This window comes from Felis catus, chromosome F1, assembly GCF_018350175.1.
Source record: "Felis catus isolate Fca126 chromosome F1, F.catus_Fca126_mat1.0, whole genome shotgun sequence".
In the NCBI taxonomy this organism is placed as follows: domain Eukaryota; kingdom Metazoa; phylum Chordata; class Mammalia; order Carnivora; family Felidae; genus Felis; species Felis catus.
The window spans coordinates 51,019,119-51,091,207 of NC_058384.1; the positions used below are offsets into that span (position 1 = coordinate 51,019,119).

A 72,089-nucleotide genomic window follows, 5' to 3' on the forward strand; every position below is an offset into this window, starting at 1 on the left:
GGGGGGTTTGAAAGAAGGATCACTGTATTTTGTATGGGGGAAAATGTAATTGCTGTAACCAGATGATGAACTGTGCCTGAATTTTCCAAACATGGCCACAGCAATATGAATGGTCTCACATGAACTTCCAGAATTTTCCCAGTATCTAGTAAGAGATGAAGTCTATATTTTATCACCGTCAAAACTGAGAGTAGTTTTGTGACGGCCTTGATGATGAGAATGTGGCACAAGTTATATTGTGTGATACCCAAGGCTACGTAATAAAAAGACATAAAGCATCTATCTGGCTTTCTCTTTTTCAGAACAGTTGACCTTGTAACTGAGATCCCATGTTGTGAGGAAACAATCCACATGCAAAAGCGAAGATCAGATGCTAAGCCAGCATTAAGATCATTCTAGCCCCATCCTTTAAGTGCCTCTCTAAGCCCTGCCAACATTATAGATTTGCAGATGACAAATATATATATATATATATATATATATATATATATATATATATACATATATATATATATATAGTCATTGTCTCAAGCCTCTAAATTCTGGACTTGGATGTTATTCAGTCATAGTAACTAGAAAGAGTTGCTTTTGGGGAGAGGAACAATACAGAATAAAGGTTAAAAATTAGCTTTAGAAATAGCCATAATGTTTTTTTTAATTTTTACCAGAAAAATAAGTTTATATATTATGTATGCAACTAATGTGAAGTTAAAGAGGAAAATGTAGGGGCACCTGGGTGGCGCAGTCGGTTAAGCGTCCGACTTGAGCCAGGTCACGATCTCGCGGTCCATGAGTTCGAGCCCGGCGTCAGGCTCTGGGCTGATGGCTCAGAGCCTGGAGCCTGTTTCCAATTCTGTGTCTCCCTCTCTCTCTGCCCCTCCCCCGTTCATACTCTGTCTCTCTCTGTCCCAAAAATAAATAAACATTGAAAAAAAAATTTTTTTTAAAAAAAGAGGAAAATGTAAAAAGAACTATTTTTAGATGTTATAAAAATGTTTATAGCGCTACTTAAAATAGGCACATATAAAATAAACTTAACTAAGGAAAACAAAAAAAATTATAGCACCACTTTTTAAATTACTAAAGAATTACATAAAAATAGAGAATTTAAAAATACTTACATTATTGAAATTGCCATTCAAAATGTGAGAATGAAATTGAGTTTAAAAATGGGCATTATGCCGTAAGTTCCATGTTTTGCTCTGAGAATAGGTAGTAGTTTGATATTAGGGAAGTCAATTAACTTCCTTAGTACTTATTTTCCTTATCTATAAATACCATACCCTTTAATTCTATTATTCATTATATGTGGTAAATTAATGACCCACACATAGCCAATTAACCAGATGCAGCCCTTCAGTCTGGCACATCACAAATGATTAATAAAATATGTGTTGAGATATATTAGACCCTACTTTACAAACTAAAATTTAAATATATGCAGATATATTTTCTTTTTCTACAAAGTGTCTATTATACGGAAAGAAACAAAATTGAAGTTATATTCTACCTTTTATAATGGTATTCCTTGTAAGTTTTGATCATGAGACATTTGTATGATTCACTTACCTATTTCACTACTTAGAGCTGGCTTGAAACAAAAAGGAAAAAGAAACTAAAAACATATTAAAATATATTACTTTACCTAAAAATTACTTTGATTCTGCTGATGATCTTCATCAGGATCTATGCTAATTAAATATTTTAATGTATTTATAAATGAAGATTAAGTATTTCTTACATATAGTTTATAAAATAAAATTTTAACAAAAGCACCGCACCCTCCTCTTGCTGTTCCTTTCATACTCTAAATTTATAGCTAATTTTCACGAGTTATAAAGTTCTGGATTACACATCCCCCCACCCATGTCACCTCCCAGCTTTTAAAAGAGATTAACAATTTATTATAGCAATTTAGCAAAAGTACTGCTCCTTCCTGTCAGAATTTACCGGCATCTTTGCTCACAAACCGGACATAAAATATGTCAATGTGACCCTTTTCAGTATCCTTGATGGATGACATTCAGTGCACCCTTCTTTTCCTCTGATTTTATGGGCATGTTTGGTATATCAGATAAACCTGGAACATCCTTAAGTTCTTGTAGTGAAATTCTTGTATTTGCGGGAAACAAATTCCCACTAGAAGAATAAAAATAGAAACAAATCAGAAAAAAAAAAAAAAACAAACAACCTTGATGGAGATAAATTTTATAACCTGACAAAAGACAACAACTGTTAAGTGATATTTGCTAATCACATCTGACTATAAACCAAGTAATTTATGGGGCTCCTGGGTGTCTCAGTCTGTTAAGAGACCAACTCTTGATTTTAGTTCAGGTCATGATTTCATCCTTCATGAGTTTGAACCCTGCATTGGGCTCCACAGTGACAGCGCAGAGCCTGCTTGAGATTCTCTCTCTCCCCTCATTCTCTCTCTGCCCCTACTCTGCTCATGCTCTCTCTCTAAAAATTAATAAACTTAAAAAAAATTATAATTAGAATAAAAGTACACAACAGAACTTATGAGACTGCGTCCTCAAAGAAAAGTGACTTGTGTACTGTCATTTACTGTCATTTTCTAGGGCACGTCATATATCTAGCTACATCGTCCAAAGGCAAGATCAGTAGTGTTTTCTCTCCATCTTCCTCCTTTGTCCCATAAGTGAATATATGAACCCCAGTGGGAAATAATACGTAAGACCACCAACGTCTTCACAGTTTGTTCATAGTGCTACAAATGAAAACTGTTTTCCAAATAATATCAACATGCATGCCCATCACCTTTGTATCATGATTTGCATGATCCTAATAACATTTAGAAGCCCGGAAGACTGCTATTGTTTTATTCTTCTGTTTCACAGCCTCACATGACATTAACATCAGTGGTCTTCACTATGTACATGCCAGTAAAACTCATATATCAGCAAGTTTATGCTCTGAATAAAATATTGTATCAAATAAAATGTATTTGATACAATGGGGGAAATTTTAAAGGAATGAGGATGTTATCTGAACATTTTGAAGGCAAGCAGTTTTACAGTAATGCTATTTACGTGGAAAGCTGTAAATACACGTTGTTAAAAGAGTGGTATAATATTTTTATTTTATTATTTGTGTAGTTTAATGTCAGAGTTCAAAAACTCTAACAGAGCAAATTTCATTACAAATGTGAGAAGAATGGTAGCTTGTTCGAGGGAAGCATTTATACAACAGAAATGCATGCATCAGTGTATTTTTGCACACATGTATATATTTATATGCACTCACAAATATTCAGTAAAGCCTTGGTTTACAAGCATAATTCATTCCAGAAGCATGCTTATAATCCAAAGCACTTGTATATCAAGGCGAATTTCCCCATAAGAAATAATGGAAAATCAGATAGTTTGTTCCATAACCCCCAAATATTCATATAAAAATGATTGCAATACTATAATGTAATACAAAATCATAAAGAAAATACAAAATATAAAGAAAAATAAACAATTTTATTTGCACTTAACTTTGAAAATCTCCGTGGCTAGTGTGAGGGAAACAAGAGAGAGGAGGGTAATTGTATAGGACGACTTTCACTATCACTAATGGAATCACTGCTATCTATTGGCTCCATGGAATCTTTTTCTTTTCGTGCAGTTTTAACAAGAAACCTATTCAATGACCTAGAATGAAGCAAAGCATTCCTAAGCTTACTCTTTTCTGGAAAAGCAAAGGACTATCCATAGGTGCTTTGAAGGGACAAAAAATACACTAGTGCAAGTTTTGGACACCTTCCAACATTCTGAAAAATCACTGATTTCTGCCAAACACCATGGCCTAAGACTGAGTATCTGAGCATGGGAGATGATCACCCACAATCCCACAGAGAGAGAGACAGAGAGAGAGAGAGAGAGAGAGAGAGAGAGAGAGAGAGAAGAACCATTGGCTCAGTTGTGTTCATGTGACATTTCGTATCACTACTCATATTGTAAGACATCATTCATTCATCAAGTTAAAATTTATTAGAAGTGTTTGCTTATCTTGAAGACCACTTGTAGAACAAGTTACTCACAATCCAAGGTTTTACTGGGGTGTATCTTGAAACTTAATTCTCTGAGAGACTGATTTATTCTCCTTGTCCTCTCTTTCCTTCCCCTTTTTCTTCTATCACTTTCTTCTATGAACTGATAATGTTACAAAAAGAAAATACAGTTGTGCTTTCTTTTTGATGCAATGCCATTCATTAACATAGGATATTCACTAGTTTTTATCTACTGGCTCCTTGTAATTTATTTCTCCTGACATTTTCTCCATGTCGCATCTCTTTTCTTACATTAAAAAGCATTTGTTACTGTGTATTAAATGCATAATAATGGAAGAACAAATCAGTATTGTATATCACAGAATCCAGTGACTTATACTCTGAATAATATTCCTCAAACCTAAAGGAAAATTGCTTCTTTGGATACTAATATTGATAATGACCAATGTTGGTTAATTGACTGTCAAGTTCTTTCTCTGTATTTCTTTCTATCCTCCTAATAAGTTTATGAGACTGTCCACTGTATTCCTTATTTTGTATATATTTCTTTTCATTTGAACAATATATTTTAATTTGGTTTACCAACTAAAACATTGAAATATCAATACTCAGGAGTGTATTTTAGGGGCACCTGGGTGGTTCAGTCAGTTAAGCGTCAGACTTCGGCTCAGGTCATGATCTCACAGCTCGTGAGATTGAGCCCCGCGTCAGGCTCTGTGCTGACAGCTCAGAGCCTGGAGCCTACTTCGGATTCTGTGTTTCCCTCTCTCTTTCTCCCCCTACCCTGCTTGAGTTCTGTCTCTTTCTTTCTCTCAAAAATAAATAAACATTAAAAAAATTTTTGTTAAGGAGTGTATTTTACTGACCTACAATATAAATGTCCATTATAAAAAAAATTAAATAGTTCATATGAGCATTCTTTTCCCCAGTTTAATTAAAGTTGTTTGGTTCCAAATTGATGACATCTTAGGATCAAATAACAAATACCACAGCAGTCAGATTATTTCATGCCTCTTCGTAGTTAACATTACCAGATTAAAATGGAAGCACTTTTTGAGACAAGGATTGAGACAAGGATCTTTCCTATTAAATTAATGCTGGCACTGTATTATTACTAATGCTGTGAAAACTTGTATGATTAGCTTTCTTGAAACACTTGTACTTATGATTTCTATATAACCAAATAAATGTGCAGAAATAAGCCACTTCCTTTCCCTTCTATTCTCTTCTTACCAGACCATAATCAACTTTCTTTTCTCCCCAATTCCTTTCTTTCATGCTTTTGTTTACTTTTTTTTTCATTTCTACACATTTCCAACTTTAGTATTCTGAAGATCAAATATATAAACTACATAAATAGGAATAATTAAAATATATTTTAATATTTTTAATAATTTCTCTCAATTACTTTTGCAATTATCTTACTTAATCAAGTGCCTTCCAGATATACATAACAAACCAAGAGGATGCTAGACTTTTGTCTAATTGTATTAGAATCATATAAAATTCTTATAATAAATATAAATAAACTGGCACAAATTCAAATGTATGAAATCAAAATTTCCAAGACAAGAGGAAAACCAAGAATATGCATTAAAAATATCTCCCTCCGGTGATTCTGACTTGACATGTGAGACAAGTTTAGAATTCAGAGGAAAATTACCTCAGTTTCCTCAAAACAAGCATGAGAAATGCTACAATAAAAGTGATTATAAAGAGTTTGAATGTCTGGCTGACAAAAGTGCTAGAAAATGGTGAGGTTCTGCCTATCACAAGAGAAACGAGTCAATTTATTAAGGGAAGAAGGAGCTTCTTAGAACCAATCTCCCTGTAGCTGCTGAGCTTATTTTCATAGGAGAAATAATAACATGGTCACTGGAGTGGCCCTCTTTCATCTGTTGCCATTTCCTAAGTTAGGTGTTACAGTTCAGTTGTGTTAAATAGCCTTCATGGATTACATTCATGACGTATGTTGAAGATTTTTAACTTTTTTTTTTAAATGTTTATTTTTGGAGAGAGAGACAAAGTGTGAGTGAGGGAGGGGCAGAGGGCGAGAGAGAGAGAGAGAGAGAGAGAGAGAGAGAATCAGAGAGAGAATCTGAAGCAGGCTTCAGGCTCTGAGCTCAGCGCAGAGCCCCAGGCAGGGCTTGAACTCACAAGAACTCACAAACCAGATCATGACCTGAGCCGAAGTTGGAGGCTCAACCGACTGAGCCACCCAGGCGCCCCAATGTATGTTGAAGATTTTATGGGGTTGGCTTTGTTTTACTTTATTCTGGAATGTCATTTTCAACTTTCTTAGACTGCTAAGTTCTTCTTGTCACTAAAGACCCAGATTGGGTTACTTCTCCTACAGTTTCTGTGACTAGCTAAGCTTACCTACTACTCCTTAATGCTGTGTCTGCTTTGATCATTATACTTACATTACATTGAAACTACTGTTTGCATATCTCTGTCAATACAAAATAAGCCCTTCGAGGTATAAGTGGTATTCTTTTCCTCTTTGTAGCCCTCACTTAAGTTGAGCATATTGTCTCATGTGTGATAAGCTTCGATAAATGCTTGCCTAATCATTGAATGACACAAGATAATAGGCACAATTAATTTTCATAGAAGAAGCCTACTGATAGATTAAAGAGACCAAAGAGACCTAGGTGACAGTAATTTGAGAGCCGAGACAACATTATTACCATAGTGAACGTCATTGTCAAATACAAATAGATTATCCATCAATCTTGATTATTGCAATGGTTTATTTGGCTAGTGTTAAGTCATTCATTACTAAACATAAAATATTTTCCTAGTCAATGCTGCAAACAAACAAAAAAAAAAAACAAATAAATGTGTTCTCTGCTTCTATTTTTATTGTCTTTATGCTGATTTTTCTTTTTCTCTAGGATTTTGTGTTTCAAGTGACCAGGTAAACTTTTACTTTGCATCACTTCTATGTTAGTCTTCTCAATGTGATTTGAGATTAGCTTCATTGATGAGACTTGGAAATTGCTTTAGTGGAATCAGTAACGTGTTTACATACTATCTTTAGTGGCAGAAAACTTCTACACATGGTTAATCACATATGTTACACTGATTTTAGTGTCTTCAATCGCAGATCTTGTCCTTAGCCTGCAAGCATAAACCATGAAGTAAATTTTATAGTTAAGATACCTCATGATAACTTTGTGTAGTCCTAATTTGTGTTCAGTGAGGTTAAAGGTAAAAAAAAAAATCAAAATACAATTTATCTTACATTTCATGAATAGAATGAGACTCCAAACCTAACATTTATAATATCATCAACTTCTCCAAAAACTTTAATGGCTCTTCATTATCTGTATGTCTATATTTGATATTCATGGCTATGCATGAAAATTTTTATGCTGTTTTAATTTCAATCAATTCCAAAATGCTCTACATGTAAAATGACAAGATTTTTAAAAAGAAGATAGTTATCACGAAATATGATAAATATTTAAGTGTATATTAAATGTTCCAACACTCCATGTAAAATCTCAAATATTTTAAAAATTATGATAGATTCAGATTATCTTAAAATATATTTTATCGCTGAAAAGTTTGGGATTAAATGTTATAAGAGTAATCTGTGTTACTTACAATCAATTTGGAAATCCAGAAAATTAGGGGGGGAAACGCCATACATATTGGGTTGCTGTAAGATAATCAGTGCTATGGCATTATTGCCATGGATTTTTTATCCTAATATTGATTTTATGGTACACATCACATTGCATATGCAATGTAGTATTATATTAAACATTTCTAAGTTATGGAGAATTTGATTACATGTGTTATATAAACTTAAAAAATCCAGATAGGAAGGAGAGACAGGGAGATTGATTTATATAATGCAGGCTTTTTTCACTTTTCACTTAATCAATAAATTTATGCCCCTGAGTGAATATAGATGAGAGACATTGTTCTAGATTTCTTTTAGAGAGTCTCCTGTCCCACATGCTTATCATTGAATATGGCTTTGGTGTTAAACTGTATGCAGTTATCATGAAACATGTCCTTAAAGGGAAAATCATATACATTTGATTTTCACGCAAATAAACAGCAATCTGTTCCGATGCTAGAGCAACAGCTGACTGTGTTGGACTGTTATGAAATCATATGTACGAACACAGTATTTTATGGGTTATTTAATTCTTTTAAGGGGATATTTGACTACGTATCATTTGAATTTTATGTTAAGATTTTAGGATTTAACCCTTATAAAGCACATGTTTTAGCTGTATTGAGTGTTTAGAAATATTATTTTGTAGATGTGAAAAAATTACAAAGTGACTGTAGAAACTTGAAGGTTACATTATCTTTTAAAAGTGATGAATATTTTATAATAAAATGATATTGAAAATAAAATTATTGTTGTATTTCTTTTCAGTATCTCTTGCACAATGTGTTACACATTTGACTTTTTTAACAAATGATTTGTGTGTATCTACTAAATGCTAGGTTATTAGTTTAAGAATGGAATTCAAGGAGTGAATAAAACAGACATGATTTCAGACCTCAAGAAATCCACATAAAATCATCTATCTGTATATTTAACCATGAAAATTGTGAGAATTTTAGACGATCTTACATAGAGGATGGCATTAACAGAAACTTGATAACCATAATGTTTACCAGTGGTCACAAAGGAAATAGGAAGAAAAAAAAGGAAATAGGAAGATTGTTTAATTCATTCAATGTACACTTTAAAGTTGCAAAAAGAGTCCCATTTCTTTGCAATCAAATGTTTATACATTTTTCGCTACAACTTGGTTTTTGTGGAGTGAGTAAAACAATTTATTCCTCCAGTACAATACAGTCAGAGGAGTAACATAAATCTAATATTTAATACTAATCAAGAAAGTCAAGTTATTAAATCAGAATACTGAGGTCAAGCACATGGCCTTCCAAGAAAGGCATAGATAACAGTATTATTGAGAAAGAAAAGGCCCAAAAGAAAGAATATATTTTTATTGTGTTACCTCAATATAATATAGCTTATCCTGACTATAAAGTTCATAAGATTCCAAGTTGGATGACTTACAATATGGCAGGAACGTAAATTTATGTTGCTATTTATTTTTTGAGTTCGCTCAAAATAAAAAAAAAGTTCATAAGAAGTTTATAAAGAATGATATAAACAAGAGAACTATGGGAAATAGATCATTATTACCAACCTGCTTTGTGGGTTACCACAGAGGTTTCGTGTATATTTCAGATAGGTTTCCTTAGCGTTCAGGACGCTCATGGTTTTCCATCCGGGAGGATGGTGGCAGTAGACATCTACCGACTGCCAAGATATTTATGATTTTGAATTTAATTAACTCCTCACAGCAGTTCTTGAAGATGATTACAGTTCTCTTCATTTTTAAAAATGAACAGAATTAAAAAGAGCTTAAGTAACCTGCTAAATGCTGTACAGTTAGTTAATTGCAAAACAAGTAAAGTTTAAATCCATCTGAATCCAAACTCACATTTGCCTTACTACACTTCAATGATAGCACTTTTTGAGGAAAGACGTTTTTACTCTCTTATTCATGCCATCTTTAAAGAATTGTTTTTTCCTCTAGAAATAATGCATGAATAAAAACATAAATATGTGGGTAATTAGCTTAATTACTTACAGAAATTAATGAGGCCACAGGCTAATTGTGTACAGATCAGTAGTCTTTGAGTGCCAACAATATTCTTCATAGGTCACAGAGAAGATCTATTTCAAAAAAAGGATATGAATGAGAAAAATAATTGCCACTTGGTTTAATGAGTATCATCAGGAGCAATGAAAAAGATACACTCATAATTAAATTTGAGAAATATGATGGTTGAAACATATGATAACCAATAACACATTGTTTTGTTAGTTAAATAAAAGCTATTTCAAACTTTTAAATAGAAGCACAAATACCTAAGATAATAATGAACTTAAACAGCTTTGGGGCAAGTATAGAAAGGACGGTATGATAGAAAAGCCATCATCTAAACATTATTATTTAAATAATTTAGTACCATTTCATTTGCCTTTGCATATTTAAAAGTGTAAATGGATTTCTAATATCAAGAGACATACTTTTCTGAAACCCAGATAAGCATAATACATTACAACAGAAGGTCTGTTTTCCCTAGTAAAAAAGAAACTGGATGATAGCTCCAAAAGATACAAAAATCATTTCATCTTAACACCTACTAACATTTTGTTCATTAACATTAAAAAATGTCACAGAGATTAAAAATGATCTTTAAATGATTAATGATATTTGAGGTATGTCTTTTTCCTTTGGAAAGAATATTTAAATCTTAATTCCAAAAATACTAAATTTTACAAGCAATATTAACAGCATGTAAAGTGTAATTAAAGTATTTAAATATATTAAAATACAAAGATTGGGAAAAACAAAGAAACCTTTAACTGCACAAAACAGCACATGCAAAATTAAGAAAACTGCAGAGAATGTTTAAAGTACATATTCAGCTACAGTCTGATGCCTGCCATAAATAAAGTCCTTCTCATTAAAACACAAACTGTTCATGGGAAAAAAATGCATGTTATAATAAGGAATGATCAACATAATTTTTCTCCTTGAGTACTTACTTGTGCCCGGGAATTTTATCGCCTCTCCTTTATGTCCATATGCCCTTGATAATTTCTTTTATAGCTTTTTTTTCCTCTAAAATTACTTCCCTAAGGAAGTAGAGGAGGTGACACCACATGTACCATTCAATATCAAACTATACAGTGCAAGTTACATTTAAAATATATTTGGAGTCTTAACAGCATTACATAGTAGTAAACAAGGGCTCAAATATGTTTTCTATGAGGCAAAATCATTACTACGATTTTGTTAATGTGCTGATAAAATGTCTTGTCTTCTCACCGCAATAAAACCCACCGTGGTGCAGCTACAAACAGGTTTTAAAACTAAAGAAAAGAAAACTCAGAGCAGAATAGTCCTGAATTTCATTCATAGGCAAGAAAGTGCATAACATATTGTTCAAGTTCTACTTTGGCCTGTCCTGAGAGTTAGAGTGCAAGTGTCTCAAAGGTGTGACTGACCATGTTCTTTCTCCTTCTCCAGCTACAAAACCTGTGGTAGTTTGGGACTCATCCACAGAACTCTGGGAAACAGTGCGCAGATAGATGTCCTAAAATTTGTTCCCACAGTATCAAGCAAGAGATTTTATATTAACCCTCTGACTGATTTCAGAGTCCCTTACCAGATATGAGACGATCAAGACCCACTAAACATTGTCCGTGTTGGCCATCTTCATGATCAAATTACAAGTTTGTCACTTCATTTAAAGTTTGAAGACAGGCTAAGGCTGACTGCAGAGTCCTAAAATTTTCAGCGTTAACATCACAGAAAGTCATGTGTCTACCTCCTTTGTATGTTTACTGCAGAAAATTTCTTTCCAGGAAATTATGGCAAGGATTTGTAGAGCAAAGTGTCAGGAGAGCTTTAAAATGGCAATTACAGCTTAACTACACAGGCTAACAATGGCAGAGCCACATTTACATCAGCTGTTCTAATGTATTCATTGTGATACTGTGTTTGTCTCCCAACTTCACCATCTGTCTCCTGGTTTTAGTTAGGTTTTTTCTCATCCAGCTTAATGATATGATTTTGATGTTTAGTACATAACACCGAATATGATTCCTGCCAATCCTTTTCACAGTCTTTTTCAATGTTAAGTCTTTAAAAATTTAGCACCTACTAACGTGTGTCCTTCTGACAAGGTATTCACAACTGAAGGAAAGTTCTAGTTTTTGGATTTAAATCTGGCACAATCTCCTTAAATTCCACTGAAATCGAAAAGACATGAAAGTAGAAACAATCACAGTAAATTGGGAAAACTTATGCAAAACACAAAATATTATGGGTTGTCTTAGCGTCTTACAATTAATCACAGAATTATTTTTTCTTTCATCATTTAAAAAAAATTAACGTTTATTTATTTTTGAGAGACAGAGAGAGACAGAGAATAAGCAGGGGAGGAACAGAGAGAGAGGGAAACACAGAATCCGAAGCAGGCTCCAGGCTCTGAGCTGTCAGCACAGAGCCCGACGCGGGGCTCGAAACCATGAGCCGTGAGATCATAGCCTGAGCCGGTCGGTTGCTTAACTGACTGAGCCACTCAGGCGCCCCTCTTTCATCATTTTATTATTGACAAGTTAGAATCTTAAAACCCTGGAGATAAGTAGAAGACTGATACCTGGAATAATCAGTTGAGTTGAACTTAACTTCTGAAACTATTTGAAGTCCCATTAGATAGTTATGTTTATTATTGTGCCAAGAGGAACCAGAAGCTCACATCTGTCTTATACAGGTGGTTTGGGGAAAATACATAGATTAAAATTTTCATGTCTGTGTATGATAGTTCCTTGTGGAAAAAGAGGAAGTGATAATAGACCACAGAAATAGGTCATGAGGAAGTATTGAATATCATCATTTGTTCTATTTTGAAAGTAAGAAATAGTTTAAAATTCTACAGCAAGGAGCTGAAAGAATTGAATGAAATGCTAATATTAGGAGAGCAGCATGCTAAAATTTTGTTATCCTTGATGATGGATTTGATGCCAGAGCTTCTAATGCTGATTCTGGAATGAGTATCCCTTACCCTTGTTCCAAGGTATGTGAACTCACCAGAAGTCATCACAACTAAGGGGTACGTGTGTAATGCCACCATCTCTGCTGACATACAGACCAGACAGAAACATAAATCTGTGTCAAAGCCCATTATTTGTGAATAAGTTTCGAGACTGAGAATCTTACTTACCTTCTGCAAGTGAATTCTGACTCTTTGGGAGATTACTTCCTCCTTTTAATCTTGAACTGCCCCTTTACTCCAGGCATCAGTCTTATTTTATTCATTTAGTAAACGTTATTAAATGTGTATCATGTATGATGCATTGTTATAGGAGCTGGGGTATGAGTGAAAAGTGAAGACAAAGTTTCCACCCTCAGGGAGCTTTCAACAAAGTGATAGGCAATAGAAACAAACAAACAGAAGACATACATGCTATGTCAGATGGTGCTAAGTGCTGTGAAGTAGAAAAAAATCATAAAGGAGGTAGAGGTTGTGGTAGGAGCTGCATTGTTACACACCGTGATCGGGAAAGGCCTGCCTATCCGGTGTGAAAATATTTGAACAAAGACCTGAGGGAAATGAGAATGCTCTTAATTGTGACATTTATGGAAGCACATTCCAGGCAGAGGGAGAGAAAAGTGAAGGGACTGTGGGAGGGTGTTCAGTGTGTGTAAAGAACAAAGAGGAGGTTAGTGGGGTAGAATGTAAAAGACTGTGCGCAAACAGATTAAGTTATAAATGTCCTGAGGGAAGATTCGTAAGAGGCCATGTCATATGGGGTTATTCCCACTTTTGGTCTCCTCACATGCCTTTTCATATTTATAACCAAGGATTCTTGTCACACTTGTTTCTTCAGTTTTTAGGATTCCAAACTCTGCCAATAATTTAGTTTTCTGAAACTAAAGGCTCATTCTCTCATTTTTAATGCATGACTTAATTTTTGTTAGATTAAATGAAAACTTTTCTTTGTGAGGGAAGGGAATATGAGTTTATATTGAAATGAGAAAAGGTAAAATGTGATTATGTAGATTATATTATTTAATTATTCACAAATTATGAGGAAGGAGGAGGGAGTGTCTCTTAAAAAAAAACTATTGAAACTGAAACTGAAGACTGAGATAAGAGATAGTTTACAGGGCTTAGCATGGGGGAAGCCACTAATTAATTAAGAGAAACAATGAAAATCTTCAAAGTAATAGTACATCACTGAAATCTCAAAGTATAACATTTGAGGATGTCATGCATTTACACACATATTTTTGTTTAGTTGTAGCAACATTTTGCAATCTGGGAAGAAAACCAGAGTAGCCAGTTGATAGACATAATCAAGAAATTTAGGTCAATCAACAATGTGAATGAGCATTAAATCATGTCTCAGAATGAGATCTACTGTAGCCAAGAAGATGTTGAAATACTGAGTTGAAGTAAAACGTTAACGGGCAGATTGTAATCTTAATGTAGAGAAAGTGTTGTCTGTGGAAACCTGGAGATTAGGACATATGCAAATAGTTTCTACAAAGGTTTAGGCAGCAGAAATCAACTTGTCAAAACCACCCTATGACCATGAGTATCATTTGCTTGGATTGAACATTCTCAATATTAGGCACTTTAAATAGTAAACAGACCTATTTGATATGTACAAACAATTTGTGACAAAGGTAGACCATAAACAAATTAAAATATTAGAATTTGAATACAGCACTGTGAGTATAATGTTTATGAAATGGCAGTGATTATAATAGAGTTAAGATGACATACAGAAGAATGTTTACAGCACCAGTAATAACGAAAAATGTCAAGGGCCAATGCTTCATCAATAAAGATATCTAGAAGTCAGTTTCACTTTTCTTCATCTCCTAACCTATTCAGTTAGCAAGGTTGATATTTATATTCCTAAATGTTTTATGACTATTTTCTTCAGTTGTTTGAGTATTGTAACATGGTGTAGACTCAAGTGTAATACTACTTGTTGAAAAGGTACATTTCTTTAAAAAGGAGATCAGATCAATGCTAATAATTTAAATTTTGAATATGAACATAGTAAATCTTCCCCAATTTCCCTAAACTAAGCTAGGATCTCTTCTTTTTTCTTCTATTATTTGTATTCATGGCATATTTTACATGTTTTATACACAATTTAGTATGTGTGTGTGCCTTTCCCTAGAACATGCTCTCTTTAAAGGAAAAAATGCATTTGATAAACACACAGATATATATGCAAACAACACAGTTACCATCTTACTTCATATTTCATTTTCTAAGTGATGCTTTCTTAATTGTTTTAAGGCACACGGGTCTTTTTGTTGGCCTTTTTTTTTTCTTCTTTTGGTTTCTTAACAGCACCATAGCTTGATATTCAAGAATCTAATTATAGGTATTCATTAATAATTTCAAAGCAATGTAAGTATTGTATAATACTATCATCACCTCGGTGACAGGGTTACATGCCATTACTAATTTTATTACACGTACTTAGGCCAGTTGGTATTAACACCCATGAAGGAGATGGAGTTCTTAAAATATTCTTGTATATTAAGAAAGTAGAGAGCATTAGGCAGAGTTATGAGTCATCATAACATTTAAGAAACGAAGAAGAAGGTGAATATGAAATAAAGAGAAAAATCAGAGTATTTGGTGACACAGAAGAAAGAAGAGTTATAATTGAAGTAGGAGAGGATTGTCACATGTACAAAACATTGATGAGTCAAGCAAAATGAAGTTTGAATGCTCCTATTCAATTTAATGTCATGGAAGTCATTGGGACTTTAAGAGAGCTCTTTCAGCGGATTGGAAGGGTTATAATTCTGATTGCAATGTGTTGTGTAATGAAAGGAAGATAATGAAAAGGAGAGGATATGTTTAAACACAAAACCTGCCAAGAAATGGTTCTATAAAGAAGGAATAGAATAGGTAGTATCCCAAGCAGGAAATATTTTGTTGTCTATTAACAAAGATATCAATATCTAAGTAAAGAATGGATAGATTTAAAGATTTGGAGATTGAATTTTAATGATAAAAGTGCTTTATATTTCCTCTCTATGTACACCTTTATTTTGTATTCCTAATTGAATTTCTGGTAAAAATCCAGCCTCCTGCTATTTCACCTCTGTTAGTGGTTCATGGATTTAAATTTTATTATATGAAGTAGGAGAGTAGGTCCTATTCTCAGAGCTGGAAGATCAGAGATTTGAGATGTAGAGGAGTTTTGAAATAGTAATTTTGGAAATTTGAAGAAAATCATGAATAGGAAAAGAGAAGTATTGTGGAAGAATATTGAGAGCCCATTATGAATCTGCCCAGTTATGTGATAGTGTAAGGAACTGCTGAGCATTCTGGGTCAATTTTGAAAGGACTATCCATTATTGCTTGGAACATAGGGACTATAAGGGTCATTTCTATTGCTTATAACATAAGGCATAAAGATAGCACTTATGGTCACTTAATCCCTTATCATTGTCCCTAATGCAATTTTACACTTGAATGATCTTGAGAGAATAGCTGTTCTTTCCACTAGAGTATGATGCTTTCCTAATGAACACCTGTGCATGATATAATAAATGATTCATTGAATTGCCCACACCAGAAATCAAATTCTGATCTATGGGAACTATTTCACAATCAGCCAACCTCTACTAAAATATGTATTGTTGCCTGTCTTGTGGAACCAAAATAAAACAGAGAGAAAAAGAAAAACTGACTTTTTGTTAGTGAAGTAATGAGAACTAAACATGAATATATAGTATGAGAAATTACTGCCATTTTATTGTTTGCCCCTTCTTTGGTTGTCATGGTGATCTAGGTAAAGGCTGATATGTAATTACACACAAATACTTGTATGTGTATACATTAGGCATAGAAGAAGCAAAAGAAGTAAGAATGTCAAATGTCATCAAGGTAGCCTTGGAAAGTAATGTAAGCCTTCTCCCCTTTAAGGGAAGTTTCTTAATTTTTAATTTACAAAGAATCACCTTTAGAGTATGTTAAGAATACAGAAAATTTGACTCCAGTTACTTGGGAGAAGAGGAAGATCAATCTGCATTTTAGATTATCACACCAGTTTATACTGACACCGTGGTACCTAAATTAGAGAAATAGTGTATCGAAAAGCTATTTCAAGTATTTTATGGTAGCACATGCTTTATTATTTTATTTTCATGTTTTAAGTTATATAAATCATATTTGAATAATGCATTAAGTCAGAAAATGTCAGAGTAATTTTTTTTTATTCCACCCCAAACCACTTTCAAAGCCTTCCTCAGATAAACAGTGTTAATAATCTGATGTGTATCTTTTAGTTTTTCTATCTATACACACACGTATCAATTATATTTTACAAAAATGACTATACTTACACACATTCATGTATGGCGTCTATGATGAGTAAACCTATGGCAATATATGCAGGTAAGGACAGGCCGCCAACAGCTAAATGATTCCACTAATATTGGAAATATGTGGGAGCAGGCTAATGGAAGACAAATAAACAGTAAGATCTAGTAAACTCTATACTCACCACTGGCCATTCAAGAGGAACAGCAAAAAGTAAGAGAGTAATCTGCAGCCTCTAACTCACTGGAAGTGAAAAAGGATGGAAAATTGATTGACAGGTTATCCGAATTTTCAAGAGGATGTCACTCTTATTGGAGAAGGCACTGCACTGTTACATGCCAACTGAAAATAGTATTTAAAATGATCAAGACAGGTGCAAAAGAAAAAAGAAAGGGACTGTCCAGATGGACAGGGAGGTGGGTGACAATGAAGGACAATCTCAAACAACATTGTTTGAACCCACAATGAAAACAATGAAAGATATTTCTAGAGTTGCCAAGCTAGAAAAGCTATTTAAGAAAGGCTAATGACTTGATGCTAAAAGTATAACAAGGCTTATTGTATTTTAAATAGCTAATAGAAAAAAATCATAGTTGAACTTTAGTATTAGTGGCAAGTTACTTCTTTCTTCCTGTTTTGAAGAAGCTCTCTTTGTCATTGACTTTCGAAAATTTGATTATAATCTATCTGAATGTGGCACGTATTGAGCTTCTCTATCTTGGAGTTTTTTGAGTTTCTTGGATGTTTACATTAGTGTCTTTCACCAAGTTTTGGGAGTTTCCACCCATTATTTCTCCAAATATTCTGTCTTCTCTTTTTCTCACTCTTCTTCTGAGACTCCCACAATATGTTGGTCTGCTTGATAATACCCCACAGATCTCTTAATTGGTATCTAATATTTTTATACATCCTTTTTCACACTCTCCAACATCTTCCTTTAGTTCTCTGAGCATCTTAAAGACAGTTGTTTTAAAGTATTTGTAAAATAGATCTGCCTATCAAGTCCTTTTTATGGACAATTACTATTGATTTATTTTTTTCCTTTTGAATGGGCCATACTTTCCTCTATCTTTGTACACACTGTGATTTTTTTTGTTTAAAACTGGACATTTAAATCTAATAATGTATTACTGTGGTAACTCTAATAATCAGATTCTCTTTCCCAGGGTTTCCTTTTTTTTTTTTTTTTTTTTTTTTTTTTTTTTTAATTTCTGTGCCGAGCATCAGCCTGAGTGCAAACTTAAGGTATTTTCAGGCCTTTTGTGAACTTGCACCTTTCCCTGGACATGTGTAGTTACTTTCTAATTTTCCTTATACATGCAGTTTCTTTTGAATATCCTAGTATTTAATGTCTGGTTCCCGAAAGGAGAAAAAAAGGGGGGGGGGGTAGGTGGGGCAGGGGTAGAAGAAAGAGTACACTGGCCCTTTAAAACTCAGGGAAATTCAACAATGACTATAGCCTCTTTGCCTGCACTTCTGTGAACAGAAGCAGCAAAAAACAATCAGAGCGCAGATCCCCATATCTGGAGGACAGAGTTCATTTTCATCACCCTGGCTCCAGCAACCCCTGTTGTTAAAGCTCTCTGCAAAGGTTCTGCCCAAGGCAGGGATGGGTAGTTGGTAGTGTCCTAAGCACTGAAATTGACCACAATTTGCCATCAAGTTTTCCTCTGGAAGCTGCAAACCTTTATAGACTCCACAGACCCAAAATAGTTTCTCAGATTCCACAAGTGCCATTTTCATCTAGGTACTGAAACACATTCCTGGTCCTATTCTTCCATCTTCCCAGAATCCTATGGGATAACACTTTTGAATTTATGTTTTGTCTTGATGAGCCATATATGTAATCTATCTGTACTCTACATACAAACATGTAAAATACAAAATTCTTATTTTTAAACACATAAAGCCTCAGAATTATTTAGCAGCTATAATCACATCTATTAGAGTATTTAAGAACTTATATAAATATTTTTAATAAATACGTACTTTTCATTATAATAATTCACATTTGTATACAAATGTATACAAATACAAAAATATCTGTAATATAGTCACTAATTTATTCTTCACATTCTGAGAAGCATACACATAAAGCTTTAATGTTCTCATCTTAAAAAAAATTTGTTTAATGTTTATTTATTTTTGAGACAGAGACAGAGCATGAATGGGGGATGGCCAGAGAGAAAGGGAGACACAGAATCCGAAGCAGAATCCAGGCTCCAGGCTCCAAGCTATCAGCATAGAGCTGGATGCAGGGCTCAAACCCACGGACCATGACATCATGACGTGAGCTAAAGTTGGACACAACCAACTGAGCCACCCAGGCACCCCTAATGTTCTCATCTTTAAAGTGAAGAGATCAGGGGGTGCCTCAGTGACTCATTCGGTTGATCATCCAACTCTTGATTTTGGCTGAGGTCATGATCCTAGGGTTGTAGAATCAAGCCCCATGTCAGGCTCCAGTGAAGAGTGTGCTTAAGATTCTCTATCTCTCTCTCTCCACCCCTCTCCCCAACTCATGCTCTCTCTCTCTCTCTCTCCCTAAAAGAAATTTTAAAAAAATAAAAAGAAATTTAAAAAAAATAAAGTGAAGATATCAGAACCTAAAGCTTTACTGATAAGAAAATGGGAACTCAGAAAATCAAAATACTTCGACTGAGGTGACCAAAAGCTAATTAGCCATCATAATGTGGACATGACAAGAGAAAGTTTGTATTCTTACTCCATGTCTACACCTTTCTTTCATTTCAGAAGAATTTGACACATATGTAGTCTGTGTGTGATCACTGTGAAAGGCAAAAGATAAGAGCAAAACAAAAAATTGATGTCATAAATATTTATATTCTCATGTAAATAAAAATTTTTTTACAGAGTCATGTAACTTAAATATTTGCAAGTCATCTAGCTACCTTTTCATCTTCAAAATATATTTGTTTTCTATTTATCTTAAACTTTTTCAAAAATTCTTAAGTACCATGATTTTTTCAACTATCAAAAGTGATATCATTTTAAAATCCTATGTAGGTTTATTTTTAATTTATAAAAATCTGTATTTTTAATGTGTAAGGTTTCACTACATCTTACCTCTATTAAAAAATACTGAAGCAGGGGACACCTGGGTGGCTCAGCCAGGTTAGCGTCCAACTTTGGATTTGGGCCCAGGTCATGATCTTGAAATTGTGGGATCAAGCGGGTGTTGGGCTTCACAGTGAGCATGGAGCCTGCTTAAGATTCTTTCTCTTTCTCTACCCCCCCCCACTCTCTCTCGCTATCTCCAAAAAAATAAAATAAAAAACAAAAAATCCTGAAACATTAACCTTCGTCACTCAAATTGGTTGTTTTAATACACAAACAACATATTTGAAATTTAGTAAATGCTTTATTTCAAATTATATATATATCATAAAAAGGCACAGATGTGAGAATCTCTAGGTTTTGTATTTCTATTAGCAGTAATTACATTATAAAACATCTCATTAAATGTTTTTGCATATGTTTACATATTTTGAAATATTCCATCAAAAATTTAATATCATTAAAATCTTTGTAAATATAACTCTACCAAAAGCTTTTCAAGCATCCTCCCTAAGAAATACCTAGTAAATGTAACTTGTTTGTATCCATAGTACTTAACCAATAGTTGTTTTTTTTGGGGGGGGGGGGGGACTAGTAACAAAATCTGATGCAAATATCAATACAAAAAGTTTATGAATGGGTTATAATAATTAACGTGACTGTGATGGCCTTCCACTTGTTAAACTCTACATAGAAAAGAAGAAACAGTATCTCTGCTTATTAAGTGGACATATTTAAGAATGACGGTGCTTGTTATATTTTAGAAAATCTAAAATCTATGCTAACATGATTATCAATGATAATAATATGATTATCAATGCTACTTATTGGTTTAGCCCCATTGAGAGACTAAATAGCAAACCACTGTAATATTTTTAAGGAAATTTATATTAGTGAGGATATTGCTTACTTAATATTCTACAGGCAATAAAACATTTTTTAGCTTCTGTATTATTATGTGTTTTACAGATTTTAAAATTCTCCATGGGTAACTAAATTAAGAAATTAAAATATTTAAAAGATATTCAAAGGTGAGAAAATATAAAAGGGTAAGATATCTGATTAGAGAAGACATAATAAACACTATTATATTATTTTAGGGCATTCTAGTGCTTTCTAGTATGAGTCCAATTTTATGAAATTCACATTTTTAGACTTGAGGGTACAGGTGCAGTTTCCATGACTCTCTCCAGTTGCTATAGACAGTTTTACTTTTTCTGAATTACAGTATTTCTTCTTTTTCATTCAATTTACCATGTAGGATGCAAAAACTAAAATTATAGCCATTCTCAAATCTCTGTGTAGTCATAATTTCCTTCTTAAATGCCTCACTCAATATGATAAAGTGTGTCTCTTAGCTTATAAGGTTTCCAATAAACGTGCATTATATTTCCTTTCTCTGTATACCTTTATTTTGTATTCCTAATTGAATTTCTGGCATAAAAATCCTACTATTTCATCTCTGTTTCTGTCAAGTAGATTATTTTGAGAAGATTTCCATAACTCTTTAAATAGAGTTGTAAAGTTTGAATAACAGTTATGTCAGTGAAAGGAGGTTAATCTGCATAGAGAGTTGAATGTGTATAAGAACTTGGGTGCAGGTATTTTATAACAAGCTTCTTTTCCATCAGATTAGCACCTTATAGAGTGGCATACTGGGATGCTCAAATTTATCTGTTTAATAAATAAATAATTAGGGAAATAGTGCTTAAATTTCAAGTATATCAACTTTCAAATTTGTACCTGGAAAGATAAGCTAGAAATGAATCTTTGAAGACCTGAAAACTCTGCACCCTGATGTTTATAACAACATTATCTACAATAGCCAAATTATGGAAACAGTTCAAATGACCATTGATTGAAAAGTGGTTAAAATGTATGTATGTATATATGTATATATATATATATATATATATATATATATATATATATATATACACTCCACTCAGCGTGGAACCTGCTGCAAGGCTTGATCTCACAACCAGGAGATTATGACTTGAGCTGATATCATGGGTCAGACACTTACTTAACTGACTGAGCCATCAGGTGCCCCAAACTATGCTGGAATTTTAAAGACAGAGATGCATATTTTCTTCCCCAATCATAGTGATTAAAGACATGAGATCTGTAGCTCCAATAACCATGTACCATCATATGGGAAACTACTTGTAGGAAAGATGGAAGCATGGGCACATGAAATTTCCTATCAAGCCAAGCCTAAAATAGAGCCTACATCTTTTTTTAAGGTGCCTGAGATAGATTTTTCAGTTTTTGCTTAAAACTATTTGGTTTAGGATTTTTGTTACTTTTAACAAAGATTCTTAATTTTGAAAGGGCTGTGATAGGAAGGAAAACCATTTTGGGAAGGTAGAGGGAGTATGTGTTCTAGGGTCTTTTTGTTTGTGGAATTAGTTTCATTTGTTTCCTTAGGGTAGGACAGACCTGAGATTCTTTAGGCAGCGAAAATGAGAAAATAGAAAAAGAAAGTTTGAACGTTTGGAAAATTGGTGGGATTCTTAATGTAGTTGAATAGATAAAGGAGTAAATAGAAAGAATGGAAAGGAAGGGGCTGATAATAAAGATATCACTTTGGTCTGAATCATTCATAGCCTTTTTGGTCCTATTTTTATTATGAATATTTCAAGCTCATTGAACAGAATCCATGCCTACCTATCGAGTTGTGTGCAGTGCTGAGCACATTTTCTATGCTCCATAAATGTCAAACCATAATATCACTGAAGAAAGACATGTAATAAGGAAAAATACTCTATCTAGGAGGAAAACTAAGCATTTGTAGTACCATAAATTAACTCCTTGAATAATTTCCCTATTATTTTCTACTTTTCTTGTTAGGTGAATAGCATTTTCATTCACCAAGTATGTATTCAATGTGAGGAAGCTACTCTTCTAAGAAGCATGCTAATACAAATACATCTCTAAAATCAGTCTAAGAAATTAAACATGAAATGCCATTCTATGGGCTAGTGAACAATACATTCATAAGTGTAGGCAGATGTTGAATTACATAGTCCTTTTAGGGTAGAAACAATAACACTTTTGCCTGGAGTGCTTAAAAATGGATTTTTGGAATATGCGAGATTTAAGCTGGCCAGAGCTTGAAGGGCAGCGTAGAATTTGGAGAGGAAAAAATATGGGGGAAAGAAACAGTTTTACATAAAAGGGTAATGGTGTGATAAAAGAATAGTAGTGGAAAATGCAATGAAAATTTTATGTATAAAGTAGCATAGTTTCACTAGAGTATATTCTCTCTGTAGGAGAAAAATGGAAGGTAACCCTGGGAAGATGGTATCTTCTAGGGCCTTGAATTCAGTGTTGTAGTATTAACATTTTCTTTGACACTAAGGATCCATTAAAAATTTTGAGAGGAAAATCTTTAAAGGAAATGCGGTTTTAGAAATTAAAAAATGAAGTTGCTTCAGCCATAAAAATAGAATGAAGTTTTGCCATTTGCAATGACATGGATGGAGCTACAGAGTATAATGCTAAGTGAAATAAATCCGTCAAAGAAAAACAAATACCATGTGATTTCACTCCTGTGTGAGATTTAAGAAACAAAACTAACAAGCAAAGGAAAAGCAAAGAGAGAGAGAGAGAGAGAGAGAGAGAGACAAACAAAGAAAAGACTCTTAACTATACAGAACAAGCTGATGGTCACCAAAGGTAGGTGGATGGTGAAATAGGTGAGGCAGATTAAGGAGTGCACTTGTGAAGAGCACTGGGTGATGCATGGAAGTGTTGAATCACTACATTGTACACCTAAAACTAATATAACACTGTATGTTAACTCTACTGAAATTGAAATAAAATGAAAAATATCTGAAAAATAAAATTAGTTGTTAAGTTCAGGATAAATGAGGGAGGGATCGATTAGATGCAATGAAACTTCAGCCATGGTAATAATAGGACATAAGGAAATAGGATTAAAATAAACTGAAGATTTGGTGACATTAACAAACAAATGTGGAGGACAAGGGAGTGGGCAGTTGGTGATTATTCAGACAGGGTATGTGATGGTTCTCTTAAGATATTATTTTAACATAGGTACTCAACAAATTTGCTTTTCAATTTCTACATTTTTAACTGATAAAAAATGAATATTGGCTAACAACTTGACACTTTATTAAGAGAACAGAGTTTTTAAAAGAAATGTTTGGACTAAGGCTTAAGAAAAAAAGAAAAGCCAGCAACTCTCAATACCTTTCACATATCTATGATTTTGAAACTTAGGACATCAGTTTCATATTCAGGTAGGTTTATTTACATACTGGGAATCATAGAAGCTGGAACATACTAATGCAGGTTTTAGCACAATAATGAAATACACTACATTTTTAAAGCCAATTTGTATATTAAAAAAATAACCTGTTTACATGATAATTCTGCACATTAAAGTGAGAAAAAAGGAATTTATATCATATCACTTAAAAACTAAACAATTTTGATGAATAAACTCTGAGGAGAATGGGGCTAAGTCATAGCTGTAATATAAATCATTTGGTTTCAGGGGCATCTGGGTGGCTCAGATGGTTGGGCATCCAACTCTTGGTTTTGGCTCAGGCCATGATCTCATGGGTCATGGGTTTGAGTCCCATATCAGGTACCAGTGCTGACAGTACACAGCCCACTTGGGATTCTCTCTCCCTCTCACTCTGTCCCTTCCACCTCATGCTTTCTCTCTCCTTCTCTCTCTCTCTTTCAAAATAAATAAATAAACTTTAAAAAATATTTGGCTTTAGTAAAAATGATTACAACCTGGAAATAAATATCACATTTGATTTATTATCATAGAGAGAAATAAAGGAAAGTTCCTCAATTAATTGGGAATGAATAATATTAAAGATTTATATGTGACTATGGTAGACAGGGCCTGGAGCAATAATTTGCTACTAGGTTAACGTTAAATTATACTGGAGGCAATAGAATGTTTAACAAATTGAACAAAATAATATAACGTTCTTTGGTTTCTGTGGTCACTAACTACTAAACATCATACATTTCAAGAAAGCACTTCTCTATAAGCATTCTCTTTAAATTTTACTCAGAACAACTGTATTCTGAAGTGAAATCTGGTGGGGGCTCTATGTCATAAGAATACAATTTCATCAGTGATAGGAATTCATTAAAATGAATGATACCATATACAATATAAATATTTCTGCCTTCAAAGAGCTTACCATTTAAGCAAATGAGATGCACATTTTTACTTATATTTATTTTTCTATTTTTTCCTAATATGATCATGATTCAAATGCATACTATGACGGGGTTTGTGAACTACAAACCAACTTTTTTTTCCTGTTCGTTTTCAATATAATAATATAGGGTTTAAAAACATTGGTCATAAGTAACAGAGGCATAAGGTCAATCGTTACCTTCCCATCTTCCAGCCGTGTGACCTTGAAATATCCCATACTTGATTTTTTTAATCACTTTAGAAAAGGGTAGATCTAATATTTATAGGGTTAAAATTAGTTTTGGAAAATTTCCAGATATAGTAATTTAGTAATTATGACAGTATATTTGCATATAAAATGGCTCAATAAATATCCTTATTACCTACACATTGAAATTAGCAAATTTTAAAAATAAAAGAACATTTCATAATTATAAATGTAAAATATCTCCCAAAGAATAAATCCATGAAGACTACAGCTGAAATTTGTAATACCTCCCTAGGAGACATATATGTATTTATTTTAATAACTGGATTCAAAAGAGAGCTATTTTATTTCAATTATTTTTTATTATTAAAATCTTACTTTATATGTAAATGCTTTGATATATATAGTACAGTGATATTACTAATATTTAATATTTAGACTATATTTCATATTTAGTGTTATGTTTAATGTTTAGTTATGTTAATGTTTAGTGTTAGAGTTTATTTTGATTCATTTATTCACTTTGAGACATGTATATCAGATATAATACAAACCTTTCTTTTTTTAATGAACATAAGAAACCACATAATATTTAATTTAAAAATTAAGAAAGTGTATGGGTGCCTGGGTGGATCAGTTGGTTAAGGGTCTGACTTCAGCCCAGGTCATGATCTCACGGTTCATGGGTTTGAGCCCCGCATAGGGCTCTGTGCTGACAGCTCAGAGCCTGGAGCCTGCTTTGGATTCTGTTTCACTCTCTCTCTAACCCCTTCCCAGCACTCTCTCTCTCTCTCTCTCAGAAATAAAATAAAACATTAAAGATTTCTTTTTTTTTAATTAAGAAAATGTGTTCAACTTCCAATGTAATATTTCTAGTTAAAAGTCCCTCAGTAGAATCAGAATTTAGTTTTACTTCCTTTCAAGTAATTTTTTTTAGACTATGAAGTATACTAGATAAATTATTCTCACCCTCAATTGGTATATGCACACTTCTCGCTCGTTAGCATGAGGCGCTGACGTTCTAGAAACAACCATGGTGACACCTGAATAACAGAAGAGTTGTGTTTATATATGTGCTTGCATCTTCCATGTTCACCTTCATGCTCTGTACCCTTTGAAGCTGACGCTTAGGTGCTGAAACACTACTTTCCCTGCCTTCCGTTCAACTTCAGCGGAACCAGTAAGAGCCAGGAGCCAGGATTTGGGGGTGGGAGAAGTATTTGAGACAGTAAGTCAATATTAAGATAAATGTTAGCTTTGGCATTCAGTTCTTTTGTTGTTTTATTTGTGTGTGTGTGTGTGTGTGTGTGTGTGTGTGTGTGTGTGTGCGTGTTTCCCCCAGAAGTCTTCTTATTACCTGTGCTGCTTTCTTTATAACGAAGTTTTCACTTCCACGTCAGTTTCACTGGGGCACATTCCCTTCCACGTGAGACGAGGCTAATTTTGATTTATGGTACCCTCTCCCATTCTTAGTGATGGAGAAAATTAGCATAGTCAAGATGGAGATTTTCTCAGCATGAGATACCATTTTGCATATTGCTCTTCCATTTTTATACAAGAAACCTCGGCAGAGTTGCTTTAATTTTTATAAACAGAGAAAGGCTGAGGAACCCTATTACAATTCAGCCTTGAAACCATTAGACATTGGTTTAAAACAAGTCGTCTTCACAATCACATGTCACTTTTAGTGACCTATACGCTGTACTGTAAAATGTGACATAAACACGGAGACTATATTCCCATAGTTCTGAAGATGACTAAATGTCATAATATATGTGTGGCCTTTGGAACAGTTTCAGGCACATAATAGGTGCTATATAAAATGTGTGCTATAATTATTAATAGAGCACATTCCAAAATATTCAAATGTATATTATACCAACTATTTCTCTAAACCTAATTCGATTAGTACTAAAAATTGCAACCCCTATATTTGGTAACTAAAAACACATACTATAAGCGATAGGTCAAAGAAGAAATCTTAATAAGAATAAAAAACCTACTTAGAACTAATGGATTAAGGAGCCACTACATATAAAAAAAAGTTATGATACAGTAAACATGTTAAGTAAAGGGGAATTTGTAGCATTAAATTCTCATATTAGGAAAATGATAAGAAAGAAACTAAAATCTTGACATGTGAAACTTAGATTCTTGCAAAATGAATCATAACATATATAGATACTTATTAATATGGATTCATTCAAAATATATTTATCAGGCTGTTACTCAAAAAATAAGTAATTTTATACCAATATATGATGCATATCAATACAAGCAGAATTTGAGCTAACCAGTAAAATTGCATGATTCTCTTTTTTACACTAACTGTGGAGTTCTTGCTATGCTGACCGAATCTTTATTTTACTAGTCACATTTTCACCTTCTCCAGTATTTTTTTTTAAATAATGTCAGTAAAAGCTTTTCCTTTCTGCCTAAGGTTATTATGCAGCTGCATTTTATGCTCTGTTTAAAATGGCATGACTAATAAAAATCAGCAATTTATTGACAAAACAAATGACTACTGTATACACTGTAAGCAGAGTTAATAAAATGCTTTATTGATAGAATTTATTTATCCCACCTGAGTAAGGTATAAGGGTAAAAATCTTTTCTTGAAGCCTGCCAATATTGTAAAATTTACTTCACTTGGGAGAAATCAAACATGTTCAAATCACCTTCCAAACTGTCATCATGGTCCTAGACCATGTCCTGGAAATAATTGGAATAAAATTATTGTAAGGAAAAAAAAGGATGAGTTACAAGGGGAAGTGTGTATAGCTAGGAGAGTTTAAACAAAACGTTTGCTTTGGCTTTACATTTCTTATGAACTTTTATCCATTCATTCCCAAATTATCTACTGAGCCTGAATAAATGGAATTGGCCCTGTCAACATGAGGCTTATGAAGAGATTCCAGAAACAGAAGACACTACAACGGTTTCTGATACAGTAATTATTACACGTATGCATGTGTATACACGCATGTATATGACATAGTGAATTTGGTAGGTTAACACATTTTAGATCTGCCTCTGAAAATCATTGACTGCGTTTAATAGTCTTATTCAAAGTTGAAAAGTAGTTTAACAAATAAACCAGAAAAGTATTTTATTTTTATATAGATAGGCTTCTCAAATTTATTTTGGTGGTAATTTCAAAGATTATACTATTGAAAAATTATCTATATATCTATCTATATCATCTATATCTATATATATATAGTATAATAAGGGGATAAAGCCATAAAGAATTTTTTTTGGGGGGGGGAGGAAGAGAAAGAAGCAGATGGAAAGAGAGAGAGAGAGAGAGAGAGAGAGAGAGAGAGAATCTTAAGCAGGCTCCACACCCAGCATGGAGCCCCACGATCCCATGACTGTGAGATTGTGATCTGAGCCAAAATCAAGAATTGGATGCTTAACTGACTCAACTATCCAAGTGCCCCATTAATACTTTTAAAATTTTTCTACTGGAGTACCCCACATGGCAAAGGACTGTAATTACATAGCTCTTCCTTTTCTACAACAAGTCTGGGACCACAGCCATGAGGTCTATTGTTAATGTTTTAAAATTTTTTTAATGTTTATTTATTTTTGAGAAAGAGAGAGAGACAGAGCACGAGTGGTAGAGGGGGCAGAGAGAGAGGGAGACACAGAACCTGAAGCAGGCTCCAGGCTCTGAGCTGTCAGCCCAGAGCCAGATGTGGGGCTCGAACTCACAGACTGTGAGTGTGACCTGAGCTAAAGTTGGACACTCAACAGACCCAGCCTCCCAGGTACCCCTGTTGTTACTGTTTTTAGAACTGAATGTGTTTTATCTTAAATATCCATGAAATGTTTATGTTATATGCAATATAGTTTTGTTTGGGAATAAGATAATTTGATTTTGCTTGTTTCTTGCCATCTTCTTTGAGTAATATTTTATTCCATATTATTTCCATGGTCTTTGAGTAAGTATCTTGAGTGCAGAATGATCCTTCAACTTAGTATGGTAACATTGTGGAAATTTGACACATCATGTGAATTGGACTGAATTTTACCCATGATTAACCTTTCCAGTCCAATTTGGCCTAATTGTTGCTTTTCTATGTGGATATATCATTTTCTGATTCTCATTCTTGTGTTTGTTCAGGCTAAATCTTCATGCAATTTTAGACTAGTATTTAGCTTCATCTTTCCACATGCTTAGCTTCTTTCCACTTTGGTATCTAGCCCATACTGAATTCGGTATCTTTTTTTCTAATGCTATCTTCAGAATTATGAGTAACCACTGTGATATTTTACCATGTTCTTTTAACCCATCCTAAATAAGATATTGTAAATATTATTCATCTTGAATAGAGTAACAACTCTATTGCTATCATTTATCCCCAGTTTAATTCTTTCTTTGTACATCTTTATCAAAATCATTTGAAGAAAGATCAAGTGAGTTTGCCAAAAACTATTTTTGGTTCTACTGCATCCCTGTAAGAGCTTTTTCTCCAGGATGGCATTAAAATAGTAATCAATAGCCTTTGCATAAATTATACATGTAGGTCTGTATACACCAAATTTAATAATGCCTCAGTCCACCTTTTCCACTTTGTTAAAAATGATATTACGAAAAGTTTAGTGATCTCATTTTCCTAAAGTGATAGTCTGACAGTAAATTACACTAGAAAGAAAATTTTACATTGCATGTCTTATTCTTAGCAAAGCCATCTTAACCTCTGGGAATCAATTTCCTTTCTAAGTGGCCCCTTATCATTTGTCACAAGTAATTGAAAAGTTATTTTCTGTTTAAACGTAGCAAGATCTGTATTACAACTTTAAAAAAGTCTGACTTTTAAAATATTTTGAACAATTCAATTTCAAATTTGCAGAAGTGTAGTGACAATCTCAAACTTTGATATGTTGTTGAAACTAGCGAGTTTAAATGAAATTGACAAGCACCTCCAAGTTATTTATTATAATTGTTCCCATCTGACAGTAGGCCTAGTTAGAGTGGTGCCAGATGTCAACACCTTTCATGTATTTTCAGAACAATAAACACAGTTTTGAGAAAACTCATAAATATAACAGACTGTGAGGAAATCTAAGAGAACAACATAAGTTTTGGGAGCACTGATGAGTTTTAAACATAAATAACTTTCCTGTTTATTTTGTTCTTTTGTTTTTCCCCAGTAATTTACATATTAAGAGCTGCTCCAATGGACTTTCTGAACTCATAGGGTTCTTTAAATACTTGTGGTGGCAGCTTTACCATTAACTGACATTTAATATTATTACATTTAATTTTGGAAAAGGACTTACTTTTGAGAAGAAAAGACAGGAGATTATTTTTCAACGTTTGTTAGCTTTAACTAATTTCTTTAAGTAGATTAAATCTTTCCAGATCTTTTTTTTAAAATCTCAGTATTTCATATTACAATTGTTACTTCATATTTTCTCCCCTCCACTATTCTTTCTTTTGTACTTTCCCATATTTTTCAGTATGTGGTTTGGGTGAACGATTCTTTCTTCTAGGGGAGGTGTCTGATTAGATACAAAGATTGAAGAAAAATATTTTTATTCGTCCAACAAGAAGTTATGAAAGTTATTTACTAATTTTGTCTTTTCTTTTATTTTTTAAGGTTTATTTTTGAGAGACAGAATACACACGTGGGGGAGGGGTAGAAAGAGAGGTGGAGGACAGAGGGTCAGAAGCAGGCTCCACACTGACAGCAGTGAGCCTGATGTGGAGCTCGAACTCGCAAACCACAAGATCAGGAACTTAGTTGAAGTCGGACACTCAACTGACTGAGCTACCCACGTGCCCCACTAATATTGTCTTTTCTAATCATGACCAACAACAATCCAAAATTGTGCTTATTATAGTGTAACCTATATGCCATCTTGAATATAACATTTTGGATGATGTAGCAGTATTCGTTATGAACATTTCCTCACTGTCATTCTCAAACACACACAGCACATCAGCCCTGAGGCATACATGTTTGCATACATGTGTACATGTATTTATCATCCTTCTCTGACATGCATTATTTTGTTTTGAATTTGGAAAGAGTTAGGGATAACATAAACAGAATATTTCAAACAAACACTCAACAAAGATTAAAGACATTCAAGAAAAAATAGGTGTAATGGAGATATTAGTGTCATAGCAATTGGAGGAAACAGAGTAGGTATATTGTGGCTTGTGATTTCAGAGCAGAAGCATTTCGTGATGATGCTAAGCGTACATTAATTTCATAATTTTAGAAAGCTAAAAAAAGTGGAAATGAGGATCATTGCTGTTGAGAAAACTATATTCTGGTGTTAATGAAGGCATCTAACTTGTGATTTATGCAATGTTTAAAGTCTCTTTTGAGGTAGATTTGCACTGTGTCCGTTTAGAAAACCACATCTCTAGAATTCTCTTCTTTTCATACTCCAAGGTTATCAAGTAGGTCACAAGAGACATTTTGTGTAAGAATTTCAGGGCATAAGGGAAGCAGCGGCTGCCTTGATTTGCACTGGAAGGTGTATACAGGGCTTGAGGGCCTTTGCAGCTCAAACACAATGTCATTATTTATCTGCTGGCTCACGTGATTTCTGTGGGCAGCAACAGGGTCCACAGCAACTCCATCTCTGGAATCCTCTGCTTCAGTTCCTTGAATCCTGGTCCGGCTTCATGATGAAGGGCTCCGTGTTGTGCCAGAGGATACTTCTATCAGAAGTGAGATAGAAGTATCTTACTTCTACTACTGGGCAGCAGTGAGAGATTCAGATTTAATCCCTTAATGTGGGTTCCACTCTTATGGGTTGCCATTTTTTCTTGTTTTCCACATTCATATCCATGTTTCCTTATAAATTGTGGGCCCTGTACTGAAACAGTAGCTTCACGGAAACTGTGTATTTAGTCCTATGATTGTGCTGGAAAAATCCCATGCCATAAGTCTTACATATACAACACAAGGATTTCAGTTGACTTTGTCTCCAGGATTGCAATCCCTAAGACCCCAAATAAATGCTTTTGGTTGCTCTATAATATCGCTGTCTTCTTGGTCAACACGTGCCACTTCAAAATTCAATGTTAGAAATTTTAGTTTTCTAGTTCTACTTTTTTCCTGATTATCTAATTTCTTAACACTTGATAATTTAACTCACAATATTTTGTTCTGTTGCCCTCTATTACTCCCAGTTATCCATTTACATTGCATATCTAAGAAGAATCTAACAGGCTGTGCTATTTCTACACAATCTCATTTCGGAATTGTTTTGATAAAACGATTTTGTTGTCATTGATTTCCCTCTATATTGCCACAATAATTCCAGTGTTTTCAACCTTGCTGTTCTAGATCTCACCTGCAAAATGTTTGTTTTTTGATGACACCTATATTCTTGCTCATGCACTATTTCTGAAATTTTATCATCTTGACTTTTTCATCTCCTCTTCTACGACCTCTTGTTAGTCTATTCATATATGTGTTAAAGCTACAAACAAGGGTAAAAACTACAGTAAAAAATAGCAAGTGCAGTTTGTAACTGGTTATTTTTTAAACCAATAATGTAATTGGCTGTAGATAATGCAGGAAGGCACAGCACAGTGTTCACAGCAAAACAACCTGATGGGTTGTTCTGTTTAATCCAAATGCTTATACCTAAGTTTGACTACCCCATCCTATGCCTGTCCCCATCCCCCCACTGCAAACAGCAAGTCATTAACATTACTTTAGATCAATTTGTTTCAGACATCAAGGCAATAATATATGGATTCAATTCTAGTTAAGATATCAGACAGACCCTCAGAAAATCTTTTGCATGCAGACAAAGGAACTTTTTATCAGGATGTTTTAGCTTTCCAATCACTTGTGAAGAGCTAGTTACATGGAAGTAGAGAGAAAGTTTCTTAGAAACAAATGGAACAACCAAAAGAGATGCTTGATGTGGCTATTTTAAAAAGGAGTCATTTGGAAGACTGTATCCATGCCTCTGAGTGGAGGAAATTTCAGCGTGAGAATTTGGCAGTGGTATTATGACTACTATAACTATTGTTTCCAGCTAACTTGTATTGAGTTATTAACATGAGATAGGAAGAATGCTGTATAGCTTAGAAGTGTTCCCTCTTTTAATATAGGTAAAACCTAAATGAACTCCAAGAGTAGCAAATTAAATGCAGTAAAGTTCTATTAGAATAATCAAGACAATGGTAGCAAGAGGTGGGGATAAAAGACCCCAAGTTTTCTAAATATGTTTACCAAATTTTGTAATTCATTTTCCACCTTTTCTTGGATGTTGCTTTTTTGTTGTTGTTATCATTTTTATTTATTTATTTTTAAACAACTGATAATATATTAAAAAGGTCGACCGAAGAATCTACAATGGTGACTTCAACCTCTACTCCTGGCTCAATACTGATAGAATTTCCTTAACAATCTCAAAAGAATTGTGCAAATCAATGAGTCCTTGTGGATCCTTTTCTGAAACCGGCCCTTTGAAACTTAACCACAAGGAGTTCTCACCATAAGGAGATTCTGAGTCTTGGGAGGCAACTAAACTAGTCACTAATGACTTTGAGATTATTTTCCTTTGGGCCTCTGAGAAGTGGGCACATGTCTTACCCCCAAATTTTACATTGTGGTGGGTTTAAGTAATCTAATTTGGTCAGTCGCCACCCCTGGTTCTACGGGTGTCTTCCCAGTGTCTGCATGTCGGTGGGTGGCTTCCGATCAACTTGTTCTTGGGGGAGAGGAAACCATGGGGAGTCAGGAGCAGGAGTGGGGTGTCCAGAGCCCTGAAGTGGCTGCGACCAAGTTTTCAAAGAGCTTTTGGTCATTTTAACATGAGTTACATTTTTCTTTTAGAAAATGAATACCTTCTTGGTACAGACCCCTAGTATTTATAGTAGGGAAAAAACTTATTAAATTAAATTATGTGCCTTTACTTTAACCCTGTATTTTTTTTAACGTTTATTTATTTTTGAGACAGAGACAGAGCATGAATGGGGGAGGGTCAGAGAGAGAGGGAGACACAGAATCTGAAACAGGCTCCAGGCTCTGAACTGTCAGCCCAGAGCCTGATGTGGGGCTCGAACTCACGGACCGCGAGATCATGACCTGAGCCGAAGTCGGACGCTTAACCGACTGAGCCAACCAGGCGCCCCTAACCCTGTATTTTTAAAAGCACCTTAGCTGCACATTTGTATGGCATTTATATGACAATGTACGGAATTAAGCACTGGAGGTATTATTATTCCTATTTAATACAGGAGATACATTAGAGACAAAGTTTGATTGGTCCAAGTTCACATAGTAACTTTATAATATATATAATAGCCATTATTTGACACTCAGGCATTTAGAAAATTCATTTAAAGGCACTTGACTGAACCTGTTTTCCATTTTCTTTTCATCCCATGGATGTAAGGAATTCTGACTTGAATTCTAAATTGAAGGGGAAAAAACTTTTTCATGCTATGTGTTACAACTAACAAATATTATTTTTTTTATTTTATATATGAAATTTATTGTCAAATTGGTTTCCATACAACACCCAGTGCTCATCCCAAAAGGTGCCCTCCTCAATACCCATCACCCACCCTCTCCTCCCTCCCACCCCCCATCAACCCTCAGTTTGTTCTCAGTTTTTAACAGTCTCTTATGCTTTGGCTCTCTCCCACTCTAACCTCTTTTTTTTTTTTTCCTTCCCCTCCCCCATGGGTTCCTGTTAAGTTTCTCAGGATCCACAAAAGAGTGAAACCATATGGTATCTGTCTTTCCCTGTATGGCTTATTTCACTTAGCATCACACTCTCCAGTTCCATCCACGTTGCTACAAAAGGCCATATTTCATTTTTTCTCATTGCCACGTAGTATTCCATTGTGTATATAAACCACAATTTCTTTATCCATTCATCAGTTGATGGACATTTAGGCTCTTTCCATATTTTAGCTATTGTTGAGAGTGCTGCTATGAACATTGGGGTAAAAGTGGCCCTATGCATCAGTACTCCTGTATCCCTTGGATAAATTCCTAGCAGTGCTACTGCTGGGTCATAGGGTAGGTCTATTTTTAATTTTCTGAGGAACCTCCACACTGCTTTCCAGAGCGGCTGCACCACTTTGCATTCCCACCAACAGTGCAAGAGGGTTCCCGTTTCTCCACATCCTCACCAGCATCTATAGTCTCCTGATTTGTTCATTTTGGCCACTCTGACTGGCGTGAGGTGATACCTGAGTATGGTTTTGATTTGTATTTCCCTGATAAGGAGCGACGCTGAACATCTTTTCATGTGCCTGTTGGCCATCCGGATGTCTTCTTTAGAGAAGTGTCTATTCATGTTTTCTGCCCATTTCTTCACTGGGTTATTTGTTTTTCGGCTGTGGAGTTTGGTGAGCTCTTTATAGATTTTGATACTAGCCCTTTGTCTGATATGTCATTTGCAAATATCTTTTCCCATTCCGTTGGTTGCCTTTTAGTTTTGTTGGTTGTTTCCTTTGCTGTGCAGAAGCTTTTTATCTTCATAAGGTCCCAGTAATTCACTTTTGCTTTTAATTCCCTTGCCTTTGGGGACGTGTCGAGTAAGAGATTGCTACGGCTGAGGTCAGAGAGGTCTTTTCCTGCTTTCTCCTCTAAGGTTTTGATGGTTTCCTGTCTCACATTCAGGTCCTTTATCCATTTTGAGTTTATTTTTGTGAATGGTGTGAGAAAGTGGTCTAGTTTCAACCTTCTGCATGTTGCTGCCCAGTTCTCCCAGCACCATTTGTTAAAGAGGCTGTCTTTTTTCCATTGGATGTTCTTTCCTGCTTTGTCAAAGATGAGTTGGCCATATGTTTGTGGGTCTAGTTCTGGGGTTTCTATTCTATTCCATTGGTCTATGTGTCTGTTTTTGTGCCAATACCATGCTGTCTTGATGATGACAGCTTTGTAGTAGAGGCTAAAGTCTGGGATTGTGATGCCTCCTGCTTTGGTCTTCTTCTTCAAAATTACTTTGGCTATTCGGGGCCTTTTGTGGTTTCATATGAATTTTAGGATTGCTTGTTCTAGTTTCAAAAAGAATGCTGGTGCAATTTTGATTGGGATTGCATTGAATGTGTAGATAGCTTTGGGTAGTATTGACATTTTGACTATATTTATTCTTCCAATCCATGAGCAGGGAATGTCTTTCCATTTCTTTAAATCTTCTTCAATTACCTTCATAAGCTTTCTATAGTTTTCAGCATACAGATCCTTTACATCTTTGGTTAGATTTATTCCTAGGTATTTTATGCTTCTTGGTGAATTGTGAATGGGATCAGTTTCTTTATTTGTCTTTCTGTTGCTTCATTGTTAGTGTATAAGAATGCAACTGATTTCTGTACATTGATTTTGTATCCTGCAACTTTGCTGAATTCCTGTATCAGTTCTAGCAGACTTTTGGTGGAGTCTATCGGATTTTCCATGTATAATATCATGTCATCTGCAAAAAGCGAAAACTTGACTTCATCTTTGCCAATTTTGATGCCTTTGATTTCCTTTTGTTGTCTGATTGCTGATGCTAGAACTTCCAGCACTATGTTAAACAGCAGCGGTGAGAGTGGGCATCCCTGTCGTGTTCCTGATCTCAGGGAGAGAGCTCTCAGTTTTTCCCCGTTGAGGATGATGTTAGCTGTGGGCTTTTCATAAATGGCTTTTATGATCTTTAAGTATGTTCCTTCTATCCTGACTTTCTCAAGGGTTTTTATTAAGAAAGGGTGCTGGATTTTGTCAAAGGCCTTTTCTGCATCGATTGACAGGATCATATGGTTCTTCTCTTTTTTTTTGTTAATGTGATGTATCACGTTGATTGATTTGCGAATGTTGAACCAGCCCTGCATCCGAGGAATGAATCCCACTTGATCATGGTGAATAATTCTTTTTATATGCCGTTGAATTGGATTTGCTAGTATCTTATTGAGAATTTTTGCATCCATATTCATCAGGGATATTGGCCTGTAGTTCTCTTTTTTTACTGGGTCTCTGTCTGGTTTAGGAATCAAAGTAATACTGGCTTCATAGAATGAGTCTGGAAGTTTTCCTTCCCTTTCTATTTCTTGGAATAGCTTGAGAAGGATAGGTATTATCTCTGCTTTAAACGTCTGGTAGAACTCCCCTGGGAATCCATCTGGTCCTGGACTCTTATTTGTTGGGAGATTTTTGATAATCGATTCAATTTCTTCACTGGTTATGGGTCTGTTCAAGCTTTCTATTTCCTCCTGATTGAGTTTTGGAAGAGTGTGGGTGTTCAGGAATTTGTCCATTTCTTCCAGGTTGTCCAATTTGTTGGCATATAATTTTTCATAGTATTCCCTGATAATTGTTTGTATCTCTGAGGGATTGGTTGCAATAATCCCATTTTCATTCATGATTTTATCTATTTGGGTCATCTCCCTTTTCTTTTTGAGAAGCCTGGCTAGAGGTTTGTCAATTTTGTTTATTTTTTCAAAAAACCAACTCTTGGTTTCGTTGATCTGCTCTACAGTTTTTTAGATTCTATATTGTTTATTTCTGCTCTGATCTTTATTATTTCTCTTCTTCTGCTGGGTTTAGGCTGCCTTTGCTGTTCTGCTTCTAGTTCCTTTAGGTGTGCTGTTAGATTTTGTATTTGGGATTTTTCTTGTTTCTTGAGATAGGCCTGGATTGCAATGTATTTTCCTCTCAGGACTGCCTTCGCTGCGTCCCAAAGCGTTTGGATTGTTGTATTTTCATTTTCGTTTGTTTCCATATATTTTTTAATTTCTTCTCTAATTGCCTGGTTGACCCACTCATTCGTTAGTAGGGTGTTCTTTAACCTCCATGCTTTTGGAGGTTTTCCAGACTTTTTTCTGTGGTTGATTTCAAGCTTCATAGCATTGTGGTCTGAAAGTATGCATGGTATAATTTCAATTCTTGTAAACTTATGAAGGGCTGTTTTGTGACCCAGTATATGATCTATCTTGGAGAATGTTCCATGTGCACTCGAGAAGAAAGTATATTCTGTTGCTTTGGGATGCAGAGTTCTAAATATATCTGTCAAGTCCATCTTATCCAATGTCTCATTCAGGGCCCTTGTTTCTTTATTGACCGTGTGTCTAGATGATCTATCCATTTCTGTAAGTGGGGTGTTAAAGTCCCCTGCAATTACCACATTCTTATCAATAAGGTTGCTTATGTTTATGAGTAATTGTTTTATATATTTGGGGGCTCCGGTATTCGGCACATAGACATTTATAATTGTTAGCTCTTCCTGATGGATAGACCCTGTAACTATTATATAATGTCCTTCTTCATCTCTTGTTACAGCCTTTAATTTAAAGTCTAGTTTGTCTGATATAAGTATGGCTACTCCAGCTTTCTTTTGGCTTCCAGTCGCATGATAACTAGTTCTCCATCCCCTCACTCTCAATCTAAAGGTGTCCTCAGGTCTAAAATGAGTCTCTTGTAGACAGCAAATAGATGGGTCTTGTTTTTTTATCCATTCTGATACCCTATGTCTTTTGGTTGGCGCATTTAATCCATTTACATTCAGTGTTATTATAGAAAGATACAGGTTTAGAGTCATTGTGATGTCTGTATGTTTTATGCTTGTAGTGATGTCTCTGGGACTTTGTCTCACAGGGTCCCCCTTAGGATCTCTTGTAGGGCTGGTTTAGTGGTGACAAACTCCTTCAGTTTTTGTTTGTTTGGGAAGACCTTTATCTCTCCTTCTATTCTAAATGACAGACTTGCTGGATAAAGGATTCTCGGCTGCATATTTTTTCTGTCTAGCACCCTGAAAATCTCCTGCCAATTCTTTCTGGCCTGCCAAGTTTCAAAGAGAGATCAGTCACGAGTCTTATAGGTCTCCCTTTATATGTGAGGGCACGTTTACCCCTTGCTGCTTTCAGAATTTTCTCTTTATCCTTGTATTTTGCCAGTTTCACTATGATATGTCGTGCAGAAGATCGATTCAAGTTACGTCTGAAGGGAGTTCTCTGTGCCTCTTGGATTTCAATGCCTTTTTCCTTCCCCAGTTCAGGGAAGTTCTCAGCTATTATTTCTTCAAGTACCCCTTCAGCACCTTTCCCTCTCTCTTCCTCCTCTGGGATACCAATTATGCGTATATTATTTCTTTTTAGTGTATCACTTAGTTCTCTAATTTTCCCCTCATACTCCTGGATTTGTTTATCTCTCTTTTTCTCAGCTTCCTCTTTTTCCATAACTTTATCTTCTAGTTCACCTATTCTCTCCTCTGCCTCTTCAATCCGAGCCGTGGTGGTTTCCATTTTGTTATGCATTTCCTTTAAAGCATTTTTCAGCTCCTCGTGACTGCTCCTTAGTCCCTTGATCTCTGTATCAAGAGATTCTCTGCTGTCCTATATACTGTTTTCAAGCCCAGCGATTAATTTTATGACTATTATTCTAAATTCACTTTCTGTTATATTATTTAAATCCTTTTTGATCAGCTCATTAGATGTTGTTATTTCCTGGAGATTCTTCTGAGGGGAATTCTTCCGCTTGGTCATTTTGGATAGTCCCTGGCGTGGTGAGGACCTGCAGGGCACTTCCCCTGTGCTGTGGTGTATAACTGGAGTTGGTGGGCGGAGCCGCAGTCAGACCTGATGTCTGCTCCCAGCCCACCGCTGGGGCCACATTCAGACTGGTGTGTGCCTTCTCTTCCCCTCTCCTAGGGGCGGGATTCACTGTGGGGTGGCGTGGCCTGTCTGGGCTACTTGCACACTGCCAGGCTTGTGATGCTGGGGATCTGGCATATTAGCTGGGGTGGGTAGGCAAGGTGCATGGGGGCTGGAGGGGCAGGCTTAGCTCCCTTCTCCTTAGGTGATCCACTTCAGGAGGGGCCCTGTGACAGCGGGAGGGAGTCAGATCCGCTGCTGGAGGTTTGGCTCCGCAGAAGCACAGAGTTGGGTGTTTGCCCGGATCGAGCAAGTTCCCTGGCAGGATCTGGTTCTCTTTGGGATTTTGGCTGGGGGATGGGCGGGGGAGATGGCGCTGGCGAGCGCCTTTGTTCCCCACCAAACTGAGCTCTGTCGTCAGGGGGCTCAGCAGCTCTCCTTCCCTTTGTCTTCCAGCCTTCCCGCTTTCTGAGCAGGGCTGTTAACTTATGACCTCCCAGACGCTAAGTCGCGCTTGCTGTCATAACACAGTCCGTCAGGCCCCTCCGCTTTTGCCAGCCAGACTCGGGGGCTCTGCTTGGCCTGCGAGCCGCCCCTCCGCCCTGGCTCCCTCCTGCCAGTCCGTGGAGCGCGCACCGCCTTGCCGCCCTTCCTACCCTCTTCCGTGGGCCTCTCGTCTGCGCTTGGCTCCGGCGACTCCGTTTGCTAATCCTCTGGCGGTTTTCTGGGTTATTTAGGCAGGTGTAGGTGGAATCTCAGTGATCAGCAGGACGCGCGGTGAGCCCAGCGTCCTCCTACGCCGCCATCTTCCTCACAACTAACAAATATTATATGCATAATATGGAAATTTTATCAGATGAAAGAACATCAAAATGGTATTTTTTTATATTATGGCTATAAATCAGTATTCTGAAAACCACTATTTTTACAAATATTCAAAATTTTTTGTTAATTTTTCATCTGAAATTTTGACAAAACCATGCCTTTTATCTTCCAAATATATTTATAAAAGATTATAAAAGAAAATATCTCCTCTATAAATGTGTTCTTTCTTGTCATACGGACATGGGTGGATTTGATTTAAAAATATGTTTTATAACACTCTTTAGTGTATTTATTATTTATACTTGGGTTATGACCCATTACTTACTAATTTTCTCCATGAAAGAAGATTCTTAAATAATAAAAGTAAAGTTAATGTCACTCTTACTCTTCCTGAATTCTAACACTTTGTTCTGTAGAAAAAGAAATAAATACATAGGTATATGATAGTTAATGTCTGTAGCTGGGAAGAAGTTAGGAAATACAGTCAAACCTTGGATTGTGAATAACTTGTTCTGTGAGTGTTCCACAAGACGAGCAAATATTTCTAATAAATTTTAACTTGATAAACAAGCCATGTCTTGCGGTATGAGTAGACTGTGACACCAAACGTCACATGATCACAACTGAGCAAATGGTTCTTGAAATATGCTTTGATATACAAGTGCTTTGGATTACAAGTGTTTCTGGTATATATTATGCTCACACACCAAGGTTTTACTGTAAATATATTCATCTACAAAAATAATAGCAAATGCAGTCCACAGTACATGAATTGGTCAATGTTTAGTTTTGTCTAGGTTCACTTTGTTTTGTTTTTGCTTTATATATGTGAACCACATTGTATTTTATTAGTGACAAAGTGTTGGCTTTTTGGAACTTCAATCAGAGCCTAAAAGAACAACGTAGAGTTTGGTTCAAGTCTTCACAGAACTAACTTGTATTTTAGTAGACCTTAATTTGTATTTTATTGGTCAGAAAAAATATATAATAAAAATAATATTTGTTATGTCTATCATTTAATTGCAAATTAACTTTACCTATATTTAAGTTTATTAATGTTCTTTAGTATAAGGAAAGTGTCTTACTCTGAATTAGTAGATCTAAAGTGCCTATAAACAGTATTTATTTGAAACATGTTGACAATTAGTAAAGCCAAGGTATTAATTTGATATTAGTTCATTCTCCTGGGGACAGTATTTTCCAATCAAAGAACCTTATTTATACCAACAGACATTTACATATAGGCTAGGTTCTATTGTGTTAATTAATTACATTAATTAATATTACAGTTATCTTTGAAATTTTCCCATATGGGATTCTCTGGAATAATTAACTATCTTATCTTTTGATCTAAAATTCCTTTTTTATTATAATTTATGATTTTTTACCCTTCTTTGTTTAGTTAATTGAAAATAAAATTAATGCATTCAAATTGATATTCATTCCTCATTTAAATTGAGAGTGTTCTTAAATTTAATTTCCTATAATCCGAAAGCGCTGTTTAACACAAAATTCAAAGAATTAAAGCAATCCTAATGTTGCCATTCTTTGCATTTTCCTCCAACTTAAAATTATTTTTATTTTATTTTTTGAAATGCGTAATTCTTGTTAAATATTGTCTCCCAATTCAAAACAAGGACGGTAAAGCAATAAAGAAAACACTAAAGAGGAGAGCCTTCATGGCTCTGCCAGTTAAGCACCCCACTCTTGATTTCAGCTCAGGCCTTATCTCACGGTTCTTGAAGTTGGGCTCTGCACTAACAGGCAGAGTCTTCTTGGGATTTTCTCTCTCCTCTCTCTGCTCCTCTCCCACTTGCTCAGGCATGTTCTCTCTCTCTCTCTCTCTCTCTCTCTCTCTCTCAAAATAAATAAATAAGCATCAAAGAAAGCATTAAAGAAAAAATGTTTCTTAAAAAGAAACAATAATGAGTTAAATATGTTTAACTTAACTAAATGTACTTATAAACAAGATCAACCATATAAGGTAAAAAAATAATTTTTTAGGTAAATTTTTGGTGATGTATGTATCTATATGTGCTATTAACTTTAAAAATCTTGTCCAAGAAGAAAAGGGTATGTTGATTTTTAAGATCCATTTCTCACTTATAAGTAAATGAAAAAAAAAACTGGTTTATCAATTAATAAACCTTGCCTAATAAACTGAAAAACGAAAATAAATTGATATTAATTATCGATATTTTATCAACATTTTAGATACTCTTTTTTAAATGTTTTTTTTATTATTTATTTTTGAGACAGATAGAGATGGAGCATGAGCAGGGGAGGGGCAGAGAAAGAGCGAAACACAGAATCCGAAGCAGGCTCCAGGCTCTGAGCTGTCAGCACAGAGCCTGACTTAGGGCTTGAACTCACAAACCGCGAGATCATGACCTGAGCCAACCAACCGAGCCACCCAGGCACCCCAACATTTTAAATACTTTTTATTTGTACTTATTCACTGAAATCTGAGTGTATTGGCAAAAAGCTCCTGAGTTTTAATAGTATTTTTAGAAAATTATGATCTGAATCTCATCTTCCTACACTCATGAACAGATATTATTGGTATTGTTTTTTCACAGGTGAAAGATATACATTATGAGTTACAAAATAGAAAAAACATTACAGATTTATATGGTTTGGCTAAATCAATGAGCCAGAAAATGCAGACTACATAGAAAATATTGAAGAGGGGTGCCTGGATGGCTCAGTCAGGTAAGCGTCTGACTTAGGCTCAGGTCCTGATCTCATGTTTCATGAGTTCCAGCCCTTTGTGGGGCTCTGTGCTGACAGCTCAAAGCCTGGAGCCTGCTTTGGATCCTGTCTCTTTCCTTCTCTCTCTCTCCTCTCTCTCTCTCTCTCTCTCTCTCTCTCTCTCTCTGACCCTGCCCTGCTTGCACTCTGTCTCTCCCTGTCTCTCTCAAAAATAAACATAAAAAAGAAATAAGTAAAGAATTAATGTCCCATTCATAGAAGTACTCTTTAAAAAAATCAATCACTTTTGTGAAATGAGAAAAGCATATTTTTAAATCTTGGTAACTACATATAAAGAGGACTGTTAGCAAACAGGAGTGGATTAAACATACTGTGAACTACTGGGGACTTTGGCTCTGACTTTAACTTCAACTGTACTAGGTAAATGGAAAAGAAGAGATGTTGGGGTGATATGATTAGCTTCATATATTTGAATGTCTGTCATACTGAAAATTGATTAGAGCATTTCTTTTGATCTCAAGGTAAATCTGAGAATAAGGGTGACAGTCACTTGAGTGCTTAAAATGCAAGCGAAGACCATTCACCTTCACTCAGTGTTCTTCAATGCCTTTTAAAAGTGAGAAACCAACATGGCATAGAGAGAAGTACAGGCATACCTCAGAGATATTGCAGGTTTGGTTCTAGACCACTGCAATGCCAGTCAGAATTTTTTGGTTTCCCAGTGCCTATAAAAGTTATGTTTACATAATACTCTAGTGTATTAAGTTGTCAGTAGTATTACATCTAAAAACACAATGTGCATACCTTAATTAAAAAATATTTTATTACTGGGTGCCTGGGTGGCTCAGCCAGTTAAGCAACCAACTCTTGCTTTCTGTTCAGGTCATGATCTCACAGTTTGTGAGTTCAAGCCCCACACTGGGCTGCACACTGAGAGTGCACAGTCTGCTTGGAATTCTCTCTCCCCTTATCTCTACCCCTCACGTGCTCTCTTCTCTCTCTGTCTCTCAAAATAAGTAAAACAAATTTTAAAAAATTAAAAAAAATATTTCATTACTAAAAAGAGCTAACCATCATCTGAACTTTCAGTGAGTCATGATCACTAATCACAGATCACCATAACAAATATAACAATAATGAAAAAGTTTGAAATATTGTGAGAATTACCAAAATTACCAGACATGAAGTGCTCAAATGCTGTTGGAAGAATGGTACTTTTAGACTTGCTGGATATGGGGTTGCCACATCTTCAATTTATAAAAACACAGTATCTGCAAACACAATAAAGCAAGCCCAATAAAATGAGATATACCTGTATGTTAAAATTTGTGTCAGATAATTCATATGATAGACTTAATAAACATGTGGATTTTGGAAAGTTATTTATGTGTCTGAGGATGTTACCCTATATAACAATATATGGTTTATTGACAGGTTATTAGGATTAAATAATGTAAGTGAAATGGCTGACAAGTTACAGTTTCTTAGTAATGTTATTGTATTTACAAAATTCAACATTTTAATGGGTGTATGATATTAATGAAAGGTATGCTTTAATATTAGGAAAATGATTTTATTACATGTAAAATTCATACTTAAACTGCATTCTTATATTACCCAAATATCATCGCAGTATAAATTTAGATGGTTGACATGTAACGAATTGTAAGCCTCTCTAGTTGAATAAATTGTCTATAAATGTGCTCATTCATGCAAGAAAATACATCACACCAATCAAATTGCAGATATAATGCAAAAGCAAAACTGTGCTGTGAATTTTAAACACCTTTTTAATTTGACAGTAGTTACCTGACTAGAGACGAAATAGACAGAATTATTTACAACCACAGAAACTGCTGCTGGGTCGAAATTGACACTGAAGAAGTTCGCCCTTTGGCAACCCCCCTGGGCAAGAGTGCCACCATGTCACTGTAAATAACCCTGTTGTCATGCCCCCAAGGGACACTGTTGTCTATAATATCACAAAAAAGTAATGAGAGGAAAAGATTTTCTGTGAGAACACGAGTCATTTCTAAGCATTAAACTAACAAAGCTTGAACTAAGGCAGACGAGAAGTCCGCTGTGGGAAATTGCATTGAAGCTGCACATCAGCAAAACGTCTTGGCAGGAAATGGCCGGACACGTAGAAGTACAATCACTGTCTTTATTCTCTACTCTTGGGAACACTAATATGAAAGTGACTAATATGGTATAATAGTTCCCAGAACCAATTAATTAATCATAGCATGCCATTAATAGATACATTCCTTAGGGGGAATATTTCATGCTCAGGGAAATTAAACCATTTTATTATGATAAAGTTTTCCCAGTCAAAAGTACTTCAAATTTACATTCTCACTGTTAACAAGGTGGGGATTTCCTAAATGAAGGAATTAGTTTCATATGGACTACAGGTGATTTCTGGAGAAAATTACCTACGGTGCTCAAGAGGAGTAAAGTTAGAGATAGGTTCTTTTTGGCTTTTTACTTGTGCTTTGCATTAATTAAAAATATTTAATGCATTGTTCCCATTTTGAAACACCAAATGGTGATCAAGTCAATGTTCCATTAAAACACAGTCCAATACCTGCTTTTCATTTCAAATAAATGGAACAGAGTCCCAGTCTCTTAGTTGAAAAGTCTGAAGCTTCGTTATCTGCTTTATCACTTCGTTATTACAAAAATGTTAGTCATTGCTTTTCTTCTTTCAGTTACACAGATTCCTTAAAAATCAGGCAAAGTCATGTTTTTCAAGAGTTTGACTTTGTTCATATTAATGTAAATTTCAATTGTTTCATTGATAGTAATATTAAATAGCTAAACAAGTGCATAAAATACATCAACTTTGTTTTCTTTATTTTCTCCTCCCAAGGACATGTGTCCTTATGATACAAACACTTTTCACTATCCTCAGTGCAATGCATCACCTACTTAAATAGTGTCCAATACTCTCAACCTCATTCATGAAAACAGTATTAAAGTTTTCTTAGTTTGTTGTTTGCATATACTTTTTTTCATTTAAAAGGAGAAATTATATGTAACATTTATCTTTCTGTAGGACTCAGTCTACAGTTATCAAGGGTCCAGTCTTGTCCTCAGTTATACAATATTATATGTAATTGTTTTTTTCTCTGGCATTTTTCCTTCTTATTTACCTTACGATATGAGCCTCTGACCTGATTGTGTGAGGTCAATGATTATTCTCCATACTCTATTTATAGATAGCTTCAATGTACTGGATAGTCATTATTTACAATCTTTAAGTTTATAATAGGGAAATGCTATTTCTCTTAAATTTTCTCTCCTGGCCAATTAGCAATTATTTTTTCTTCACACCTATCACATTGATGGGCAGGATAATTCCTGTGATCAGTAGCTACATATGTCCTCTAGTACATGAGGCAAAGATGTAATGAACACAGGTGGCATAATCATGCTAACCCACTACCAGGGAAAAATTCTCCCAATGAAGAAAAGGGAGACCTCAGAATATAGGAATGAAACTTGGTTTGGGGCACATATTATAAAACTCTAGTCAGAAATGACCTGCTAAAGAACGGAATCTTTTCTATCTAAATTCTATCCTCCTTTAGGCCTTGGCTAGTGTAGAGGAAGAAAAATAATTTCCCTCTATCTTGTAGGTTCCTGGCTGAGACTCCCCTTGTAATAGAAGACAAACGTACAGGAGAAAAACAAAGTTTAATAACACGTTTGTAACAGGGGGAAAAAAAAGTATTGGACTCCATGTTGCTTTTATTTCCCTTGCTACTGTGACCTATAAGTTAGAAACTTCTGTTTAGCCCTGATGTAGGCATGTGAATCATCAAAGGGATTTTGCTTACAGCTAAGATTTGCAAAAACCACTCTTTACCCAGAACTTACCTCACCCAAGGAGATAGGGAAGTAGCCCGACCAGACATTATCCCAATTCCTTCAAGATTGAACAATGACCATAACTCAGAGGGGATTAAAACCATGTCCCACAGAGTTAGTGACTTTTAAAGTAGCAGAAAATTTAAAGCTTGTGTTTCAGAAAACTGTTTCCTGTTTCATCAGCTTTTGTATTGTTATGCCCAGAATTCGTGATCCCCAAAGACCACTAGGGAGGCGAGTCCGATGCAAAAGCAAAGAGCCTTTATTCGAGCTAGCTTGAGCTCAATCCCTACCTGCACCGACGCAGTGGTGAGATACCGGGGAGAGAGAGCGAGTTTCAGAAGCACAAAGGTTTTATAGGGGTCTAGGGGCAGTTGGTGAGGTAATGGCTGTGGCCTCAGCTGATTGGCTGGGGAAGGGTCGGAGTCCTGTTACGAGTCGCTGGGCGTGTTTTGATCAGGAAGTTTGAATGGGTGAGGGGTAGGTTACTCAAGTGGAGGAGGAGTGATCTAGGTGAAGGACACAGAACAAGATGGAGTAGGCCGGCATAGGCCAGCCCTTTCAGTATCTTTACGGCCCACTAACAAATCCACCACTATCTGTCTCGTGGAAGCTTGGACTCAAGGTCAACTGATATGGTTCCAGTCCATGAACAAGCAGGGCCTTGCATTGCTTACCTAGGATAATGAGCCCAAGACCCTATCCAGTTTATACCAGTTCTCAGAACATGACCATAGCCCCTTCTCCTTGTCCTAAAATAATCCTGAGGTCAGCACCTAAATTTTTCCTCATTCTGATGTTAAGTTTCCACCACAAAGTGAACACTGGATGTATATTACATATATGTTGGCTCATTGTGTATGCTCCATCTTTCTTCATGCACAGTCTCAAATTTCCCATCCTTTTCATCAATAGGAGTAATCTCAATCACTACATTTAGAAAAAAAGTTGTTCTCTCCCTTAGGGAAGTGGATTTGAAGCTTATCCTGTCATTTTCTTGTTTGGCTGCCTCTCAAATAAACTCTTTCCTTGCTGCATACTTGATGTCTGGATGAGCGGTTTTGCTACACATTAGGCACACAGACTTGGATTCAATTATATATTTACCTCGCGTATACATGGTAGATGCCCAGAAAAATGCAGTAACTGTACATAATGACCCAAGCCATTACTTTAAATATCATTTCCAGCTAAAGGCAAATGAAGACTGGGCTGGAGGAGCCAGGTTTTCAAGCACAGTCCAGGAAATAAGGATAAGGTTGTTATGCAGATGTAAGTCTGTACCTTTTCCACTGATAAGAGTTTTTACAGATTTTTGTCATCCTATTCCTGGTGTAGAGAGGAAGTCACCCTTACAAATGGAGATTTTCTTATAAATGTAAATGTCTCTTACAAAAAGGTAACTTCTACTGGTTTTTTGGAGCTTCTCTTGTGTCCTTAGTTTCTTAAAAATAATCATTTGAGGGGCGCCTGGGTGGCGCAGTCGGTTAAGCATCCGACTTCAGCCAGGTCACGATCTCGCGGTCCGGGAGTTCGAGCCCCACCTCAGGCTCTGGACTGATGGCTCAGAGCCTGGAGCCTGTTTCCGATTCTGTGTCTCCCTCTCTCTCTGCCCCTCCCCCGTTCATGCTCTGTCTCTCTCTGTCGCAAAAAAATAAATAAACGTTGAAAAAAATTAAAAAAAAATAATAATCATTTGAAGGGGTTCCTGGGTGGCTCCGTTGGTTAAGCATCTGACTCTTGATATTGGCTCAGGTCATGATCTCATGGTTCCTGAGTTTGAGCCTTTTGCTGACAGCACAGAGCTTGGTTGGGATTCTCTCTCCCTCTCTCTCGTGCTTGCTCACTCTCTCTCAAAAATAAATAAATGAACATTAAAAGAAAATAAAAAATAATCAGCTGAAGATAATTCTTATTTCTAAGAGGCATATTTTGTAGGAGCAAATTCTGCTTCCTTTACCTGAAAGATTGTATAATTTATTATCCAAACAGAACATTTTTTGAGGTTGGAAGTACTGTTAATAATTATGTCAGCATTACAAGACTAAATCCATACTCTTACACAGTCTTTAGATATAATCTCTTTCTACCGCAACATTTTGTCAATAAGCCTCAATGAAGACACTAGCTCATTTCCCAAAATTTTAGAGCTTATTCTTGGATAGCTCCCTTCATTAAGCATATGCTAATTATTCCTAATAAAATGTGATCCTATAAAGAGACCAAAAATTGAGATCTTTTTCTATGTAACCTGATTTTTAAATTAGGCTTTGGCCAAAAATAGTAATAAAGTGTTGACTTTATTTTCAAGATTTTTTTTTAATTTTTTTTAACGTTTTATTTATTTTTGAGACAGAGAGAGACAGAGCATGAACGGGGGAGGGGCAGAGAGAGAGGGAGACACAGAATCGGAAGCAGGCTCCAGGCTCTGAGCCATCAGCCCAGAGCCTGACGAGGGGCTCGAACTCACGGACCGCGAGATCGTGACCTGAGCTGAAGTCGGCCGCTTAACCGACTGAACCACCCAGGCACCCCTATTTTCAAGATGTTTAAGCTTGAAACAAATAAAATAATAATAAAATACTAATAACACATTAGGACTAAAACACAAACCTATATACATAAATAGAACTTGATATAATAGTAAAAGTAAACTCACTCATAATACTGGTATACATACTGTTGTACTATTAAATTTTGTTATGAATGATAAAAATCTAATAATTACCAGTACTATGTTAAAATGAAACAATATGCCCCAAATGGAGTCATTTTGCTAAGCTCCACCAAGACTTAAAGCTTAACCAAACTGCAGCTTTAGTTTCTCTCAGGAGTGAAATGTAAGCCAATCTGTCTGAAATTTTCTGATTAGCCTTAGTGATATACTTTGCATGATAAGACCCACTGTCTTATGTAAGGTGAGGTAAACTTGCCTGAAATGATCCACTCTTTTAACTTCCTTCTACCAACTTCCTTCTGCCCATAAAAGTCTTCATTTTGCCCACAAAAATCTTCATTTTGTACAATCCTCAGAGCTCCCCTCTATTTGCTAAGTGAGGTGCTGCCCAGTTTATGAATCACTGAATGAAACCAATTATATCTTTATATTCATTCAGTTTATTAAAAAAAAATTTTGTTGTTGCAGTGATGGAATCCAAAGCAAACTCCCTGTGGCATATGGGGACAAGAAAAAACACAGGTGCAGTAACCACCAACACTGAGTTCACTCTTTCTTGCCGTTTCTCTTGGTTCTGAGCTCTGCTCTCTTTGCATTGAGTTCCCAATATAATTGGCTTTCCAGTCAGTTTCCCACTAGATTGGAACCTCCCCCCTCCCCCCTCGCCCACTACCACCACCTTGGTTTTGTTCCCAGATCCCCAGATTCCATGTTGGGAATTGATGGTGGCAACTGAAGTTCTTCAGTTGTTTGGAATCAGTCTACACTCCCCATTCGTTGTAGTTGGCTGGCTCAATCCTTTTTCTTAGGCCAAAGTTTCATGGGAATTAGTGATGGTTACTGGCAAGGAACAGACTAGGCAAGTCTGACTGAAAAACTAAACTATTCCTGGAGTTGGACTGGGACTCACTTGAGCAGGACTGGGTCCAGTGAAGTCTTACCAATGGGGTCTTAGAAGGCAGAAAGCTGCAAAATTTGGTGGCCATGGGTTGAGCATTTAAAGGCTGTTAGAGAGGTGCTTAGGTGGCTCATTTGGTAGAGCATCCAGCTCTTTATCTCTGAGTTTTGAGTTCAAGATCTACATTGGGTTTGGAGCCTACTTGAAAGAAAGAAAGAAAGAAAGAAAGAAAGAAAGAAAGAAAGAAAGAAAGAAAGAAAGAAAGAAAGGAAAAGAAAAGCAAGCTGTTAGAGCACTGAGTCAGGAAGACTCCTGTGATAGGATAAGTTGGTCACAGAAGAGGTTAGATTTGAGACAGAGAAACCAATGGTGCCCCATGAAAATTAAGGCGGTATCTTTTTTTTCTCCTTTGCTTCTTTTCCTCTTTGATTCTTACTAAACTTACCCTATCCTACATATGCCTTACTGTATGTCCTGCTTATAAAAGACAAAGAGTTAATGATATCTTTGGAGTTTTTAAGCACAATAGATATATCTAAACCACTGGTGCCAGACATCTCAATACCAAGACCCCTGGTTTCAAGGACTAAGTGACTTATAGTGGACACTCAGACCCTGTCCATGTTCTAACTTGTTCCTAGATGCCTGAGAGGACACACACACCAGACCACCATCCTCAATAAAATCTCCCAGCCCCCAAACAAAGATGAGACACATGCTTTTTTCCTTTCTAGTCTCCCAGATTGTCTGTCTGTATCTGCTTTCTCTATATCTTCAATATACTCTGCTTTCACTTCCTAATTTCACCATGTTATGTGAACTCAAGGACCCTCTTGACTGGTCCTACAGATCCCCCTCTGGGTCCTCAGACCCAGCCTGTTAGAATCAGATTGACACTAGGTCATATGCCAACCTCAAAAAAATTCAGTGCAACAAGGTTCACTGTAAAATATCCCACAATCTTCAACCCCACAGCACATCCCTGTTAGGTGTTAGTTTGATTCTGAGAAACCTAAAGTCCTAAGCTAAAAGAAATGAGGTTTTTTTTTATATATTTAAAAAGTTGAATGTTCCATAAGATGTCTATTTTTATTTTATGTCTAAGAACCATGGTTCTGGAAGCCGTGGTTATCTATAAAAATGACAACCTAGAATTACAGTAGCCATTATGGGGAATGTTCCTTTTTAAAAAGATTATTTTTAAAATGCACTTGAATGCAAAGATTCTCAAATTAAGCAAACAGAATGGAATACCTATTTTAATTGGCATGCAAAAGCCTCCAAAAGATTTTAAAATTGCAAAATAGTTTCATTGAAAGGTTCGTTGCAAAACAGCTAATAAAAACAGTAATAAAAGTTACCTAAAACAAGAGATTATAAGGCTGACAAATAAGACGGACATAACTGTCACTGCTCCGCTCTATCCTTTATTTGAGTACTCATTCTGGTAATCCTTTGAATTGCCTTTCCACTCTGAAGAGGCTGTTAAACATTGTCCTTTTAAAACAAAGCCTTTCTCTACATCCTCACCAACATCTGTTGTTTCCTGAATTATTAATTTTGGGAGATGGGCACTGAGGAGGGCATTTGTTGGGATGAGCACGGGTATTTTATGTAAGTGATGAATCATGGGAATCTATTGAAGCCAAACTACACCGTATACACTGTGTGTTAGCTAACTTGATAATAAATTATTTTAAAAAATAAATTAATTAAAAAAATTAAAAAATAAAACAAAATCACCAGAGGCTACAGCCAATTCTCTACATGTTCCTTTTACTCATTGGTCGAAGGCCAAACTAAGGGCTTAATTTAAATTTTCTTAAACCTGGGGAGGATCCTCAAAAGTGATTATAAATAGATTACCTCCTGAACCTAGTAGAAAGAGGGAAATAAAATTTCACATTGTTCCTTCCTTTCCAAATCCAGACCAATTGGTTATTGATCCTTTCTTTCCTGGGGATAGCTATTGCCTTCTCATTTGTCTCATTTTCCATCCTAAGAATTTGACTTGGCTTTCTGCTTGCCTGGAGCACACAGTTGTCAGTTCTTTCTTTTGGCTGTCTTTGGGAAACACTCTAGATCTTAGGGACTTTTTTTCTAGGATGCCTCTTGGGTCCATGGAGTTGTTTAATACTGCCAGAAGTGTTTACTGTTTGTTCCAGAGGACACCTGATAATACATTTGAAAAAATAATAATAATTTTATGATAAAATATTTAGTCAAATTGGAAGCTGATATTCAGAGCCTAATAGCAATGTTTTTAGGTTTTCTGCCCTAAGTTAAATGTATCGGAGGGGGGAGGTATTCTAACATAAGTGAATGGATGTATCAGTCCTTTGATATAAATTAGGTGGCGATTCTTTGAGGAATTAAAAATAGCTCTTCTTGTTTTACAAATCTAGTCCTTACAGGATCAGAGGTATAGCTTCAGAAACAAATCAAAGTCCACCAATTCTTTTACCAATCTCAAAACCTCGTCTATTTATCTCAAAAGGCTTTAAATATTGGCTTTACAGAACAAAAAAATCCTTCCTGGAGGAACTTGCACTTTTTTATGTGACCTTGAGATGTAAATATTCCACAGGGTTTTCTCTAGAACCCATCTAGTGCATCTCTTTGACATGCAAACTTCAAGGAGGTAATTGTTATTAGGAGAATAAAAGGAGGATTTGAAAACGGCAACTTCTGTTATTAAATAGTGAGTTTTGCATTATATCAATTTCATGGCAGTAACTTAAATGATGGAAATTCTAAGGTTTCTCTTTTAGTTTGTCTGTATGTTCATGTGTGTCTATGTATATATGTATTATAGATGTGTGGTATTTTCTATGTCCAGATGATACTGTCAAAATTAATTTGCAAAATGGTTATATTTAATTGTATAGAAAATAAGTACTTATATAAATTAAATTCTCAGAAATGTGATAGAAACTTAACCCAAATGAATTTCAGGTTCATGGAATTTGGGAAAACACTTTGTATTAAAGCCAGTTTAAGCTTGTTGGTTTAATTAAAACAGTCATGTCTTTAGACATCATTAATACTTTTATTCTACCTGGGCTTACTGAAGGTCAAATGAGGTCATGTTATCTCTTCCAGAATTTGTCAACTAAAAAGATAAATTAAGATGATACTTATTTAATATCTCATGAAATTTTAATGACTAATCTAATAATTATTAAGAAGTGACTTAAACAGATATATATAAGATAAAAGTTTATAAAGAAACTTTTTAGCAATATTTATGTCTTAAGTAGTTTCCCTGTATCTTTTCGGTAACTTAGAATCTTAGAGTTTTGCTAAGTTACACTAGATATGGATAGTCATTAAATATCTAGATAATTTCCAAATGAGATAAAATAGTGAAACATTAATTACATAGGTTTATCTCCTTTTAGCTTCTTATTACAGACAGACTAGAAGATATTTGAATGTTTTAGTGCTACATTGAAAAATTGAAAAGGGCATATGCTTCTAGAATTTATGAAATGTATTCATAAATTTGTCAAACTGAATAAATTGTGAACACTTCACAATCACTTACTTAGTTTTTGTTAAAAATTAAAGCTTCTAAGTTTGAAGAGTTCTAATTAATTATGTAATTAAAGCTATTAGAAATAATAAGGGAAGTATCTCTATATGCAAAGTATATAAAATGTATGTTTTGTTAAGGAAAAAGTAAGCTGTAAAAGGTTTGTGGATTTGGGATCTTTGGAAAGGATTTGTGTGTGTGGTGGGGGGGTGGGGCAGTGGTGGAGGGGTCAGGGCTGGCCATTCCATTCTTAAATTTTTTTTTCAACGTTTTTTATTTATTTTTGGGACAGAGAGAGACAGAGCATGAACAGGGGAAGGGCAGAGAGAGAGGGAGACACAGAATCGGAAACAGGCTCCAGGCTCTGAGCCATCAGCCCAGAGCCTGACGCGGGGCTCGAACTCACGGACCGCGAGATCGTGACCTGGCTGAAGTCGGACGCTTAACCGACTGCGCCACCCAGGCGCCCCAAGGCCATTCCATTCTTAAATGGAATGAATTTAAGTAAAAGAGCTCTAATACCAAAAGTAAGTTGGTACAAAACTAAAATTTGTTTTTTTTTTTTTTTTTTTTTTTTCATTTGTTTGTTTTGTTTTTCCTCAGTTGTAGGAAGTGTCTTTCAAATGATTAGCAGGCTGGCTGTGGTCAAGATATTACTTGTGAACTGAATTTTCTCTGCTTCAGGCTCCCTCAGAATTTGCCACTTTGACCTGTGGATTATTTGAGCCGAAGACACTTGAGACTCTGGGCTCGAGAGAAATTTTTGTTCCTCCCTTCACCACATAGAAGAGTCTAAATTGAGGTAGCTCTTTCACAGAATAAGAAGAGGGATAAATTTTAACTGAGTGACCCATCTATACTGCAGGGCAAACATCTAATTACCAAATATCTGCTCTTCTTCCTACTACCCTGTGAAGTGAATTCCTTTCCTCTGAGGTCTCAAACCCCTATCCCCTTCTCCTTAGTTCAGAATGACATATATACCTCATTTTGACTGACAGTCTTTGGAAATTTTATGTCTAGATAGATTCCCCATATGTATACCTATTACATTTGATTTTCTCCTATTAATCTGTCTCATATCAATTTGATTCTTAGTCCAGCAGAAGGACCTTTGGGACATCAGTTTTACTCCCCAATAGTAGTTCATCTGTTAGATAATGATCATCTATTATATGAGGATTGTCATAGAAGAACACACATTAGAAAATTAACATAAATGGCATTAAGATAGATTTTATTTTTATATAAGGAATAATAATTATCAGAATATTACAAAATATAAAGCATGATATAATGGTAGGTGGTAGGTTCTAAAATTAAAATGCTTAAACATATGGAAAAGTAAAAACCCTTTATCAGACAAAATGTTTATGCATTTCAAAGACAATTCATATTAAAAGGGAATAGTTGTCTGTCTTAGGAGGAATAGTTGTGTTTCCATGGCCATCTCTGTTTATTTCTGCAGTTAACCCTGGAGGAAATCTTAACACTTCTCCTCAATACTCAAAAGAATGCTTCAAGGAAAAATTGAGATGCAAAATTTTGCTGAAGGTTTTATGATATGAGGAGATTTCATTGCATACAATTATGTAGTGCTTTATACCCAAGTACCATTTAGTAGTACTTCCCCCAAAATGTCTTCTGCTCCCTGGCTCCCTTTCTCTAGGTTTCTCCTGGTCTCCCGTGTGAAGAATATGTTACAATGGTTAAGGGAATTTAGGAATGTGATAAACTAGTGTCAGAATCCTGAAACTGTCACTTACTCTGAGTAAGTTGTTTAACCTCCATTAACTCTGATAATAAAACCTACCCCACAAGGTTAAAATGAGGGTTAAATAATATGCTTGTAATGTATTTGCCACAACATCTAACTCACTGCATTGATTCTGACAATGGTGACAAAGATGGCCTGAGACAGAGAGAGAGGAAATCCTGTCTATTTCACATAAGCTGCATTATTCTTATAATAAATAGCATGATATACAGCGTAATTAGAAATGGAATTAATACAAGGTTCTCAGGCTTAACTTCTAATCAAACTGCCATTCCTAAGTCCCTCTGCTATAGACGTTACTGACAGCTTTATAAAAAAGGATTCAAAATCTTGGCTCAAGTCTCTTTTCTCCTGGGTCATCTTTCTCCTGAGGTTATTCTCATATTTCTTTTTCACTAGCATCCCAGAGAATACACTAGCCTTCTTGAGTATGTTTTAACTTGATTTATCTGTCAAAGTGCTTTTGGTCACTACATTAACCAGAAGAAGATTTCAAGGTCTATTTATATCCATGCTCACTGATTAGTAGATATGGTTATGACAAACAGTTTTCTATGTGTAGACTCATGCAGGATCTTTAGGTGCTTCAGGCGTATTTTTAATGCTTATTCTACAAATTTGTGTACAATATTCTGCAAATTTTTGACTGTCCTAAGAAAGTGCAAATAAGTTAGCATAAATCAAAATGTAAAGATTTCTTAAAATGCCTCCAAGATTTAGATCAAAATATTTCTTGAATAGATATTTTCTAGGCGAAGTTTATGAAGCCTTTTTAATGCTTTAAAGTCCTTTAGGTATAAAAAAGAAATAATAAAGCTCATCAATTGCCAACAGAGAATTTTCTCTTTGTTGCTATGTAATCTATGAAAGAATATCAAAGTTCTATTCCAACAGGATTTCAAATACTTTTGCCATATTAAAAATCATTGTAAATGCCGAAGAAGATATAATATAATGAGTGCATTTTTTAAATCATCATATACTAGTTCATTGAGATGAATCTTGCAGGACATTTCAGAATAATCTCTTTGTTGTAACGCCAGGTACTGACTTTGTTTCTGGCATAGAGAGTAAACACAGTAATCAAAATTCCTTAGTTTCATGGAATTTATCTTCAAGTAGATTAAGAGACAATATACCATATATATACATATATGTGTGTGTGCGTGTGTGTGTGTGTATGGTATATTGTCATATATTATACATATATATGGTGTATATATATATATATATATATATATATATATATATATATATATAGTATGCCAGATTGTTCTAAAACAAAAAATCAGAGAAAAGAAATTGGGAGTATTCAGAGAGATGAGTTGAAACCTTTAGTAATATATTTAGGTAAGGCAACACTTTAAAGACAATTTGAGTAAAGTGATGAAGAAGGTGAATTTGTGACTGATTTGGGTATCCGCAGAAAGAGCATTCCATTTATAGAAAATGAGTACAAGATAGAGAGTCTGCCCAGCTTGGAAAAAAAATCCCCAAAACAACAACAACAACAAGACAAGTAAACAAAGTGAAGGGGGGAGCTTGGAATGGAACAAATAAGAAAAAAATCTTGAGGGAGGACAGCAAGGTAATTTGACTACATTAGAATGTAAAGGGTCTTATGGGTCTTTGGATAGGTCTTGCATTTTACTTTGAGTGAGGTGGAAGCCAAATAGAGGAGACCAAGCAGTGGAATGTGCCAGTCACTTTCATTTCTTTGTTGACAATAGGATTGAAATGGCCAGTGTGAAAGTAGTGAGATATGAAAAATCCAAATGAGTGGTTGGTTTGGAACACGTGGGTAAGCATAGAGGTAAAGAGGGGGAAAAAATAGACTTTGGGCAATTTTGAATTATCAAGTTTTCTCAAAAGACTGTTGGATAATCAAAAAGAAGGATCATGATGACTGAGGTTTTTAGAAGAAATCACTGGAAAGATAGAACTAACTTTATTAAAATAGGGAATGCTTCAGGTGAAGATTTTGACAGTTGAGGACATACTATGTTTGAGATGTCCATTTAATGTCTAATTACAGATGCTGAGTAAGCATTTGGGTATATACCCTTGGGAGAATGGTGTCTGGAAATTAAAATTAAAAATCATTGTCATATTTTTCCCCCGGACACATTATCTACAAGGTTGAAGGCAAGAATTAGACCAATAGTTAGATTTCACCAATATTGTAGTTTTGACAGTAGAGTTCAAGTTCCATAAAGCAAGGGAAAAATAAATAGTTGAAGTTGCATAAGATCTTGTAATTTCACTGGCTGAACATTAATTTGTGTAAGGAATATAGAGAAAAGTTGAGGAATTCTAGATAATAAAACTTTGATAGAAAGAGTAGGTCATTCTTCGTGTTAGAGCTAACAGTTTGTTAGCTCTAGGGAAGTGAGGTAAAATACAAAAAGTGGTAAGCAGAGAGAGGGCTTTAATAAACTGAGATTGGAGAGAGGTCAAAATGAATATCTATTATAATTCTTGTTTATTTTTTAAAAAATTATGTGAACATAAATTTTTAAACTACATTTCATATTTATGTAGGCATTAATATCAAATATCCAAAATAAAAATACTTACATAATATAAATTTTTTTTACTATTTAAATACTCCTTGTTAAAATGTATAAAAATAAAAAAATACATGTGCATATATTAAAAAAACAATTAGAGTACAGAAAAATATTTTATGACCCCTTCTAATCCCTTCCTGTGAATAACTTGCATATCCCTTCAAAACCATCAGTATTTACAAATCAAACAGCAAGTCTTTTAAAAATAGAAAAATATTTTTTGAGGAAGCTCCACACTGTTTTCCAGAGTGGCTGTACCAGTTTGCACTCCTACCAACAGTGCAAGAGGGTTCCTGTTTCTCCACATCCTTTCCAGCATCTATAGTCTCCTGACTTGTTCATTTTAGCCACTCTGACTGGTGTGAGGTGGCATCTCAGGGTGATTTTGATTTGTATTTTGCATTTCCCTGATGAGGAGTGACATTGAGCATCTTTTCATGTGCCTGTTGGCCATTTAGTTGTCTTCTTTAGAGAAGTGTCTATTCATGTCTTCTGCCCATTTCTTCACTGGATTATTTGTTTTTCAGGTGTGGAGTTTGGTGAGTTCTCTATAGCCAAACCGGAAGAGACTCTTAAAAACTAAGAATAGGGGCGCCTGGGTGGCTCAGTCGGTTAAGCGGCCGACTTCGGCTCAGGTCATGATCTCACGGTCTGTGATTTCGAGCCCCGCGTCAGGCTCTGTGCTGACAGCCCAGAGCCTGGACTCTGCTTTGGATTCTGTGTCTCCCTCTCTCTCTCTGCCCATCCCCTGCTCATGCTCTGTCTTTCTCTCCGTCAAAAATAAATAAAAAACATTTAAAAATTAAAAAACTGAGAATAAACTGAGGGTTGATGGGGGTGGGAGGGAGGGGAAAGTGGGTGATGGGCATTGAGAAGGGCACCTGTTGGGATGAGCACGGGGTGTTGTATGGAAACCAATTTGACAATAAATTTCATAGTAAAAAAATTTTTTTAAATAAATAAATAAATATAGAAAAATACTCCCATTTTTCTAGATACACTGGTTTGGGGATAAATGGAGTCATGAGCAAAACAAATTGAACACGATTATTACTGAACAGCAATACATTTACTGATTAAAATTTAAATATATATATATGTATATACATATGTATAATGTATATATATATATATATTTGTTGTCAATCATATTATAAAAAATTTAAGAAACATAATTAAGTTATAAGTAATTATGCCTAAATTTATAGAAAATAATTTTATAACCATACCCTATCACTTATATTTGCATGACATTTAAAAACCTTTTGAACATTTATTAACAATAATCTTCACACAGATTTTTAATGTTGATGGAGCATTTTTTACAAATAAGAAAACTCAGAAAAAGTTTAGATTTCCCAGAGTCACTCAGTTGGTGTTCTCCATAACTGGAGGAACTACAAAACAGTGCTGGCAGGAATGTAAGATAGCATAATTTCATTTAAAGTCCTGAAATTACAGGGACACCTGACTGGCTGACAGTTGGTTGAGGGTCCGACTTTGGCTCAGGTCATAATTACACAGTTCATGAATTCAAGCCCTGAATAGGGCCGGCTGGTGTCAGCTCAGAGCCTGCTTAGGAACCTCTATCTCCCTCTCTCTGCCCCTGGCCGGCCCTCTTTTTCTCAAAAATAAATACAAACAAATATATAAGATAAAGTCCTGAATTTACAGAGAAAAAACTGAGGAACATAATGGTTAGAAACTTACTCAGGTTGCTTCCTGCCCACAGTCTCAGGAAACTTACTTTTATAAAATCATTTTTTCAATGGAAATGTTGTGTGGAAATTCTCATTAAGATGTCAGTTTATTTTGGAAAAGAGCAAGATTGTATCCACATAATACAAGTCTATCCATAAACTTGCCTCAAATTTTATTTTTTTTCCCTATGTTATGTTCAAAGACAACTGAGGGGGACAATGAGTTGAGGAGGGAAATAAAATGAGTATACACAATTTCAGTTTGTGTCTCTAATGTAACAGAATGCATGTTTTATCTTGACAACTTTGTCAAGACTCTAAAGAGATAAAAGTGAAAAGATAATAATAATAAATATAAAATAATAATAAGAATAAAAGATAAAAAATTTTATTGTAGGCATTAGGGCAAACTAATTTGAATTATAATATGCAATACACCTAGTGAATATACTTTCTTCTCTGCCAGAACGTTTGAACAGTCTTTGATTTTTGGCCTTTTTGTTTCTGCAATAGCACCAAATCACATGAGTTTGTTTTTATTTGCATAATATTGTATCTAGAAAGGAAATTCGATGCACATTGAAGATTTGGGGGCTAGCTTACATTTATAATCATCATTTTAATCACTAAAATGCTATTATATATTAGCCAACATATTTAAAACTTTTTGCTTCACATAAAGCAAAATGCAGTAATGATCATGTAGGTTGTGTTTTTTATTCCAGTTTAATGTGTCTGCTATCATGCCACTATAACTTCAAGAAAAATAAGGGCTTTAGGTGCCTGGGTGACTCAGCCGTTTGAGTGGTTGACTCTTGATTTCAGCTCAGGTCATGATCTTGTGGTCATGGGATCGAGCCCTGTGTCAGGCTGAGGGTGGAGCCTGCATGAGATTCCTCCTCTACCTCTGCCCCCTCCTCCCCCTTGTACTTGCGTTCTCTAAAATAAAAAATGCATATATAATTAATTAAAAATAAATTAAACATAAAACAAGAAAAATTAGGGCTTAAAAGCATTTTGAAAGGGCTCTAAATTTATATATAGTTATTTAAGACTAGTGATGAGAAAGCATACAGCTGCAATCCCTTTAATTAGTAATTATATGGATACAAATTCAGACAGAGAGTTGGAGATTGATTGATTGATTGATTTGCTGGTCACATTATTTCTTTAGCATTGTTGCTTATCTTTCTAACAATGCTATTCCAATAAATAACCCCCTGGCATTCCTATAGAGTGCTGGCCACTCTGCGTTCTCAAATACTCTGCCATGTTCATACAACACTAGATTGAATGCATCTATAAAAGAAAAAAATATATATATAATGAAACTACTATTTCTTTTCATCTATGAACTTAAAAGATATTAAAGCAAGAACAGTAACTTCCCAAATCACAAATTGCTACTGAATAGGAAAAAAAAGCCAATTAGTATAAAACTATCTGGGGGGAAAAATGAAATGCTTAATTTAGCTATCTTCAAAAGATATTTTTCAACAGGTTTCTAATTAATCACTGCAAACTTCTCATTAATGAGTTCCTATTTCAGTTCAAGGGAGGTAATAGAATAGTAGAAGCTATTTAACTACAGAAATAATTATACTTGAAGTCTAAAATGGCATATTCTGCACGAATTTTGTTGTTACTGTTGTAATTGCTATTATGGCAAACTATCAGTTAATCCTGCTTACTAAAACAATATGTGACCATATATTGATTTTTACTTTATGAATTAGGCTCTAGTAAACTATTAATAATGTATTATAATATGCATTAATTCTGTCAAATGCTTGTTTGGGGAAAAAAAAAGCAAAGCTTACATAACTAATCCCAGATATTGAGAAAAGTTCTTTTTTTTCCAAAAATAAAACAATTAGGATTTACAAATTTTATCTGATGACTGTAAGGTTGAGTAATTAACTGAGCACAGAATGTGAATCTAGTCTTGCATTAAAATAAAAGGATTAGAACAAAAATAATAAGTAACTTCTATCACTTTTTTAGTAAGTGTATGAATATTTTACAAAACATAATAGTATTTCCTAAGTTATAGTAAATTGTATCTATATTTGCTCAAGTTTCCCAGATATTATTATAAGAAATGTACTATAAAATAATTCTTTCAGTTTAAAAAGAAAAAGCCTAAGAATGTCATTTGTTTTAGGAACATTTTCTCTCAGTATACAACATATATGTATATTATTATATATGTGTACATATATATATATATATATATGTTGTATACACAATTTATCCATTCTTGATTATAACTTAAATAATATTCAAAATTATATAAACAGTAGTCTTTTATGTTTAGGTAAAATTGATATACAAACTTTGGGGCACCTGGGTGGCGCAGTCGGTTAAGCGTCCGACTTCAGCCAGGTCACGATCTCGCAGTCCGTGAGTTCGAGCCCCGCGTCAGGCTCTGGGCTGATGGCTCAGAGCCTGGAGCCTGTTTCTGATTCTGTGTCTCCCTCTCTCTGCCGCTCCCCTGTTCATGCTCTGTCTCTCTCTGTCCCAAAAATAAATAAACGTTGAAAAAAAAATTAAAAAAAAATTGATATACAAACTTATGTAAATTTCAAGAGTACATTATAATTCAATATTTGTATAAACTATAAACTGATCAATACTTTTAAGTGTAGTTACCATCAATTACTATGCAATACATTCCCTTCACCCATTTTGTCCTCCCCCAACCCCCTTTCTCTCTGTTAACCACCAATGTGTTCTCTGTATCTCTGAGTTTTGTTTTCGTTTTTAATTTCCACATATAAGTGAAATCATATGCCACTTGTCTTTCTTCCTCTGTCTTATTTCACTTCGTGTAACGCTCTTAAGGCCAATATAAATTGTTATTCAAGGAGGCAGAACTATATGATATTTGTATGCTAGACAAGGATAGCTTATATCAAAAAGAATTTTAAGCAAATCTTAAGAAAATAATAAAGGACAGTACACCAGATGCTACTAATACTTGAATTATTTGAGATTTTTCTTGTTTCTTAATGTAGGCCTGTATTGCTATATACATCCTTCTTAAGATCACATTTGCTGCATTCCAAATGTTTGGGACCATTGTGTTTTCACTTCCATTTGTTTGCATTTATTTTTTTTTTTTATTTCTTCTTTGATTTCCTGGTTGATCCATTCATTGTTCAGTAGCATGTTGTTTAACTTCCATGTATTTGTGGTCTTTCAGGATTTTTTTTTCTTGTGGTTGACTTCTAGTTTCATGATGTTGGGGTGAGAAAAGGTGCATGGTATTGTTTCAATCATTTTGTATTTGTTGAGGTCTATTTTGTGACCTAATATGTAATCTATTCTGGAGAATGTGTTCCATGTGCACTTGAAAAGAATGTGTGTTCTGCTCTTTTAGGAGGAAATGTTCTCTGTTAAGTCCATCTGGTCCAGTGTATCATTCAAAGCCATTATTTCTTTGTTGATATTCTGCTTAGATGAACTGTCCATTGATGTACGTGGGGTGTTAAAGTCTTCTACTATTATTGTGATATTAACAATTAGTTCCTTCATGTTTGTTATTGTTTTATATATTTGGGTGCTCTCATGTTGGGTGCATAAATATTTAGGATTTATGCCTTCTGGATTGTCCCCTTTATTATGATACAGTGCCCTTCTTTGTCTCTTATTACAATCTTTATTTTGAAGTATAGTTTGCCCAATATATTGCCACTTCAGCTTTCTTTTGAAATCCATTTGCATGATAAATGTTTCTACATCCCCTCACTTCCAATCTGCAGGTGTCTTTAGGTCTAAAATGAGTCTCTCATAGGCAACATATAGATGGTCTTGTTTTTTAACCCATTCTGACACCCTATGTCTTTTGATTGGTGTGTTTAGTCTGTTTACCTTCAGAGTAACTATTGATAGATTTGCATGTATTGCCATTGTATTACCTGCTTTGTACATTTTATTTCACTGTTTCTGGAGACTTGCTCTGATCCTTTTTTTGTCACTTGTGGTCTCTCCTTTTCACTCAAAGAATCCCCTTTAATATTTCTTGTAGGACTGTTTTAGAGGTCACAAACTCCTTTAGTTTTGTTTGTCTGGGTAACTATTTTATCTCTCTTTCTATTCTGAATGACAGACTTGCTAGGTAGAGTATTTGTGGCCACACATTTTTCCCATTCAGTACTCTGAATAATATATCATGCCACTCCCTTCTGGCTTGCCAAGTTTCTGTTGAAATATTGCCAGCTAGCCTTATGGGTTTTCCCTTGTAAGTTAATGCCTTCTTTTGTCTTGATGCTTTTAAGATTTTTTCTTTACCATTACATTTGTAAATTTAATTACAATAATTCTTGACGTTGACCTGCTTTTATTGATTTTGATGGAAGTTCTCTGTGCCTCATAGATCTGGATGTTGTTTCCTTCCCCAGATCAGGGAAGTTTTCAGTTATTATTTCTCCAAATAAAACTTCTGCCCCCTTTTCTCTTTCTTCTTCTCCTGGGACTCCTGTAATACAAATGTTATTATATTTGATTGAGTCACTGAGTTCCCTAAGTCTTTTGTCATTTTGCATAATTCTTCTTTCTCTTTTGTTCAGCTTCATTGCCTTCCATTATTTTTTCTTCTAGGTCATTAATTCATTCCTCTGCTTATTCCAGTCTACTGTTCATTGCCTCAAGCATGTGTCTAATCTAGTTTATCGCACTCTTCCTCTTTGATTATTTTTTAACTCTTTTATCTCTGGTAAGGGTCTCATTAATGTCTTCTATTATTTTCTCAAGCCCAGTGAGTATCCTTATGATTGTTCCTTTAAATTCTCCAAAAGCATGTTATTTATATCCCTTTTGCTTAGATCTCTGGCTGCGATCTTATCTTGTTCTTTCATTTGGAATAAATTCCTCTGTCTTTGCATTTTTTCTAAGTCCCTGTTTTATTCTATAAGTTAGAAAAGCCAGTTATGTCTCCTGCTTCCTCTTCAGCGTGACCTCTTCTTTCCCTTTACTTGTGGAGTGTGTTCTGTCAGTCTTCAAGTTGATTTCTAGTATACTTAGAATTATTTGGTAGTTATCTACTTGTATTTGTGGAATGAAGCAAACCTAGGGTCCTTCTACTCTGCTGCCATCTACCTGCTCCTCTGGATGCCTGAATATAGCAACTCACACTCCCCCATCCTTTGTCTTGTAAGGTTTCTTCCATTTGCTGTGTCACAAACAAGGGAAGTTGAGGAGGTTATGAAAAGACCTAATACTTGAATTAATATAAGAAAGTTTTCCTCCTTTTTTGGAAAGCTTTTTCAACTTTATATGAATATCATTCTAGAATATGATGAATTTATTTTACAGTTACTCACAGCTTAACTCAGTAATTATATGACTTCATACTGTAGATCATTTGTGTAGTTAGATATTCTTCCCAGGGCCCATTGACAAATTAGGGTCTCCAGGTACCCTTTAATACTTTCCTTTCATGGGGAGATCCTACTAGTTTCTATAAATGCTTTCCTGAATCACTTTTTACTGTGGCTACTCCTACCTATTATCTTCCACAAATAACATCTATGAGATTCTCCTAAAGTATCTGTACTAAATAATGCCCAATGCTTTTTAACAAATGCAACAAAAAATACTAAATTGAGAACACCAACCTTCTGCATTTAAAGATTATGATTTTCTAGATGTGGTATAATCTCCAAACTAAAAAGTATATTCTCACATATAATTACTGATTTCTGAAAAGCAAAAAAAGACTTGCACTAAACACCGATTTTCACTTAAACAAATTATAAGTTCAGATTTGACAGAAAAACCAATAGGCTAATAGCTAATATCAGTAAGGAAATTTACAGTTTCATAAATAGAAATTAAATGACAATAATTTTCAGGGAAACTATTCAGTAAGCAAATTCTAGGTTTCACAAATGCAATGACACATTAAATATAATTAACAACAATGACATAATATAAACAGAAGCCACTCAGAGACATGGCACCAAATTCTCCTGATTCAAGATTACATACCTGATAGAGTTTTTTACTTTTTGCTTTAGTTCAAAAAATTCACATTTTCTACCTTAGGGAAAAAAATGTATCTCTTCAAATTTGGGGGTAAATAATTTGTTGCATGACAATATTTTTGTGTGTTGCATAGGATAAAGTTTACTAAAGTTTATGAATTATATCTATAAAATTTAAATGACACATACAATTAATATTTATTTTATCTGTACATGGTGTTAAATAATCAGAAGAATTTCATAAGTGCTATTTGATTTGATACTGAGCTTTTTCTAGACCAAAGTTACAGTATCCTCTTAATTTAAACTTAAAATTTTATTATATTCCTTTGTCTTTCACATGACTTTTATAAACTATGCTGAAATACAAAATCTAAACACCTACAATTATTTTTATGTAGGTTAGAGAGGTTTGTAGTATTTGTTCTTCATTAACTAGTCAAAGATAATTTTGCTCTTTCTAAATTAAGCTGTATGTTATAGAAAGCAAAATATTTAAGGGATATTATTTAGTTAGAACTTTATTAAAATGTTCTTGAAAATATGCATTCTTTCTATTTAGCACCAATCAATCTCAAATAACTTCACACAAAAACTTGATCAAACAATGGATATATCTACATCTAGAGTTATGAAACACTTTGATGTGGTTAGGTAGTAATAAAGATCAAATAAAATAGTGAATACTGTTTATTACCAATTAATATACCAAATATCTGTTATGCCTATATCTTTATCTATTTATATCTATATGTTTTAATGTATTAGAGAACCATTAGAGATTAATAGATTAGAGAATTAATTTTTACAAGAAAAATAAGAATGATGATATAATGACTCTGTGGTCAAAATCAGTGCTTTAATTTAAAAGATAAAAATATTTTATAATATTGAAAATTGGTGTGTAAGTTTAAAATAGGACAAATTTAACTGTAAGATAATAGTTGTATAAAATATTTGAAAAATTATGTTTGATTAAAATATCTCAAAGTTGCCTAGAGGTGTTTATCTTTGGATGAGAAGAGTATGAACAAACTTTCTAACATATTTCTTTTTTAAATTTTTAAATTTTTTTTAAATTTTTTAATGTTTATTTATTTTTGAGACAGAGACCGAGTGCCAATGAGGGAGGGGCAGAGAGAGAAGACTTGTAATCTGAAACAGGCTCCAGGCTCTGAGCTGTCAGTCCAGAGCTCAAACAGGGGCTGAAACTTATGAACCATGACATCATGATCAGAGCCGAAGTCAGTAGCTTAACCGACTGAGCCACCCAGGGGCCCCTCAACATATTTCTATGTATAAACTATTACAGAAGGCAGAATTCTAAGAACATATAAGAATATATTAATATTTTGCCTTCTCCCTACACTCCCTGCATATTCCTTGGGATTCTGAATATGATGAATTTTACTCCTATGATTTGATTATGTTCGATGGCGTAATTGATCTCGAGATTATATCTGTGATTCTGATCTACATGCATGTGTTCTTTTTTTGTATTATTATTATTATTATTATTATTATTATTTTATTTTTTAGAGAGAGCACAAGCAGAGAGAGGGACAGAGGGAGAAGGAAAAAGAATTTAATCAGGATCCATGCTCAGTGTGGAGCCCAATGTGGGACTTGATCCCACGACCCTGGGATTGTAACCTGAGCTGAAATCAAGAGTCAGACACTTAATCAACTGAGCCACCCAAGTGCCCCCTACATGTATTCTTTAAAGAGTTTGATTTTGTTTTTGTTTTTGTTTTTTTTCTGGTTGGTTACAGATTCAAAGCACTACAGGGTTTGACACACCTCAGTCAACTTGAAGATGAAGGGAGCCCCATGTGGAAAAGAATGCAGATGATATTTAGGAGTCTAGAGCAATCCAGTGCTTTTAGCCAGCAAAGAAATGAGGACTCCATTCATACAAACATAAGGAAGAGAATTCTCTAAAATAGAATGGATCTGGAATAGTATTTTTTTTTAGACCCAGACAAAAAAATTAGCCCTATGAACACCTTGACTTCAGCCTCATGTTATTCTGAGCAGATAACCAAGCCATGCCATGTTGGACTCCTGACACACAAATATTGTCAGATGATCAGTGTGGTTAAATAGCTAAAATTGTGGTAATTTGTTCATCAGTACCAAAAAACCCCACAAAAACTGATATAACTATATTTTGAAAATATACAGGTAGTTTTCTTCTAAAAAATAAGATAATGGTTGCTGACATAAATATTAATATCTAATAAATTAAATTATATTTTCCAAAAATAAAATGATTTATTTTCTAATAAACTAAAAGACTGTTTGGAATTTCCTGGTTTCCCTGCAAACAGAAAAACACATTTATTTATCACTTTCATCCTCAGAGAATAAGCAAGAAAATTTTTCCTGAGGTCTAATATAACATGACACTTTATACATGGCATAATAAGCAATATAAATAGGTATAAACTAAGGAACTTTCCAAGGAAAAGGAAACAAATAATTCAAGAAAATTTTCTTATAAGAGTTGAAAAGATGATCACCAAGGTAACATCCAGGTATTAAAATTTTATTATTTTCTAGCAGGAATACAAAGACAAAAAAAATCACAGTGGCTTGCTAAATGGTGAATACAACTTATTATAGCTTTAAATAAGGATATTATCATGCATCGATCAGAAATGAACAAAAAGAAGAAATTACAATTACAAGTGTCTGTACCAAAAAAGCTATCAAAATAGAGAGGCTTTGAAAGTCCAAGAAACAATTGCTCATAGCAAGTCTGAAAGAGAAACATTTCAAACGAGGGAGAATTGATTCTGAGCAACTGTTGTTGAATACAGTATACAAATTCTCATCATCCCTTCCTTCAAAAAACTTATTCTATATTATCTTTATAACCACAAAATATCTCCTAAGAAAGTATAACCCTGAGTAAAGATTGAAACACTCATCTAAATTAAAATATCCAAAAACTGTGCATAAGGAGAGACATAAATTCAGCAATTACAAAAAGATCATTAACATGCATGTAATAACTCTTAAATTAGTTGAGGTTATAGAGGAAACATCAAGTATTAAAGATATTATTTTATGCTTAATATCACGTAATAAACTTTGTAATATGACTTTCTAGTATTAAAACCAAACAGTTGTCCAAAACTATGATCTCCGTGTAACTCATGTATTTTTAAGAGAATGATCCTTTGAATAAGATTCAAGCTTATGAAAGAGACAGTACACTCATATGCATAAAATAAATACACATGTAGATTAAACCTGTAGTTGTTCTTTATTGTATAATGCATAACATATAAACTGGTGTTAGTCTAGATACAGATGGTAAAGGATAATTCATTTTCCACAGTACATAATTCAAAAACCTTTTAAATTAAAATTTTTATGTAGCGCTAAAATTGCAGTACTCTTTAGAAATATAATAATTTACCCATAATACCTCAGAATTGTAATTTTCAGGAAATTTACTTTTGTTAATTCTGGAAGAAATTTTTGGTGGATATTTTCTTCTTTTTATTTAAGTATATTTAATATAAATTGCTGTATTAGTTTCAGGTGTATAGCAGATGTTTTCTAGGTTATTTCAGGCCATGATATAATATATTTAAGCTGGGTATTTAGTCTCTATGTGCCATAAAATTTAATTATTTATTTAGAAATAATAAAAAAAGAAAAAGAAAAAAAACACGTGTGTGTGTGTGTGCACATGCACACATGTGCATGCAGACTCATGTGGTTATTATTGAAACACCTAAACCTGGCATTAGTAAAAATTGGTCCCTGTGGTTGCAAATTTCAGGATCACTACGCTGTGAGACGGTTTTCCATATATCTCTCACATTTCTGCCTATCTTTGGAACAGATGTAATAACTGCCCTTACATTTCATACTGCATTTTCAAGGGTATGTGCATAGCAAACAACCTCGGAAGACGGAGATCATTTCTTTTGCTACAGCAAAGAGCAGTATAATAAATATAATGTCTCTTTATAGGAAAAGATTGGTCAAGTTTGTTTGTAGTCCAATTTGAAAGATTCAGATTTCTTTAATTGAGAATTTCTTTCCTGTAACAAAACCCATTGCATGTAAAAGCATCTGCTGGCCCTTGAAGCACTGTCCTGTGGGAATTGAGTTTTGGAAAACCGACACAAAAATAAGATGATATTCTGCTTAATTCTTGTTGCTGTGAATAGCAAATCACCCTTTGTATCTGATCCAGGAGTCTTGTGTCTTCTACCAACATCCATGAAATGGAAATCTTTTAGGTTCTAGACCAATTCCACTGTGAGTAGGGGATTTCTCACACCAACAAGCAATTCTCTGGACACTAACTGGTATCCTACAATTTGACTCAATTATGACACCATCTACTTGGAAATGGTATTAGATACCACAGGTTAAAGGGTTAGTCCTACAGGATTGCCCCCCCATATCTACTTCAGATGCTTGTCACAAGCTCAGGTTCTTACCTGTGCTTCTGACCAAGAGGTTATAAATCCGAGTTTCCCACAAACCTTCTCTTTCAGTCAATTAATTTGCTAGAGTGCCTCACAGAACTCAGAGAAACATTTTGCATACTATATTACTGGTTTATTATAAAATAATATAATTTAGGAATAACTAGATGGTAGAGATGCATAAAGCAAGATATGGAGAAAAAGCACACAGCTTCCATGCCTTCACTGAGAGCATCATCCTCCCAACACCTGCATTTGTTCACCAACCAATAAGCTCTTTTTGAGTTTTTATGGAGGATTCATTACATAATGTGATTGATGACATCATTGCCATTGATTCCATCTCTGGTCCCTCTCTATTCCATGGAGGTCTAGGGGGAGAACTGAAAATTCCAACCCTTTGATTGCATGGATGGTTCTCTTAACAACCATCTCTCAGGCTTAGGTGCTTTCCAAAAGTCATCTCTTTAACATAACAAAAGAAACCTTAATTGTTCTCATCATTTAGGAAATTCCAAGGGTTTTAGGAGCCCTGTACCAGAAATGGGGATGAAGATCACCTATGTATTCCTTATTATAAATCACAATATCACAGAGAGGAGGCTAGCTTGCTAGCATAAAAATAGGAGAAAGTCATAGGGCCTTCAGAGTTATGGAAGTTTTGGCAAAGAGGATGCGTTGTTAACAAAGACATGCATTTCTTAAAGAAAGTGGGTGAAGGTTTTGTGGGCCTTTTAGGAGCTGTGAAAAGATATCTTGGCATCTTTTAGTAAATGTCTCAGCCAAGTTGTGGATGAGGGAGAGACGAAAGGGTTTGCCACTGCACAATTGCCTTACTTGTTAATGACTGTTCAGAGCCTGTTCTGTTGAGGTAGGATTGGAACAAGCTGCTTACATGATGCCACGATGCTTTGGTGTTTCCTCCTTTTCCTCTGTTCAAGAAGAGGAAAGAATGTCATCATGACAACAGGGCAGCAAATCTTATAACTCCAGCCAAGAGGCAACGTGGCTGTGGCTGAGTCATGAGCTCCTGGAGCTAAAATTAACAGTGTCAGTGATAATGATAGAGAGATTCGGCTGGATAGAAAACTTT

The 72,089-nt window shown here is 34.9% G+C and overlaps 1 long non-coding RNA gene across 1 annotated transcript; it reads right to left on the reverse strand.

Annotated features, from left to right (window-relative positions):
* Positions 1-1,937: 1,937 nt before the first annotated feature.
* LOC123382835 lies at positions 1,938-44,800 on the reverse strand. Its single transcript, XR_006591877.1, has 3 exons — positions 44,702-44,800; positions 9,655-9,740; positions 1,938-2,139 (listed from the first exon to the last, which is right to left on the reverse strand). It is a non-coding gene; the product is annotated as an uncharacterized LOC123382835 (long non-coding RNA).
* Between the last annotated feature and the right edge of the window lie 27,289 nt (positions 44,801-72,089).